The 71,635-nt window shown below is 43.0% G+C and overlaps 2 protein-coding genes and 1 long non-coding RNA gene across 6 annotated transcripts; 1 reads left to right on the top strand and 2 right to left on the bottom strand.

Moving 5' to 3' along the window:
• Positions 1–15,932: 15,932 nt before the first annotated feature.
• Positions 15,933–18,990, bottom strand: LOC135510366 (TBC1 domain family member 5 homolog A-like). The gene is made up of 3 exons (XM_064931229.1): positions 18,916–18,990; positions 18,569–18,619; positions 15,933–17,214 (listed from the first exon to the last, which is right to left on the bottom strand). The coding sequence occupies exon 3, from the start codon at positions 17,208–17,210 to the stop codon at positions 16,017–16,019; it is 1,194 nt and encodes a 397-aa protein (XP_064787301.1). The 5' UTR covers positions 17,211–17,214; positions 18,569–18,619; positions 18,916–18,990; the 3' UTR covers positions 15,933–16,016.
• Positions 18,991–20,414: 1,424 nt separating this feature from the next.
• On the top strand, positions 20,415–21,986 carry LOC135510367 (uncharacterized). Of its 4 annotated transcripts, none has more exons than XR_010451109.1 (5): positions 20,433–20,500; positions 20,588–20,629; positions 20,698–20,872; positions 20,952–21,617; positions 21,899–21,986. It is a non-coding gene; the product is annotated as an uncharacterized LOC135510367 (long non-coding RNA). The 4 variants fall into 4 exon arrangements; XR_010451111.1 differs by having other exon boundaries at positions 20,588–20,872; positions 20,952–20,987; positions 21,085–21,617; XR_010451110.1 differs by lacking the exon at positions 20,588–20,629 and having other exon boundaries at positions 20,415–20,500.
• Positions 21,987–36,670: 14,684 nt separating this feature from the next.
• LOC135511251 (probable serine/threonine-protein kinase clkA) lies at positions 36,671–55,265 on the bottom strand. Its single transcript, XM_064932873.1, has 4 exons — positions 55,084–55,265; positions 37,662–39,407; positions 37,339–37,409; positions 36,671–37,108 (listed from the first exon to the last, which is right to left on the bottom strand). Exons 1-2 carry the CDS (start codon positions 55,263–55,265, stop codon positions 38,315–38,317), a joined length of 1,275 nt encoding a protein of 424 aa, XP_064788945.1. The 3' UTR covers positions 36,671–37,108; positions 37,339–37,409; positions 37,662–38,314.
• Positions 55,266–71,635: the final 16,370 nt, after the last annotated feature.

Here is a 71,635-nt window from a genome sequence, read left to right as displayed (position 1 = left end):
CTGTCTCCAAAGGTAATGCTATGGCTGACTTGGCAGCTAAGGCAGCAGCTGTCTCCTTGGAGGCCCCTGTGTTACAGATGGTTTTACTTCCTGATCATAACCTCTTCTCTCCCACTGATATCTCTGACTTGCAGTCCTCTGTAGGTCCTGTTGAGTTGAGGAAGTGGAAATGACTATGTACATATGACCAGGTGCAGAAACTCTGGCTGGGCCCGGCTGGGCTACCAGTCTTACCACGTTCATGTTTCCCCTACTTAGCTAAGTTGTCACATGGAAGGGATCATGTGTCAAAGGGGGGAGTTGTTGATTCTGTAAATACATTTTGGTTTGCACCTGGGTTTTCTGTGTTTGCTGAACAATTTTGTGCGATTTGTATGACTAACAACATGGGAAGAGGGATTCCCATGCCACTGTCGGCTCATCCGACCTCTGAAGGACCATTTGAACACATAATGATGGATTTTATTGAACTGTCTCCTTGTCAAGGTTACAAATATTGTTTGGTGATAGTGGATGCCTTCTTCAAGTGGGTAGAGGCATTCCCATGTCGACATTCCACTGCTATGGCAGTAGCCAATAATCTCCTTAGGGAGATCATCCCAAGATGGGGGTTACCATCTAAAGTAACCAGCGACAATGGCTCCCACTTTGTAAACCTGGTGATACAGAACTTGTCTGAGACTGCAGATAGACCTCAGGACCCATTGTAGCTATAGGCCGCAATCCGGCGGTTTAATTGAACGCGCTAATCAAACCCTAAAATCTAAGATGGTGAAGCTTATGGCAGAGACAGGGCTTTCTTGGGTCACTGTGATCCCCTGGCTCTGATGTACATGTGAGGAAGGCCCCACAGAACCACTGGATTGGCTCCTCATGAGGTTCTGACAGGTAGACCAATGAGGATGATCAATTCTCCCTTCCCACAGAACAAGCTGACCCAGATGGGCTGTGACGATGACATGGTAAGTTATTGTACTGCTCTAAACAATGTACTGAAGGCTATTTTCCCCAGGGTGAAAGCGGCTCTACTTCAGCCACTGGTGGGGATCCTGCACAAACTGCAACCAGGTGACTGGGTGGTGGTGAAAGACCTGAGACGAAAGCATTGGAACCAGCAGAGGTGGACTGGACCATACCAGGTGATGCTGATTACCCCCACTGCTGTTCACATAGCTGAGAGGTCTACTTGGATCCATGCCAGCCTCTGCAGGAAGGTGCCATACTGCCCACTAGACCCTGAGGATGGAGGACCAGAGACGCCGAAAGTCACCGACGAGATGGGAGGATCAGGCCCAGACTCTACGCATCATGTTTCTTGCTCTGGTCTTGAGCCTTCTCATTACAGTTGCCATATGGACAGTGACTCAAGGACAACCGGTCCTGGAAAGACAACATGGTACGGACTTGACTGATAACCGTTCAGTCCCACTACCGGACTTAAATAACAGCCTCTCCAGCTCGAGCCAACGGCAGGCTCAGGACAGGAGTCCAGTAAACAATAGCCACTCCCATATCGAAAGAAGAAGAAGGTCAATGCATCCACTGGATGAGCATCACAGTAGGAATCACGAGGGAAACACTTGGTGGTCACTGCTTAACTATACAGTAAAGACTGAACTGATGTTAGGAAATACCTCCTGTTATGTATGTAGCTTGTTTCCACATTCAGCGATCTCCCCATTCTTACAGTATTACATTAAAGACACTCTATGTGCACTAGAAGTGCTCTTGTCCAATGAGAACACAGGGGGTCAACTCTCACTAGGTAGAACATTAAGTGATAAATGCATTAATGGTAATTTGTCATCAACAAAATATATACGGGGGGGATTTGATTGTTCACATTGGTGCAGTAGAATCATCTTAGAACCTAGATCCCGTGTACCAGAACCTATTCAAGTCCAACCCCGGCGAACCCCAATCAGAACCTGTCATTGTCACAACCCAAGCAATATTTCCATACCACAATTTAATGAATCCTATCTGGGAATGTCAACATGTGTCAATTATAGTATTTTCTCAATAGGATGTAGCTGGAAGAAGGGAACATGCAACTCTGGATACCCGATTAGACTGAGGGTGGGACACACCATTATTGATGCGGAAACTGATGATTGTTCTCCTTACCAATTTGGCTCGGCAACATTTACTGATCATTATTGGATTTGTGGTGATAAAGCTAATCTCTACCTACCCACAAATTGGACAGGGTGCTGTATTTTTGGTAAACTAAACATCTCCCTTGTGGTAATGCATAAAACGAATTCCTCTATTCCAGGCAGGTTAAGCCTAATTAAGAGGGACATCTCGCAATACAATAATGTCCCTAGTGACTCTCGACGATCCTCGAAATTGGAAAAGTTCTGGTGTGGTTTTATCCCCTGGTATGGGGGATCGGAGAATGCACATGAGTTGGAAAGGCTCGGATATCATTTGGAATCCCTGGTAAATTTGACCACTGCAGGGTTTTCTATGATAAGACCAGAGTTACAAGCCACTCAACTCATGGCAACATTAAATAGGGTGGCACTTGACATGTTGCTAGCACGTGAAGGAGGGGTGTGCCAAATTATAGGAGATCACTGTTGTACATTTATACCCCAGGGAGATGACAATTTGACTATTGTAGTGGAACATTTGAAAGAGCTTAGTGGTGTTCGCGAAAGGAAACACCAACCTGACATCAACTGGAATCCATTAGGGTGGTTTCAGTCAGTGTTTGGTGCTTGGGCTGCGACCATTTTCCACTGGTTCATCTATGGTCTAATATTACTGATTGCTCTGTTGCTAATTATCATTTGTGTGAAGAAATAAGTTTAATAAAGTGGTTGATGTTGTTCTTACTATGCCCTTGCTTGCAAATGAAGTAGGTGTAGATGAAGAATCTGAGATTGATGGATGACAATCAGGTGAACACAGTGAAATATTCTCACTGGACAGTGTAGATAGAGAGGGTTCACTGTATATGAATGATTTCCCTGACCTATTCCCTCTTCCTGACTATATCTCTGATAGTGGGGAACCCAATTCTAAGGATGAGGACTTAGAGGGATGACTGTCCTACAGGTTGTAATGAGGCCTGTGTTTAGACACTGGTTCCCTTTTAATTTTGGGAGCATTATTTATGTTTTGTTATTTTTTACTCAACAAATGTATTATTCTGTATGATTCAACAGGTGCAAGTCTGTATTATGGTTTCTGAAGGGTGAATACTTACATATACATGGAAAGGATTTGATTATTTATTATCTTTCAATTTTGATTATGTATTTTTAATTTTATTATATACTCTGCAACTACTGTTAGTAAGGTGCCATGTTACTATTCTGATTCTTCAGAAGGGACTGAGTCCCTTGGAGGGGCATGTTGGGGATGAATCAGAATTAGTTGGGTAACATAGATAAGATGTTTTATTTTCATAATATGCTTGAGATACTTGTCATTTAGAATGTATAATTTTATACTATAGTGTTGGCCGTTTGCAGTTATCCTTTCTCTATCAGGGTTCAGTTACTGGGGCCAGACAGAGGGGAGAGGTCAGGCTTATCTTCATATGTAAACATATCTTTTAAACCATGTGAAGGGATGATTGAGGGGAACCAATTATCTCTTGGCTCCACAATGTCTGTGTGCCAGTCACTCCCTATTTTTCCCATCGGAGAGAGGAGGATTGCAGTGTCTGGAACCATTCTATGTTCCCTCTGAGGTTGCCCTTATCTTGACCTAGAGACTCACTCTCCTCTCTGTGAGCTTGTCCAGGATGGGTTGTATTTGGGATGGGAGTATCTAAAATGACAATTGATATATACCATTGGATGAGGTAATGTCTTGGTACTATTTTGTACCAAGAACGAGACAAGAGCTTCGTTTAGGAGACCAAACTGAATGATAATTTATAGCCAATGCTGTCTGGCGATGGGAGTAAAATCTTTCCTGAAAGTTCCTATTATCTGTGTTTTGTCATGTCGACTAGGGGGGTAAGATCTTTGCTATAAAAGATCTCAGCTGCGAAATGTTGACCACTCTCGACTTTTCATTAGAGATACTGAAATGTTGAAAGTCAAAATGTTATTGCAAAAGCTTCATTATTATTAAAGGTGAAAATTAAGCATAACTCTGACTGGTGTGTGATTTGCTCTCTCATCATTTGGTAATTAAGGAAAATTCCACGACAGCATTCTCTCAACCAGCTTCACCTGGAATGCTTTTCCAACAGTCTTGAAGGAGTTCCCACAGTTGTTGAGCACATGTTGGTTTCTTTTACTTCACTCTGCAGTTCAAGTCATCCCAAACCATCTCAAATGGGTTGAGGTCGGGTGATTGTGGAGGCCAGGTCATCTGATGCAGCACAATATTTGGGGCAAATCCAACATAACAGATCACTGACCACCACACCACATTTTCAAGCATGGTGGTGTCTGCATCATGCTATGGGTATAATTGTCATTGGCAAGGACTAGGGAGTTTATGATAAAAAAAAGAAACAGAATAGAGCTAAGCACCGGCAAAATCCTAGAGGAAAACATTGTTCAGTCAGTTTCCAACAGACACTGGGAGACAAATTCAATCTTTCAGCAGGACAATAATCTAAAACACAAGGAAAAATATACTTGAGTTGCTTACCAAGACGACATGGAATTTTTTTGAGTGACTTGGTTACAGTTTTGATTGAAATCAGCTTGAAAATGTATGGCAAGACTTAAAAATGGCTGTCTAGCAATGATCAACAGAACTTGAAGATGTGTTTTAAGAATAATGCAAATATTGTACAATCCAGGTGTGCAATGCGCTTAGAGACTTACAGTGGGGAGAACAAGTATTTGATACACTGACGATTTTGCAGGTTTTCCTACTTACAAAGCATGTAGAGGTCTGTCATTTTTATTATCGGTACACTTCAACTGTGAGAGACAGACTCTAAAACAAAAATCCAGAAAATCACATTGTATGATTTTTAAGTAATTAATTTGCATTTTATTGCATGACATAAGTATTTAATGACCTACCAACCAGTAAGAATTCCGGCTCTCACAGACCTGTTAGTTTTTCTTTAAGAAGCCCTCCTGTTCTCCACTCATTAACTGTATTAACTGCACCTGTCTGAACTCGTTACCTGTATAAAAGACACCAGTCCACACAATCAATCAAACAGACTCCAACCTCTCCACAATGGCCAAGACCAGAGAGCTGAGTAAGGACATCAGAGAAAGAATTGTAGACCTGCACAAGGCTGGGATGGGCTACAGGACAATAGGCAAGCAACTTGGTGAGAAGGCAACAACTGTTGGAGCAATTATTAGAAAATGGAAAAAGTTCAAGATGACGGTCAATCACCCTCGGTCTGGGGCTCCATGCAAGATCTCACCTTGTGGGGCATCAATGATGATGAGGAAGGTGGGGGATCAGCCCAGAACTACACGGCAGGACCTGGTCAATGACCTGAAGAGAGCTGGGACCACAGTCTCAAAGAAAACCATTAGTAACACACTACGCTGTCATGGATTAAAATCGCACGCAAGGTCCCCCTGCTCAAGCCAGCGCATGTCCAGGCCCATCTGAAGTTTGCCAATGACCATCTGGATGATCCAGAGGAGGAATGGGAGAAGGTAATGTGGTCTGATGAGACAAAAATAGAGCTTTTTGGTCTAAACTCCACTCGCCGTGTTTGGAGGAAGAAGAAGGATGAGTACAACCCCAAGAACACCATCCCAACTGTGAAGCATGGAGGTGGAAACATCATTCTTTGGGGATGCTTTTCTGCAAAGGGGACAGGACGACTGCACCTTATTGAGGGGAGTATGGATGGGGCCATGTATCGCAAGATCTTGGCCAAAAACCTCCTTCCCTCAGTAAGAGCATTGAAGATGGGTCGTGACTGGGTCTTCCAGAATGACAACGACCCGAAACACACAGCCAGGGCAACTAAGGAGTGGCTCCGTAAGAAGCATCTCAAGGTCCTGGTCTGGCCTAGCCAGTCTCCAGACCTGAACCCAATAGAACATTTTTGGAGGGAGCTGAAAGTCCATATTGTCCAGCGACAGCCCCGAAACCTGAAGGATCTGTTGAAGGTCTGTATGGAGTAGTGGGCCAAAATCCCTGCTGCAGTGTGTGCAAACCTGGTTAAGAACTACAGGAAAAGTATGATCTCTGTAATTGCAAACAAAGGTTTCTGTACCAAATATTAAGTTCTGCTTTTCTGATGTATCAAATACTTATGTCATGCAATAAAATGCAAATTAATTACTTAAATCATACACTATGATTTTCTGGATTTTTGATTTAGATTCCGCCTCTCACAGTTGAAGTGTACCTATGATAAAAATTACAGACCTCTACATGCTTTGTAAGTAGGAAAACCTTCAAAATTGGCAGTGTATCAAATACTTGTTCTCCCCACTGTATCTAGAAAGACTCACCTCTGTAATCACTGTCAAAGGTGAAAGGTGAAAGGTGAAAACTTAGTGTTTAATTGTTCATGTATACATTTTTTACAATATTAAAAATTCTTCAACTATATTTAGTGTAGATCGTTGACAAAAAAATACATTTAAATACATTTTAATCCCACTTTGTAACACAACAAAATGTGGGAAACATCAAGGGGTGTGAACTTTCTGAAGACACTGCAGAAATTTAGTTGCCTAATACATTAAGTCTAGTTACCGTAGGTCATGTGGTAATAATGTAGTATTGAGGACAATCTATTGTAAGGTATGTGTGTAAGATATCTTTGATCAGGTTTGCATTATAATCTGTCTGTGTTTCATCTCCAGTGTCGTCCTCCTCTTCCCCCGGTCAACTAGCTCTGAATCATTCTCAATCGCAGTGTAAAGGTCTCTGGCAGCCCTCGTCTGATCAGTTCTGCTTGAAGCTGGAATAAACAAAGGCGTTACATCATTTAGTAAACGTGTTAACGCTACATTCCTATCCTCTTCACGCTCCTTCCCTTCATTCACTTCACTTTCCATCTTTATTCAATATCTTCATTTGTTAAAGCAAACTTATGCTTAAATCCCATTGAGTGAGGTTTTTCCTCATTCTATAATCATTTTTGGAGATTAATGAATTAATTATAAAAGCAAGTGTTTGACAGTGACTCTCACCTGCTTCAAGATCTCAGATTCGGTTAGGTATCTCGTCATGTCCAATTTCAACCTCAGTACTAACTTATATCCTGTGGAGACACAATGAGTAAATGATAAAAACAAACATGAAACAAAAACAAACAGACAGACAGACAAGCACGTACCGTAATACATGAAAATAAGGAGACTTGACAGGGTTGACCACTATTACCAATGTCATTAGATATTAAGTAAAGTAAATCGCACTTACTAAGCCCACTATTCATGGTTGACTGTCCGGCAGGTGGAGTTGAAGTGCTCATTTGTGTAGTTTTTGGTAGCTCAGTAGAGGATATTGTAGCAGGAGTTGCAGTTGTTTTAGTTAGAACTACCATTGTGAAATTAGGTACCATTGTGAAATTAACTGAATGTATTGTTGTTGTAGTAGGATCTGTAGTTGTTGTATTAGGAGCTGTAGTTGCTGTATTAGGAGCTGTAGTTGCTGTATTAGGAGCTGTGGATGCTGTATTAGGAGCTGTGGATGTTGTATTGGGAGCTGTGGATGTTGTATTGGGAGCTGTGGATGTTGTATTGGGAGCTGTGGATGTTGTATTGGGAGCTGTGGTTGCCGTAGTAGGAGCTGTGGTTGCCGTAGTAGGAGCTGTGGTTGTCGTAGCTGGAGCTGCGGTTGTTGCTGAAAGAACACTAGCTGTTTTTGTTGTGTTATGAACGGTTGTTGTCATATTAGAAGCAGCAGTTGTGGCTCTTGTAGGAGCTGCGGTTGTAAGAGCTTTGGTTGTCGTAGTAGGAGCTGCGGTTGTCGTAGTAGGAGCTGCGGTTGTCGTAGTAGGAGCTGCTGTTGTCGTAGTAGGAGCTGCTGTTGTCGTAGTAGGAGCTGCGGTTGTCGTAGTAGGAGCTGCGGTTGTCGTAGTAGGAGCTGCGGTTGTCGTAGTAGGAGCTGCGGTTGTCGTAGTAGGAGCTGCGGTTGTCGTAGTAAGAGCTGCGGTTGTCGTAGTAGGAGATGCAGTTGTCGTAGTAGGAGCTGCAGTTGTCGTAGTAGGAGCTGCGGTTGTCGTAGTAAGAGCTGCGGTTGTCGTAGTAGGAGCTGCGGTTGTCGTAGTAGGAGCTGCGGTTGTCGTAGTAAGAGCTGCGGTTGTCGTAGTAGGAGATGCAGTTGTCGTAGTAGGAGATGCGGTTGTCGTAATAAGAGCTGCGGTTGTCGTAATAAGAGCTGCGGTTGTCGTAGTAGGAGCTGCGGTTGTCGTAGTAGGAGCTGCGGTTGTCGTAGTAGGAGCTGCGGTTGTCGTAGTAGGAGATGCAGTTGTCGTAGTAGGAGATGCAGTTGTCGTAGTAGGAGATGCAGTTGTCGTAGTAGGAGATGCAGTTGTCGTAGTAGGAGCTGCAGTTGTCGTAGTAGGAGCTGCAGTTGTCGTAGTAGGAGATGCAGTTGTCGTAGTAGGAGCTGCAGTTGTCGTAGTAGGAGCTGCAGTTGTCGTAGTAGGAGCTGCAGTTGTCGTAGTAGGAGCTGCAGTTGTCGTAGTAGGAGATGCGGTTGTCGTAGTAGGAGCTGCGGTTGTCGTAGTAGGAGCTGCGGTTGTCGTAGTAGGAGCTGCGGTTGTCGTAGTAGGAGCTGCGGTTGTCGTAGTAGGAGCTGCGGTTGTCGTAGTAGGAGCTGCGGTTGTCGTAGTAGGAGCTGCGGTTGTCGTAGTAGGAGCTGCGGTTGTCGTAGTAGGAGCTGCGGTTGTCGTAGTAGGAGCTGCGGTTGTCGTAGTAGGAGCTGCGGTTGTCGTAGTAGGAGCTGCGGTTGTCGTAGTAAGAGCTGCGGTTGTCGTAATAAGAGCTGCGGTTGTCGTAGTAGGAGATGCAGTTGTCGTAGTAGGAGCTGCGGTTGTCGTAGTAGGAGCTGCGGTTGTCGTAGTAGGAGCTGCGGTTGTCGTAGTAGGAGCTGCGGTTGTCGTAGTAGGAGCTGCGGTTGTCGTAGTAAGAGCTGCGGTTGTCGTAGTAAGAGCTGCGGTTGTCGTAGTAAGAGCTGCGGTTGTCGTAATAAGAGCTGCGGTTGTCGTAGTAGGAGATGCGGTTGTCGTAGTAGGAGATGCAGTTGTCGTAGTAGGAGCTGCGGTTGTCGTAATAAGAGCTGCGGTTGTCGTAGTAGGAGATGCAGTTGTCGTAGTAGGAGATGCAGTTGTCGTAGTAGGAGATGCAGTTGTCGTAGTAGGAGCTGCAGTTGTCGTAGTAGGAGCTGCAGTTGTCGTAGTAGGAGCTGCAGTTGTCGTAGTAGGAGATGCAGTTGTCGTAGTAGGAGATGCAGTTGTCGTAGTAGGAGCTGCAGTTGTCGTAGTAGGAGCTGCAGTTGTCGTAGTAGGAGCTGCAGTTGTCGTAGTAGGAGATGCGGTTGTCGTAGTAGGAGCTGCGGTTGTCGTAGTAGGAGCTGCGGTTGTCGTAGTAGGAGCTGCGGTTGTCGTAGTAGGAGCTGCGGTTGTCGTAGTAGGAGCTGCGGTTGTCGTAGTAGGAGCTGCGGTTGTCGTAGTAGGAGCTGCGGTTGTCGTAGTAGGAGCTGCGGTTGTCGTAGTAGGAGCTGCGGTTGTCGTAGTAGGAGCTGCGGTTGTCGTAGTAGGAGCTGCGGTTGTCGTAGTAAGAGCTGCGGTTGTCGTAATAAGAGCTGCGGTTGTCGTAGTAGGAGATGCAGTTGTCGTAGTAGGAGCTGCGGTTGTCGTAGTAGGAGCTGCGGTTGTCGTAGTAGGAGCTGCGGTTGTCGTAGTAGGAGCTGCGGTTGTCGTAGTAGGAGCTGCGGTTGTCGTAGTAAGAGCTGCGGTTGTCGTAGTAAGAGCTGCGGTTGTCGTAATAAGAGCTGCGGTTGTCGTAGTAGGAGATGCGGTTGTCGTAGTAGGAGATGCAGTTGTCGTAGTAGGAGCTGCGGTTGTCGTAGTAGGAGCTGCGGTTGTCGTAATAAGAGCTGCGGTTGTCGTAGTAGGAGATGCAGTTGTCGTAGTAGGAGATGCAGTTGTCGTAGTAGGAGCTGCAGTTGTCGTAGTAGGAGCTGCAGTTGTCGTAGTAGGAGCTGCAGTTGTCGTAGTAGGAGCTGCGGTTGTCGTAGTAGGAGCTGCGGTTGTCGTAGTAGGAGCTGCGGTTGTCGTAGTAGGAGCTGCGGTTGTCGTAGTAGGAGCTGCGGTTGTCGTAGTAGGAGCTGCGGTTGTCGTAGTAGGAGCTGCGGTTGTCGTAGTAGGAGCTGCGGTTGTCGTAGTAGGAGCTGCGGTTGTCGTAGTAGGAGCTGCGGTTGTCGTAGTAGGAGCTGCGGTTGTCGTAGTAAGAGCTGCGGTTGTCGTAATAAGAGCTGCGGTTGTCGTAGTAGGAGATGCAGTTGTCGTAGTAGGAGCTGCGGTTGTCGTAGTAGGAGCTGCGGTTGTCGTAATAAGAGCTGCGGTTGTCGTAGTAGGAGATGCGGTTGTCGTAGTAGGAGATGCAGTTGTCGTAGTAGGAGATGCAGTTGTCGTAGTAGGAGATGCAGTTGTCGTAGTAGGAGCTGCAGTTGTCGTAGTAGGAGCTGCAGTTGTCGTAGTAGGAGCTGCGGTTGTCGTAGTAGGAGCTGCGGTTGTCGTAGTAGGAGCTGCGGTTGTCGTAGTAGGAGCTGCAGTTGTCGTAGTAGGAGCTGCAGTTGTCGTAGTAGGAGCTGCAGTTGTCGTAGTAGGAGCTGCAGTTGTCGTAGTAGGAGCTGCGGTTGTCGTAGTAGGAGCTGCGGTTGTCGTAGTAGGAGCTGCGGTTGTCGTAGTAGGAGCTGCGGTTGTCGTAATAAGAGCTGCGGTTGTCGTAGTAGGAGCTGCAGTTGTCGTAGTAGGAGCTGCAGTTGTCGTAGTAGGAGCTGCGGTTGTCGTCGTAAGAGCTGCGGTTGTCGTAGTAGGAGCTGCGGTTGTCGTAGTAGGAGCTGCGGTTGTCGTAGTAGGAGCTGCGGTTGTCGTAGTAGGAGCTGCGGTTGTCGTAGTAGGAGCTGCGGTTGTCGTAGTAGGAGCTGCGGTTGTCGTAGTAGGAGCTGCGGTTGTCGTAGTAGGAGCTGCGGTTGTCGTAGTAGGAGCTGCGGTTGTCGTAGTAGGAGCTGCGGTTGTCGTAGTAGGAGCTGCGGTTGTCGTAGTAGGAGATGCGGTTGTCGTAGTAGGAGATGCGGTTGTCGTAGTAGGAGATGCAGTTGTCGTAGTAGGAGATGCGGTTGTCGTAGTAGGAGCTGCGGTTGTCGTAGTAGGAGCTGCGGTTGTCGTAGTAGGAGCTGCGGTTGTCGTAGTAGGAGCTGCGGTTGTCGTAATAAGAGCTGCAGTTGTCGTAGTAGGAGATGCAGTTGTCGTAGTAGGAGCTGCGGTTGTCGTAGTAGGAGCTGCGGTTGTCGTAGTAGGAGCTGCGGTTGTCGTAGTAGGAGCTGCGGTTGTCGTAGTAGGAGCTGCGGTTGTCGTAGTAAGAGCTGCGGTTGTCGTAGTAGGAGCTGCGGTTGTCGTAGTAGGAGCTGCGGTTGTCGTAGTAGGAGCTGCGGTTGTCGTAGTAGGAGCTGCGGTTGTCGTAATAAGAGCTGCGGTTGTCGTAGTAGGAGATGCAGTTGTCGTAGTAGGAGCTGCGGTTGTCGTAGTAGGAGCTGCGGTTGTCGTAATAAGAGCTGCGGTTGTCGTAGTAGGAGATGCAGTTGTCGTAGTAGGAGATGCAGTTGTCGTAGTAGGAGATGCAGTTGTCGTAGTAGGAGATGCAGTTGTCGTAGTAGGAGATGCAGTTGTCGTAGTAGGAGATGCAGTTGTCGTAGTAGGAGCTGCAGTTGTCGTAGGAGCTGCAGTTGTCGTAGTAGGAGCTGCGGTTGTCGTAGTAGGAGCTGCAGTTGTCGTAGTAGGAGCTGCAGTTGTCGTAGTAGGAGCTGCGGTTGTCGTAGTAGGAGCTGCGGTTGTCGTAGTAGGAGCTGCGGTTGTCGTAGTAGGAGCTGCGGTTGTCGTAGTAGGAGCTGCGGTTGTCGTAGTAGGAGCTGCGGTTGTCGTAGTAGGAGCTGCGGTTGTCGTAGTAGGAGCTGCGGTTGTCGTAGTAAGAGCTGCGGTTGTCGTAGTAGGAGCTGCGGTTGTCGTAATAAGAGCTGCGGTTGTCGTAATAAGAGCTGCGGTTGTCGTAGTAGGAGATGCGGTTGTCGTAGTAGGAGCTGCGGTTGTCGTAGTAGGAGCTGCGGTTGTCGTAATAAGAGCTGCGGTTGTCGTAGTAGGAGATGCGGTTGTCGTAGTAGGAGATGCAGTTGTCGTAGTAGGAGCTGCAGTTGTCGTAGTAGGAGCTGCAGTTGTCGTAGTAGGAGCTGCAGTTGTCGTAGTAGGAGCTGCAGTTGTCGTAGTAGGAGCTGCAGTTGTCGTAGTAGGAGCTGCAGTTGTCGTAGTAGGAGCTGCGGTTGTCGTAATAAGAGCTGCGGTTGTCGTAGTAGGAGATGCAGTTGTCGTAGTAGGAGATGCAGTTGTCGTAGTAGGAGATGCAGTTGTCGTAGTAGGAGCTGCAGTTGTCGTAGTAGGAGCTGCAGTTGTCGTAGTAGGAGCTGCAGTTGTCGTAGTAGGAGCTGCAGTTGTCGTAGTAGGAGCTGCGGTTGTCGTAATAAGAGCTGCGGTTGTCGTAGTAGGAGATGCAGTTGTCGTAGTAGGAGATGCAGTTGTCGTAGTAGGAGCTGCAGTTGTCGTAGTAGGAGCTGCGGTTGTCGTAGTAGGAGCTGCGGTTGTCGTAGTAGGAGCTGCGGTTGTCGTAGTAGGAGCTGCGGTTGTCGTAGTAGGAGCTGCGGTTGTCGTAGTAGGAGCTGCGGTTGTCGTAGTAGGAGCTGCGGTTGTCGTAGTAGGAGCTGCGGTTGTCGTAGTAGGAGCTGCGGTTGTCGTAATAAGAGCTGCGGTTGTCGTAGTAGGAGCTGCGGTTGTCGTAGTAGGAGCTGCGGTTGTCGTAGTAGGAGCTGCGGTTGTCGTAGTAGGAGCTGCGGTTGTCGTAGTAGGAGCTGCGGTTGTCGTAGTAGGAGCTGCGGTTGTCGTAGTAGGAGCTGCGGTTGTCGTAGTAGGAGATGCGGTTGTCGTAGTAGGAGATGCAGTTGTCGTAGTAGGAGATGCAGTTGTCGTAGTAGGAGATGCAGTTGTCGTAGTAGGAGATGCGGTTGTCGTAGTAGGAGATGCGGTTGTCGTAGTAGGAGCTGCGGTTGTCGTAGTAGGAGCTGCGGTTGTCGTAATAAGAGCTGCAGTTGTCGTAGTAGGAGCTGCAGTTGTCGTAGTAGGAGCTGCAGTTGTCGTAGTAGGAGCTGCAGTTGTCGTAGTAGGAGCTGCGGTTGTCGTAATAAGAGCTGCGGTTGTCGTAGTAGGAGCTGCGGTTGTCGTAGTAGGAGCTGCGGTTGTCGTAGTAGGAGCTGCGGTTGTCGTAGTAGGAGCTGCGGTTGTCGTAGTAGGAGCTGCGGTTGTCGTAGTAGGAGCTGCGGTTGTCGTAGTAGGAGCTGCGGTTGTCGTAGTAGGAGCTGCGGTTGTCGTAGTAGGAGCTGCGGTTGTCGTAGTAGGAGCTGCGGTTGTCGTAGTAGGAGCTGCGGTTGTCGTAGTAGGAGCTGCGGTTGTCGTAGTAGGAGCTGCGGTTGTCGTAGTAGGAGCTGCGGTTGTCGTAGTAGGAGCTGCGGTTGTCGTAGTAGGAGCTGCGGTTGTCGTAGTAGGAGATGCAGTTGTCGTAGTAGGAGCTGCGGTTGTCGTAGTAGGAGCTGCGGTTGTCGTAGTAGGAGCTGCGGTTGTCGTAGTAGGAGCTGCGGTTGTCGTAGTAGGAGCTGCGGTTGTCGTAGTAGGAGCTACGGTTGTCGTAGTAGGAGCTGCGGTTGTCGTAGTAGGAGCTGCGGTTGTCGTAGTAGGAGCTGCGGTTGTCGTAGTAGGAGCTGCGGTTGTCGTAGTAGGAGCTGCGGTTGTCGTAGTAGGAGCTGCGGTTGTCATAGTAGGAGCTGCGGTTGTCATAGTAGGAGCTGCGGTTGTCGGAGTAGGAGCTGCGGTTGTTGTAGTAGCATCTTCGATTGTCGTAGTAAGAGCTGCAGTTGTCGTAGTAAGAGCTGCAGTTGTCGTAGTAAGAGCTGCAGTTGTCGTAGTAGGATCTGCGGTTGTTGTAGTAGGATCTGCGGTTGTTGTAGTAGGATCTGCGGTTGTAGGAGCTGCCGTTGTCGTAGTAGGAGCCGCTGATGTCGGGGTAGGAGATGCCGATGTCGTAGTAGGAGCCAAAGATGTCGTAGTAAGAGCTACGGTTGACGTAGTAGGAGCTGTGGTTGTCGTAATAGTATCTGCAGTTGTCGTAGTAGGAGCTGCCGTTGTCGTAGTAGGAGCCGCCGATGTCGTAGTAGGAGATGCCGATGTCGTAGTAGGAGCCAAAGATGTCGTAGTAGGAGCTACGGTTGACGTAGTAGGAGCTGTGGTTGTAATAGTATCTGCAGTTGTCGTAGTAGGAGCTGCCGTTGTCGTAGTAGGAGCCGCTGATGTCGTAGTAGGAGATGCCGATGTCGTAGTAGGAGATGCCGATGTCGTAGTAAGTGCTACGGTTGACGTAGTAGGAGCTGTGGTTGTCGTAATAGTATCTGCAGTTGTCGTAGTAGGAGATGCCGTTGTCGTAGTAGGAGCCAAAGATGTCGTAGTAGGAGCTACGGTTGACGTAGTAGGAGCTATGGTTGTCGTAGTAGGAGCTGCGATTGTCGTAGTAGGAGCTATGGTTGTCGTTGTAGGAGCTGCGATTGTCGTAGTAGGAGCTGCGATTGTAGGAGCCGCAGTTGTCGTAGTAGGAGCCGTGGATGTCGTAGTAGGAGCCGTGGTTGTCGTAGTAGGAGCTGCGGTTGTAATAGCTGCAGTTGTCGTAGGAGGAGCTGTGATTGTCGTAGTAGGAGCTGTGATTGTCGTAGTAGGAGATGCCGATGTCATAGTAGGAGCCAAAGATGTCGTAGTAGGAGCTACGGTTGACGTAGTAGGAGCTGTGGTTGTCGTAATGGTATCTGCAGTTGTCATAGTAGGAGCTGCCGTTGTCATAGTGGGAGCCGCCGGTGTCGCAGTATGAGATGCCGATGTCGTAGTAGGAGCCAAAGATGTCGTAGTAGGAGCTACGGTTGACGTAGTAGGAGCCGTGGATGTCGTAGTAGGAGCCGTGGTTGTCGTAGTAGGAGCTGCGGTTGTGGAATCTGCGATTGTCGTAGTAGGATCTGCGGTCGTAGTAGAAGCTGCCGTTGTCGTAGTAGGAGCTGCCGTTGTCGTAGTAGGAGATGCCGATGTCGTAGTAGGAGCCAAAGATGTCGTAGTAGGAGCTACGGTTGACGTAGTAGGAGCTATGGTTGTCGTAGTAGGAGCCGTGGTTGTCGTAGTAGGAGCTGCGGTTGTGGAATCTGCGATTGTCGTAGTAGGATCTGCGGTCGTAGTAGAAGCTGCCGTTGTCGTAGTAGGAGCTGCCGTTGTCGTAGTAGGAGATGCCGATGTCGTAGTAGGAGCCAAAGATGTCGTAGTAGGAACTACGGTTGACGTAGTAGGAGCTATGGTTGTCGTAGTAGGAGCTGCCGTTGTCGTAGTAGGAGATGCCGATGTCGTAGTAGGAGCCAAAGATGTCGTAGTAGGTGCTACGGTTGACGTAGTAGGAGCAGTGGTTGTCGTAATAGTATCTGTAGTTGTCGTAGTAGGAGCTGCCGTTGTCATAGTGGGAGCCGCCGATGTCGTAGTAGGAGATGCCGATGTCATAGTAGGAGCCAAAGATGTTGTAGTAGGAGCTACGGTTGACGTAGTAGGAGCTGTGGTTGTCGTAGTAGGAGCTGCGGTTGTCATAGTAGGATCTGCGGTTGTCGTAGTAGGAGCTCCGGTTGTCGTAGTAGGAGCTCCGGTTGTAGGAACTGCGGTTGTCGTAGTAGGATCTGCCGATGTTGTAGTAGGATCTGCGGCTGTCGTAGTAGGAGCTACGGTTGTCGTAGTAGGAGCTGCGGTTGTCGTAGTAGGATCAGCGGTTGTCGTAGTAGGAGCTGAGGTTGTCGTAGTTGGAGCTGCGGTTGTAGGAGCTGTGGTTGTCGTAATAGGAGCTGCGGTTGTCGTAGTAGGATCTGCGGTTGTCATAGTAGGATCTGTGGTTGTCGTAGTAGGAGCTTTGGTTGTCGTAGTCGGAGCTGCGGTTGTTGTAGGAGCCGCGGATGTCGTAGTAGAAGCCGCGGTTGGCGTAGTAGGAGCTGCGGTTGTAAGAGCTGCAGTTGTCGTAGTATAAGCTACCGTTGTCGTAGTAGAAGCTACCATTGTCGTAGTAGGAGATGCCAATGTCGTCGTAGGAGATGCCGATGTCGTAGTAAGAGCCACATTTGTCGTAGTTGGAGCTACTGTTGTTGTAGTAGGAGCTACAGTTGTCGTAGTAGGAGCTACGGTTGTCGTAAAAGGATCTGAGGTTATCGTAAAAGGATCTGAGGTTATCGTAGTAGGATCTGCGGTTGTCGTAGTAGGAGCTGCGTTTGTCGTAGTAGGAGCCGCAGTTGTCGTAGTAGGAACCGCAGATGTAGTAGTAGGAACCGCAGATGTAGTAGTAGGAGCTGCCGTTGTCGTAGTAGGAGCTACTGTTGTCATAATAGGAGCTGGGATTGTCGTAGTAGGAGCTGCGGTTGTCGTAGTAGGAGCTGCGGTTGTCGAAGTAGGAGCTGAGGTTGTCGAAGTAGGAGCTGCGGTTGTAGTAGACACAGTTGTCGTTGTAGGAGCTGCCGTTGTTGTAGTAGGTGCTGTCGATGTCGTAGTAGGAGCTGCCGATGTCGTCGTAGGTGCCACAGATGTCGTAGTAGGATCCGCAGATGTCGTAGTAGGAGCCGTGGTTGTCGTAGTAGGAGCTGTGGTTGTAGGAGCTGCGGGTGTCGTAGTGGGAGCTGCGGTTGTAGAAGCTGCGGTTGTAGAAGCTGCGGTTGTCGGAATAGGAGCTGCGGTTGTAGGAACTGCGGTTGTCGTGGTAGGAGCTGCGGTTGTTGTAGTAAGAGCTGTGTTTCTCGTAGTAGGAGCTGCGCTTGACGTCGTAGCAGCCTCGGTTGTCGTGGTAGGAGCTGCGGTCGTCGTGGTAGCAGCCTCGGTTGTCGTGGTTGCAGCCGCGGTTGTCATAGTAGTAGCCTCGGTTGTTGTTGTCATAGTAGGATCTAAGGTTGTGCTTGTTGCAGAGCAAAGGCTGCATATTTCTGGAAAAAAATACTAAATATTACAATTATTATTAAATATGACAATACCTTAATCCTAGGCATCAGAAATTGGCATTTCCAAAACGTCAGCCCATGTTTTTCCCTCAAGGTCCCTCAAGGCCTGAAGATGGACCAGCCCATCTGGCATTTGCCTGAAATTACATATATCCATTCCTTTTGTGACTCGTTTCAAGAAGCTGGGCTTATGTCGCATGTCACTACTTCACAGGAGAGGCATTTAAATGTTGTTGTTTTTTTAATTATCAATTTTTGTGGGGGAGAAATGCCTTCTGGAACGTGCAATAATTATTAATGTATATGGTATCTCTAAATAAGAATAAAAAATGTCAATTACCAGCTTAGTAAAATACAGGCACATTCCCACTAGCAATAATTGGCTGAGGTAATGGATGGGCTGGACATGCTGACAGATGAGTTTGGGTTGGTCTGCCATGTAGCATGCTTCTATCTATAACATGACCTGCTCAGTATGTGTGTATAATACTTTATCTGGCTATTTTAAAAAAAAGATATCATGAAGAACTGAAAATGCTTTGCTGGACTACTTTCTGGAGGATGACCATGCCATGCTGAATCTCTCTGATTCTGAAAATGAGTCAGACAATGAGGAAATTCCTGACTTAGGTCAAAACATTTTCATTGAACCAGACATTGTCTTCTGATGACAGTGGTGGGCAAGAAACTGTGTCGTTGTCACGGAAGAAGTTGAGCGAATTTTTTGAAATCAGTGGAAGCAGAGAGATATTTGCCAAATGCTGAGAGTCCAAATGGGAACAAATAAGGCTGTTGTATAAAACATGTCTTCTGATTACATTTTCTAACTATGGGCAACCATGACATAGAGGAAGAAGCATTGTTCATCCATGTATACGGCTAATAGTCTAATTACATTATCAGATTGTATAAGTTTCTAATTTGGTCAGAAAGTCATTTTTCATTGCAAGTTAAAGTGTCCTGTTAGCTATCTTTCTGGCGTAGTTTACTGCACTGTGAATCCTTAAAGAGATGGGTGGGGCTAAGGCTTGAGAGTGTGTGAATGATGCTGGGTGTAGACAAAGAAGAGCTCTCCAGTAGGTGTACTACATTTTCTTAAAGGTGGGGTTACAAGTTTATCAACATTCAAAGCAGGAATGTTTTCCCATTGCTCATCAACTGTGCAGTGTATGATACAACGTTGTATAGCTCTGAGTCTCTACTTTTATCCAATGTAAAAATAAAAAAAAAAAAATTTGCTGCATAGGACCGAATTCAGGTGGTGAGTCAGATTACTGCTTAAGCTTCACATTTAATATATTTTTTTACAACAATAACTAAACAGGAGATAGATACTAACCTGAAAACATTATGAGTAACACCCAAAGTTCCATGGTTGTATTGGTATTCCCTAATACATGGGATAAAAATATGAATCAAATTCTAAATCAATTAAACAATTATTCATTTAAAATATACATTTAAATACTAATCAATAATATAACTTGAGTCATGTTAAGTCTCTACACAAAAGTTAGCCTAAACTGTAAATGGTTTTTCTGAGAGTGATTTTTCTATCAATATAGTAGGCCTACAGTACCTGTAAGTGACGATTGTTCACTATTCCGTACATTTACATTCTGTAAATGTGCAAGTGCATTTACTTTCAATGTATAATATTTTATAGAATAATAGAAAATGTCTTACCAAAATGGTTGCTGCTTGTCTTAAGTGTTCAGGCTTCTGTGAGCTCCTCAAATGATATGCATGCATGTCTCTTTTGATTTTATCTGTGTCAGCTGGCATCCCAAATGGCACCCTATTCCCTATATAGTGCACTACTTTGACTAGGGCCCATACGGAATATGGGCGGCAGGTAGCCTAGTGCTTAGAGTGTTGGTGTCACGCCCTGGGGCCTGTTGCACAAAAGTAGAATTAAGACATCCGGGATAAATGACTCAGCTGAGCTCAATGAAGCCAAAACATGTGCGTCCAGGCTTAATTGGCTGCACAAAGACCAAGCCAGGATGAGCAGACACGGATTCATTAAGCCAGGTGAAACCAATCCTGGATAGGTGCGCGCTCACGGCTCACTCAAATAGACCCCGCCACAGATCACAGATTAACTGATTTACCATGGCAACTAGAGCCGCGTACTTTTCCCCGTCGGAAGCACAAATCCTCATGGAGGCATACGAGGAGGTAAAATATATAATTAAGAAGAAAGGCAACACCGCCACAGTGATAAAGCAAAGAGAAAAAGCGTGGCAAAGTATTGCAGACCGCCTGAATGCGTAAGTAGTGCACAATTACACACTCACCGCTCCGCTGAAACATCACAATTACAATTCAAATATTTAATTCACATCTCCAAAAATGCAGTTGTACTGTAATTATGAAACGGTTAAATTTTTAATTGAAATGCACTGCAGATATGAGTGAAATTGTGTAAAGTAACTCCATCACACTGTATAAAGCTATGATACATTTTTTGATATTTTTACTGAAAACAAGACAAAAATACCAAGTATTTTTTTGCAGTGTGACTCCATTAAGTGTGTGTGTGTGTGTGTGTGTGTGTGTGTGTGTGTGTGTGTGTGTGTGTGTGTGTGTGTGTGTGTGTGTGTGTGTGTGTAGATTAAACATGAACGGGCCAAAACGGACATGGCAGCAGGTCAAAATCAAATACAAGAACATTCTGCAGAATGGTATGGTCCCTGACTAATATTTAACAAAGCACAAGCATATATTGTACCCAGAAGGTGCCTGCTCACACATTGTCTGTACTGTTTTAGCAGTGAAAAAGAATACCCACAGACAAGGCACGGGTGGTGGGTCACCAAAGGCTGACCTTACCCCAGCAGAGGACATGGCCTTGGAGCTAAATAAAGGCAGGCCCGTCTTAGAGGGGATCCCTGGGGGAAAGAGACGAGCATAGGTTCCTCCCAAGATGCCACCCGCTTCATTCAAGGTATGTCCTTCCATCTCTACATGGGATACAACCACATTCATATTGAATCAATTTGGACTGTCTGACTTTGGTTTACCTATTGCCTTGCAGTGTCTGGCAGCACTGTGTTCCTGTTAGAGCCACCAGCACAAGCACCAGACGATGCTGATCCAGTGAGTACTCCATCAAAGGCATACTGTAGGCCTGGCATGTCTTGTCTACTAGCTTCAATATGAATCCGATTAAATGTGATAGGGTGAAGGCCCCAGTGCAGCAGCAACAGCACATGATGGAGACGATGATGAGGAGGAGACCATCTCTCTGGATTCCAGAAGGCATGAGGTATCATGTTAAGACTGTGAAAGTACTATTTACTCTACAATGGTGAGGAGTCCTCATCAAAATCAAAAAATCTAATTTATTTTACAGGACCCAGATGCTATACAGTGGGAAAACCAGCCTGGCAACATAGTGCGTATTAATAAAAGGACACCACATCCTGCCAAATTCCAGCTGCGCTAATTGTATTGTGTTCACAGAGCTCACAAGCTATCAGAAAGTTGTATGGCAACCACCTCCGGCGCCAAATAGAACTGGCAGACATAGACATTCAGTACAAGAAGAAAAAGATGGAAAATCTTGCACTGGAGTCCGAAATAAAAAAGAGGACAATTAGGAAACTGGACCTTGAAATAAAAAAAACTTGAGAGGGAGGTGAGATATGCCTTCAATGTACACTGTATGCTAACTGTAACACAAATGTATTAATCATTATTTTTATTTCCTCCCCCAGCTCCAAGAAGATGACACAGCTCAAAATAAAAATTAGGTATATTCTCGTAAAGTCAAGTGAGCCATGACATATGAGCTCTTATAGTGAGCACACAGGACGGTGGCATCTTTCTAAGTTTTTTTTATTTTCCCAGCAATCAGTACAACCAAGTCATCGTTATAAGGCATCGCCCTCTTTTGCCCACCCCCCCAGCACCAGGTGTGGCCACTAGCCTATATGAAGGCCCAAAATTGTGTGTTCCTTTCTGCTCTGACAATGGCATGCCCATTCGTGCGAGATGTGGTGGATGAAGAAGCACTTGTGCTGAGGAGAGCCTTCAGGCGAGAAAGGGTCTTCAGGGACCGGTTGGACCCACTGGCCTTCCCTGATGACCATCTATATGAAAGATACAGGTTTTCTGCAGACTACTGGGTCCCAGGATTAAGCACCGCACTGCACGGAGCCATGCACTGAGTGTGGAGCAAATGGTTTGTGTGGCCTTGCGCTTTTTTGCTAGTGGAGCCTTCCTGTACTCAGTGGGGGATGCAGAAGAGCTGAACAAGGCCACAATTTGGCGCACAATAAGGAGTGTGTGTCTGGCTATCAAAGCATTAGCAGATGTCTTCATCTCCTTCCCTGGCCACAGAAGACTCTGTGACATCAAAGAGGAGTTCTATAGGATTGCAGGTAAGAGGATCTACAAATTACAGGACAACTGTTAACACATAGTAGGATACTCATTACTTTGTGTGACAGGTTTCCCCAATGTCATTGGTGCAGTGGACTGCACACACATAAGGATAAAAGCCCCCTCAGGTGCCCATGAGGCCGATTTTGTGAATAGGAAATCCTTTCACAGCATTAATGTTCAGGTGAACATAACTTTTTGATATTGTCCATTGACGAACACTCTGCATTGCCAGTGATGTGCATTGATTGGTGTAATATTCCTCATCTTATGATTTCAGATGGTCTGCAATGCTGACTGTGTGATCAGCAATGTTGTGGCAAAATGGCCTGGCTCAGTCCATGACTCCAGAATCTTTCGGGCCTCTGAAATCTATCAGTGCCTATCACAAGGTAAGCCACACAACCCCTATTTATAACCATCATGGCTGTGTCAAGAATATCACTGTGTTTATGAGGTAGTAATGATGAGATTTTGTGTTGACAGGTGAATTCTCTGGTGTGTTGCTGGGAGACAGGGGTATGGCTGCCAGCCTTTTCTCCTGACACCTTTCACAGACCCCCAGGAAGCACAGCAGGCCTACAACCATGCCCATGCCAGGACCAGGGCCAGAGTTGAAATGACCTTTGGCCTCCTGAAGGCACGCTTTCACTGCCTTCACAAATTAAGGGTCAGCCCTGTTAGGGCATGTGATATTACTGTGGCTTGTGCTGTCCTCCACAATGTGGCCTGCCTGAGGAAGGAGAGGGCCCCCAGAGTGCCACCAGCCATGGACTGGGACAATCCGGCAATCTTCCCTGATGACGACAGTGGTCGGCTGCTGAGGGACCAATATGTGTTGAATTATTTTAGTTAGTATGTGTGCTTTCAATTTTGGTTAAATATGTCCTGCGGTGGCAGAGGAATTTGGGTTTTTTGGGTTCGTTTTTTGACGAATTTGGCCTCTTATGATGTTTGTGCGGTATACTGTGTGTAATACAAGGCTGCAGGGAGGCTACTGCATCCATTCATTTGTCTGTTCAGTTGATGTGTATGGATTTGTCCTGCATTTATTTTAGTGTGCAGACATGCAGGGTGTGTATGTATCATTTTGTATAATATGCTTGGATTCTGTGCTTTCCATCTTGTAGAGTCACTGTGACTTCAGTTTCGAAAGGAGCTGATGGTTTACCTGCTTTGTTTTGTCCTTATTCAATAAAGGAACATAATGTTACACATTGTGTTTTTATATTCATATGGAATGTGTATTTGTTTATATGACAGAGTACTAGGGCCACACTGAAGAAAAAGGATAAAGTCATACATTTATGAGGCTGGTTCTTTCTGCAGAAAAGCTACATATTGTTTTTACAGTTTTGATACTTATGACAATGTGATACTTAATATTCTGGCACATCAGCATGTCTTTGTTTATGAAACCATACTGAAGTACAATTTCACGAAATGCCCCACATCTGTCATTTTAACAACTGTCCTCCTTTAAAACAACTGGTTACAATATTATGACTTGTGTTTTTTTCCCTCTGTGGCCCTAATATTCTATCAATTTATATATAGCCTTATAGTCTATGGGAAACTGTAAATTATCTAATGATAGCAACATCATCTAAAAATCATTTTTTTATCCAAAATCATTGAAATTAATGATCACAAACGTTTAAATAATAACAGTGGGTCTAGTTATATGTGATAACAATGTATAGTGAGCAGTGAAATAACTATTGGTTTCCATTTGTGGTGACTGCTGACTGACATTAGGGATGAGATTAAATAGATCCTGGAATTTAGCCTGGTCTGGAGCAGGCTAGCTCCACAGAATAAATCTCCATGGTAATTTATACCATAACATATCCTCCTGCCCCCTATCCATCTTTAGTGCAACCGGATTACGGATCAATTGAGCCAGGATCACCAAGATATCCTGGCTTAATCCCTTATCCTAGTTTTGTGCAACAGGCCCCTGGAATTTAGCCTGGTCTGGAGCAGGCTAGCTCCACAGAATAAATCTCCATGGTAATTTATACCATAACATATCCTCCTGCCCCCTATCCATCTTTAGTGCAACCGGATTACGGATCAATTGAGCCAGGATCACCAACATATCCTGGCTTAATCCCTTATCCTAGTTTTGTGCAACAGGCCCCTGGTCTTAGTATTTTGTGTTTTCTTTATTTATTTGGTCAGGCCAGGGTGTGACATGGGTTTTGGTATGTGGTGTGTTTTGTCTTGGGGTTTTTCATAGGTATTGGGATTGTGGCTTAGTGGGGTTTTCTAGCATAGTCTATGGCTGTCTGAAGTGGTTCTCAATCAGAGGCAGGTGTTTATCGTTGTCTCTGATTGGGAACCATATTTAGGCAGTCATATTCTTTGAGTGTTTCGTGGGTGATTGTTCCTTGGCCCTGTGTTAGTTTGCACCAGTTTAGGCTGTTTTGGTTGTCACGGTTTGTGTAGTTGTTTTATTAAACATGAATCTAAATAGCCACTCCGCATTTCGGTCCGACTCTCCTTCACGTGAAGAAAGCCGTTACAGTTGGACTAGTAATCGGAAGGTTGCAAGATTGAATCCCCGAGCTGACATGGTAAAAATCTGTTCTGCCCCTGAACAAGGCAGTTAATCCACTGTTCCTAGGCCGTCATGGAAAATAAGAATTTGTTCTTAACTGACTTACGTAGTTAAATAAAGAGAAAATAATAGTGTTCCATTTGGGATGTACATTCAGTCTCTGGCAGTTACAGTAATTACAGTTGAACAAGGAAGAATAAACTACATTCCAACACTTATGTCAGTAAGCAACTTCTGGTAACACTTGTTAGATAATTCTTTGGTACAGTGGTTTAAAAAGTTGTAGCATATTGCAGCACCGTTTGCATGGGGCTGGAGAATTCCATGGCACATTATTTAAGTGTTAGCCATTAATGCTAGCTAGCTAGTTTGACCACCAGAGGACATCTTTGAGAAGCATTTGATAGCTTTCAATAGTGGCTGTTCTAGAGAATTTAAAACCTTTTTGTAAGAACATGGTAAATGTTGTTTAATTTGATATGGTGTTTCTAGTCCAAGAAAAACTCTGGGTTTATGTTAGGGTGGAATGGAAAATATGGCACTGTACAACGTGATGGTCGGGAGTAGGCTACAGTACTGGGATATTTAGCTAAAGAATCCCTGTTGTCCGCCAGTTGTGTAATGCAGAAATTTGACCTTTTCTGCTGCTTTTGAAACACAGTTGGATCCCTCTTTGGGGCACTAACTTGAGTAAATAAAACACTTAACAAATCACAATACAGTAACTATTGGTCACTTATGTATTATTATTCTAATATGTATTAATTATAGACTTGTGTCAGTTATTAATGATAAACATTTAAACTGCACTCTTCCTCCCCATCTCTATTTTTCAGCTCCAGATGACAAAACCTGCACGCAGTCCAAGGATTGCAGGTCTGCCGACTTCCTTCTGGTCACACATTGTAGTCGGAGAAATATCCAATAAACCAAAGACATTGCTTTAAGTGTGAATGTACTTTATTGCAGATATTTTCCTCAAATAAAAGAAAAGTTATTACAACTGATTTACATTGTGGATGATGTGTGCGTGCATGTTTCATTTTATTTTTCCTTGTCAGCCACCCATCTCTGCTTTGTCAGTCTTGATAGGCCCAGTGTATGCACTTCTGGGTGAGGCGGTCAGGCAGTGGTGGAGTGCATGGCAGATCTGAAAAAGAGCTGCACTAAGTGACAGTAAATATACTCATCAACAGGTCTGTGTGTACATCTGTTGGTGTGAGTGAGCATATGTAATATAATTCTGACTTACCTGTATCCATCTGGGAATCCTTGAAAATTCCTTACTTCACGGCCAGTGTAGTAGGAACTGGTGCAGCCGGTAGATTAAATACCAGAGCAGGGGAATGCCGTGACTGCAGCTGAACTGCTGGGGGTGGCAGATCTAAAAGAGGCACCATTTTCTGAACTGACAATAATACAACTAAAAAGACAATGAGTGTAAGGCCTGGATTCAAACAGATCAAGTGCGGTGATAGCTGACACCCACATAGCTGATGTTTTGGTGGTGTCTGAGGGAAGGTCGACAGATTATGATTTTTCAATGCCGATACCAATTATTGGAGAACCAAAAAAAGCTGATACTGACTAATATATATTTGTAATAATGACAATTACAACAATACTGAATGAACCCTTTTTTAATATAATACATAATCAACTTACTCTCAAATAAATAATGAAACAAAGTGTTGGAGAAGAAAGTAAAAGTGCAATATGTGCCATGTAAAAAAGATAACATTTAAGTTCCTTGCTCAGAACATGAGAACATATGAAAGCTGGTGGTTCCTTTTAACATAAGTCTTCAATAGTCCCAGTTAAGAAGATTTAGGTTGTAGTTAGTATAGGACTAATTCTCTCAATAGCATTTGTATATCTATATACCTTTGACTATTGGATGTTCTTATAGGTACTTTAGTATTGCCAGCCTAATCTTGGGAGTTGATAGGCTTGAAGTCATAAACAGTGCTGTGCTTCAAGCATTGCGAAGAGCTGCTGGCAAATGCAGGAAGGTGCTGTTTGAATGAATGCTTACGAGCCTGCTGTTGCCTACCACAGCTCAGTCCGATTGCTCTATCAAATATCAAATCATAGAATTAATTATAATATAATAAACACACAGAAATACGAGCATTAGGTCATTAATATGGTCAAATTTGGAAACTATCATTTCAAAAACAAAACGTTTATTCTTTCAGTGAAATACAGAACCGTTCTGTATTTTAACGAATGGGTAGCATCCATATGTCTAAATATTGCTGTTACATTGCATTGGATTGACAAGTAGACTAAATCATGTGAAGTTACAAACCTCTATGGCTTAGTCTACACTCAAGTTAAAAAAAGGATGCAGGACATGAGCTCTAGGACCATGCCTCAGGACTACCTGGCCTGACGACTTCTAGGTGTCCCTGTCTCCAGTCCACCTAGTCGTGCTGCTGATCCAGGCTCTGCTGTTTGTGTCTGCAGCTATGGAACCCTAACCTGCTCAAGGCTCACCAGAGGTACTACCTTGTCCCAGACCCGCTGTTTGATCCTGTCTCTACCGGACCTACTGTCTCAACCTCTAAACACTCAGCTATGAAGAGCCAACTGGCATTTACTCCTGAGGTGCTGAACTATTGCACCCTCTTTATTTGACACCTTTGCTGTTGTTCTGGGATTGATTTGCACTTTTCACACCACAGCACGTTCATTTATAAGGGACAGAACGCGTCTCCTTTCTGAGCAGTATGAAGGCTGCGTGCGCCCATGCTGTTTATACTTGCGTACTATTGTTAGTACAGATGAATGTGGTACCTTCAGGCGTTTGGAAATTGCTCCCTAGGATAAACCAGACTTGTGGAGGTCTATAATTTTTTTCTGAGGTCTTGGCTGATTTCTTTTGATTTTCCCATCACGTCAAGCAATGAGGCACTGAGTTTGAAGGTAGGCCTTGAAATACATCCACAGGTACACCTTCAATTGACTCAAATGATGTCAATTAGCCAATCAGAAGCTTCTAAAGCCATATCATAATCTTCTGGAATTTCCCAAGCTGTTTATAGGCACAGTCAACTTAGTGTATGTAAACTTGACGTATTGGAATTGTGATGCAGTGAATTATAAATGAAATAATCTGTCTGTAAACAATTGTTGGAAAAATTACTTGTGTAATGCACAAAGTAGATGTCCTAACCGACTTGCCAAAACCATGGTTTGTGAACAAGAAATTTGTGGAGAGACTGAAAAAGAAGTTTTAATGACTTCAACCTAAGTGTATGTAAACTTCCGACTTCAACTGTATTCAGACCTCTTTACTTTTTCCACATTTTATTACGTTACAGCCTTATTCTAAAACTTTTTTTAAAAATTCCCTCATCAATCTACACACAATACCCCATGATGACAAAGCAAAAACAGGTTTTTAGAATTTTTTGCCATTTTATTTAAAAAAAAAATATTTATGTAAGTATTCAGACCCTTAACTCAGTACTTTGTTGAAGCACCTTAGGCAGCGATTACAGCCTCAAGTCTTCTTGGGTATGATGCTACAAGCTTGGCTCACCTGTACTGCGGAGTTTCTCCCATTCTTCTCTGCAGATGCTCTCAAGTTCTATCATGTTGGATGAGGAGCCTCGCTGCACAGCTATTTTCAGGTCTCTTTAGATATGTTTGTTCGGGTTCAAGTTGGGGCTCTGGCTGGGCCACACAAGGACATTCAGAGACTCATCCCGAAGCCACTCCTGTGTTGTCTTGGCTGTGTGCTTAGGGCCATTGTTCTGTTGAAAGTGTAACCTTCGCCCCAGTCTATGGTCCTGAGCGCTCTGTAGCAGGTTTTCATCAAGGATCTCTCTGTACTTTGCTCCGTTCATCTTTCCCTCGATCCTGACTAGTCTCCCAGTAACTGCCGCTGAAAAACATTCCCAATCTTGGTTTCATCAGACCAGAGAATCTTGTTTCTCATGGTCTGAGAGTCCTTTAGGTGCTTTTTGGCAAACTCCAAGCAGGCTGTCATGTGCCTTTTACTGAGGAGTGGCGTCTGTCTGGCCACTCTACCATAAAGGCCTGATTGGTGGAGTGCTGCAGAGATGGTTGTCCTTCTGGAAGGTTCTCCCATCCCCACAGAGGCTCTGGATCTATGTCAGAGTGACCATCGGGTTCTTGGTTACCTCCCTGACCAAGGCCCTTCTCCCCTAATTGCTCAGTTGATCCGGGCAGCCTGCTCTAGTAAGAGTCTTGGTGGTTCCAACCTTTTTCCATTTAAGAATGATGGAGGCCATTATGTTCTTGGGGACCTTAAAAGAGGCCTTTTGGTACCCTTCCCATAATCTGTGCCTCGACACAATCCTGTCTGGGAGCTCTACAGACAATTCCTTCAACCTTCTTGCTTGGTTTTTGCTCTAACATGTACTGTCAACTGTGGGTCCTTATATAGACCAGTGTGTGCCTTTCCAAATCATGTCCAATCAAGTTGTAAAAACATCAAGGATGAGAAATGGAAACAGAATACAACTGAGCTCAATTTCAGTTCTCTTTGCAAAGGGTCTGAATACTTATGTAAATAAGGTATTTCTGTTTTTTATTTTTAATAAATTTGCCAAAAATATCTAAAAAACTATTTTCGCTTTGTTATTATGGGGTATTGTATGTAGATTGATTCAAGCAGTTTTAGAATAAGTCTGTAACATAACAAAATGTGGAAAATGCCAAGGGTTTGAATACTTTCCAAATGTACTGTCGGTAATAGGGTGTGATTTGGGATGCAATCAGTGACTAAACAACTACAAGGGAACGCCTGGTAAGGAACAGAGAGCCAAAGCCCTGAAGGGTTTCTGAGGTAAAATTACATCCTGGATGGTAGCATTCCAAAATGTTATGTTTTTGTGAGTGTGTTATCGGAGAATGACATGCAAAAACCTTCGGCTTGAAATCTCAGTACAGTGTTTTCTGTATATGGTTGTTTAACATACACTTCTTTCTAAAGTGACCTGAAGTTCACACCTACTGGGGCCTATAGCTACATGGAGCCAGCAAGGAACCAATCTCACTTCATTGGTAATGAAAATAGTGCAGTACAACAGGTATTGTCATGTTATTTATTTTTCTAGGCAAGTCAGTTAAGAACAGAAGTCTTATTTTCAATGACAGCCTTGGAACAGTGGGTTAACTGCCTTGTTCAGGGGCAGAACGACAGATTTTTACCTTGTCAGCTCAGGGATTCAATCTTGCAACCTTTCAGTTACTAGTCCAATGCTCTAACCACTAGGCTACCTGCCGCCATTCTTACAGGGATTCATATTTTACCCACAATCTATCAATTATCAATACCTGTACTAGCTAATATTTATCCAGAGAGTCCCGGGAAATACTGCAACTATCAGAAGTGCCTATCTAAACACCAATAAGGACAAAGTGTTGCCGTTTTGAATATATTTTGGATATTTTTCCCCATTTGCATCCACTGCCACAGGACTTAATGTGGCACAAACAGGGAGCATAACTTCTGGAGCTTACTCAGAATGCATTACATGTAAACGCTGAACACTTGTTTGATTTGTTTGAAGTGTTACCAGAAGTTGCTTACTGTCATGGCAAAACATTCAAGTTATAATGCCAGAATGCAAGAATGTCTTTGTCTGTCTGAAAATAGTATTGGAATGTAGTTTATTTGTTCTTGTTGAAGTACATAGTTGCTATACCTGCTGAGGTTGCATTCCAAATGGCACCCTAATACAGTGCCATTTGGGACACATCCTGACAGAGAAACAAAATAAAAGCGAAAAGAGACATAGATCATTTGATGAGGAGCTCATAGAAGCATGAACACTTAAGAAGACAAGCAGCAACCATTTTGGTATGACATTTTCTATTATTCTTTAATTCATTATACATTGAATGTACATGCACTATTTTCCAGAATGTAAATATACGGAATAGTGAACACTGTCACTTACAGGTAGGCCTACTTTATTGATTGAAAAATCTCACTCAGAAATACTTCATAAATAAAATAATTTGGTAGCACTTCATTATACCTCTACATAATAAAGCATTTATAATTGGATAGTAAATTGTTTACTCCTCATTTATTAATCATTACTCCCACATTTGTAATTGTTAGTAGCCTAGTTATTCACACATGTATTAACAACATTTAAAGGATTTAATAAGGATTCATACAACGTTTATAATTGGTCCTTATAAACCATTTACTAATCATTAGATAAGTGTTTTTGCGTGACCTCATTGAAAGTTTGGGGTATTTATACTTTATAAATATTTTATAAATGTTTTGAGTGACCAGTGTAATTTCTTACAAAAAGATGGACATGCCATTGGTAGACATTCCAGCAGTACCTGGTCTCAAAATGGCCCCCAGAACATTTCAATGGTTGAACTGTTATTTGAGTGAGAGGTTATTTTCCTGACACCACACTCCGATGGCCCTCACTTCCTCCCTGTGGGCAGTCTCGTCATCACTAACATAGAGGCTACTGCCAGCATAGACTCAAATCGCTGGCCACTTTAATAAATGGACTTAATAAATGTATCACTCGTCACACAAATAACGCCACTTCAATAATGTTTACATATCCTACATTACTCATCTCATATGTATTACTGTATTCTATACCATTTACTGCATCTTGCTTATGCTGCACGGCCATCGCTCATCCTTTTATTTATATGTACATACTCTTATTCATCCCTTTACATTTGTGTGTGTAAGGTAGTTGTTGTGAAATTGTTAGATTGCTTGTTAGATAATACTGCACTGCCGGAACTAGAAGCACAAGCATTTTGCTACACACGCATTAACATCTGCTAACCATGTGTATGTGACCAATGCAATTTGATTTGATAAAATGTGCTCTATTTATACTCTATAATGAATTTATACATGTTTTTTTGTGTCCAGTGTAATTTCTCACCAAAAAAATGGAGGGGGGGGGGGGTAGGGGTGTTGTCCTACTAAGCTCTATGGAATTGTTTTAAGAAGGTCTGTTACTATTTAATTTTGAATTTCAAGAGCTCTTGAAGTTTACAAAAACAATGTACATTTTATTTTTATTTTGTACATTTTTACCTTACTGCTAAAATGTCTAAAACCTGTTTTTGCTTTGTCATTATGGGGCATTGGGTGTAGATTGATGAGGGATAATACATTTAGAATAAGGCTGTGACATACAGTGCCTTGCGAAAGTATTCGGCCCCCTTGAACTTTGCGACCTTTTGCCACATTTCAGGCTTCAAACATAAAGATATAAAACTGTATTTTTTGTGTGAAGAATCATCAACAAGTGGGACACAATCATGAAGTGGAACGACATTTATTGGATATTTCAAACTTTTTTAACAAATCAAAAACTGAAAAATTGGGCGTGCAAAATTATTCAGCCCCCTGAAGTTAATACTTTGTAGCGCCACCTTTTGCTGCGATTACAGCTGTAAGTCGCTTGGGGTATGTCTCTATAAGATTTGCACATCGAGAGACTGAAATTTTTCCCCATTCCTCCTTGCAAAACAGCTCGAGCTCAGTGAGGTTGGATGGAGAGCATTTGTGAACAGCAGTTTTCAGTTCTTTCCATAGATTCTCGATTGGATTCAGGTCTGGACTTTGACTTGGCCATTCTAACACCTGGATATGTTTATTTTTTAACCGTTCCATTGTAGATTTTGCTTTATGTTTTGGATCATTGTCTTGTTGGAAGACAAATCTCCGTCCCAGTCTCAGGTCTTTTGCAGACTCCATCAGATTGTCTTCCAGAATGGTCCTGTATTTGGCTCCATCCATCTTCCCATCAATTTTAACCATCTTCCCTGTCCCTGCTGAAGAAAAGCAGGCCCAAACCATGATGCTGCCACCACCATGTTTGACAGTGGGGATGGTGTGGTCAGGGTGATGAGCTGTGTTGCTTTTACGCCAAACATAACGTTTCGCATTGTTGCCAAAAAGTTCAATGTTGGTTTCATCTGACCAGAGCACCTTCTTCCACATGTTTGGTGTGTCTCCCAGGTGGCTTGTGGCAAACTTTAAATGACACTTTTTATGGATATCTTTAAGAAATGGCTTTCTTCTTGCCACTCTTCCATAAAGGCCAGTTTTGTGCAATATACGACTGATTGTTGTCCTATGGACAGAGTCTCCCACCTCAGCTGTAGATCTCTGCAGTTCATCCAGAGTGATCATGGGCCTCTTGGCTGCATCTCTGATCAGTCTTCTCCTTGTATGAGCTGAAAGTTTAGAGGGACGGCCAGGTCTTGGTAGATTTGCAGTGGTCTGATACTCCTTCCATTTCAATATTATCGCTTGCACAGTGCTCCTTGGGATGTTTAAAGCTTGGGAAATCTTTTTGTATCCAAATCCGGCTTTAAACTTCTTCACAACAGCATCTCGGACCTGCCTGGTGTGTTCCTTGTTCTTCATGATGCTCTCTGCGCTTTTAACGGACCTCTGAGACTATCACAGTGCAGGTGCATTGTATTTATCATCATTAGTCATTTAGGTCAACATTGGATCATTCAGAGATCCTCACTGAACTTCTGGAGAGAGTTTGCTGCACTGAAAGTAAAGGGGCTGAATCATTTTGCACGCCCAATTTTTCCGTTTTTGATTTGTTAAAAAAGTTTGAAATATCCAATAAATGTCGTTCCACTTCATGATTGTGTCCCACTTGTTGTTGATTCTTCACAAAAAAATACAGTTTTATATCTTTATGTTTGAAGCCTGAAATGTGGCAAAAGGTCGCAAAGTTCAAGGGGGCCGAATACTTTCGCAAGGCACTGTAAGAAAAAGTGGGTCTGAATATTTTCCAAATGCATTGCATGTTAAATAGAAATCAAACTGGATGGTCTTCAGAGCTAGAGGGGTTGCAGGTAGCCTAGTGGTTAAAGCGTTGGACTAGTAACTGAAAGGTTGCAAGATTGAATCCCCGAGCTGACAAGGTAAAAATCTGTCATTCTGCCCCTGAACAAGTAAGTTAACCTGCGGTTCCTAGGCCGTCATTGTAAATAAGAACTTGTTCTTAACTGACTTGCCTTGTTAAATAAAGGTTAAAAAAAAATAGGTGGGAGGGGTTGAGGGTAGCTGAAGGATGGGATTCATTTTGGGGGGGGGGGACTGGCTTCCCTTGGCATCCATGAATACAAGCCACTGCTTTACTGGCCTTTAAAGGTAGTAACTCTAACATAATAGTACAGTTCAGCGAATTAATGGATTTAGACATTAGTTTCCTTACCTTGTAAGCACTCTATGGTGCTTTGGCTGAGAGCTGGGACGTCACCAGGACCGGGCTTTCGGGGCTTTAGTCCAGAATGATTTTGGGTCAGCACTTAATTTTTTGCACTGCTTCCATTGTGTAAAAACTTTTTGTAGGCCTCTTAACTTAGTGTGGTGCTTTGTTTCACAGAGCCGTGGTTATGTGAAACTCCAAAAGTAATTCAACCATTAAAATAAACTCAAAGCTAATTTTGCAGTGTGTGCTCAACTAATGTTAGATGCCAATTTCAGCACGGTTTTGATTGGGCCTGCGCCATTGTGCTGTTTTGAGACAAGCATGGGGGGGACTTGAGACAGCATGGGTGGGACTTGAGACCAGCATGGGGGGACTTGAGACCAGCATATGGGGGGACTTGAGACAGCATGGGGGGACTTGAGACCAGCATGGGGGGGGGCTTGAGACCAGCATGGGGGGGGACTTGAGACCAGCATGGGGGGGACTTGAGACCAGCATGGGGGGGACTTGAGACAGCATGGGGGGGACTTGAGACAGCATGGAGGGGACTTGAGACAGCATGGGGGGGACTTGAAACAGCATGGGGGGGACTTGTCTTGATAAATCAATCAATGTCAGATTTTTGTTTTCACTGAATCTCTGTTGCGTTCATCGTCATTATTCTAGTTGCTCATCTATTAGCAGAACTGATCAAAATGGAGTGTAAATGGAGTCTTTTAAATGTCCACGGAACATGCTCCATAACACTAAAAGTACAGACATGAACAAACATGGGTACGAGGACCCCGATCACGCACCAACACAACAAATAAACAACACTGACAATAAAACAATTTCTGACAAAGACATGAGGGGAAACAGATGGTTAAATACACAACAGGTAATGAATGGGATTGAAAAGAGGTGTGTGGGAAGACAAGACAAAACCAATGGAAAATGAAAAATGGATCAATGATGGCTAGAAGCCCGGTGACGTCGAACGCAGAGTGGATTCGGCTATTTCAGCAACACAGTGTGTAAAATACAGGTGTGTAAAATATGGCACACATCCATGCAATCTCCATAATCAAATATTGGTAATAGAATGGCCTCACTGAAGAGCTCAGTGACTTTCAATGTGGCACCGTCATAGGATGCCAACAATCCAACAAGTCAATTCGTCATTTTTCGTCCCTGCCCTGGTCAACTGTAAGTGCTGTTATTGTGAAGTGGAAACATCTAGGAGCAAAAACGTATCAGCCGCAAAGTGGTAGGCCAAACGAAAAATTGTCTGTCCTTGGTTGCAAAACTCACTACCGAGTTCCAACTTGCCTCTGGAAGCAACGTCAGCAGAATAACTGTTTGTCGGGAGCTTCATGAATTGGGTTTCCATGGCTGAGCAGCTGCAAACAAGCCTAAGATCACCATTCGCAATGCCAAACACCGGCTTGAGTGGTGTAAAGCTCGCCGCCATTGAACGCTGAAGCAGTGGAAACATTTTCTGGAGTGATGAATCACGCTTCACCATCTGACAGTCTGATGGCAAGTCTGGGTCTGCCGGATGCCAGGAGAACGCTACCTTCCCACATGCATAGTTTCAACTGTAAAGTTTGGAGAGGGAGAAATAATGGTCTGGGGCTGTTTTTATGGTTCGGGCTAGGCCCCTTGGTTCCAGTGAAGAGAAATCTTAATGCTACAGCATACAATGACATTCTAGACAATGCTGTGCTTCCAAATTTGTGGCAACAGCTTGGGGAAAGCCCTTTCCTGTTTTAGCATTACAATGCCCCCGTGTACAAAGCGAGGTCCATACAGAAATGGTTTGTTGAGATCGGTGTGGATAAACCTGACTGGCCTGCACACAGCCCTGACCTCAACCCCATCGAAAACGTTTTGGATGAATTGGAATGCCTTCTGCGAGCCAGGCCTAATCGCTCAACATCAGTGCTCTTTTAGCTTAATGGAAACATGTCCCCGCAGAAATGTTCCAACATGTAGTGGAAAGCTTTTCCATTAGAGTGGAGGCTGTTAAAGCAGCAAAACGGGGACCAACTCCATATTAATGTCCATGATTTTGGAATGAGATGTTTGACGAGCAGGTGTCCACATACTTTTGATCATGTCGTGTATGTTCATGAGATCCCACTCTCCGGGCCAAGATTTGCAGTCCCGTTAGTGACGGTACCTGGAAGGTTTGATGATCCATCTCATTAGAAACCAAAACACAGATCGAGGGAGCTTTATTCAACTCAGACAGAACAATCACCAAAGAGGAACTCCGCTGAACCCACATGTCTGTTTACTCACAACAAACCACTGAGTCTTCATCGCTCCCTAAAGGGGACCCACATCAACATCATTTTAAAACAGAGTACCCTAACAAACTTAGAAAGACACCCTATGCTTGAGTTCTGACGAAGGCCTTTGACCAAAAGCTCCAACACCAGGACTCCTGACCGACCCTTTTCCCTTTGTACCAATGCGTCATAACGGACCCTCAACTAAACCAGACGACACTCACACATAAATAAATTGTTGCATTGAATTTCCCTTTTGCGTGATGCCGTGTCAGAAACTGATTATTGTATTTCTGTTAGTCTTAATTACATATCCTGATTAATACTGTTGCTGCATTGTCCACATTTGGATGTGAACTGATAGCCTAGGGAATGGCGAATCCTAGTGGATGAAACCAGGGACGCAACTTTCACTCGGGATGGACATGCCCCCCCAAATTCTGAAATTGCATTTTTGTCCCCACCAGTTTTATCATTGGAATGTTATTCAAAACGATTGCTTTAGGACCATGCAGACTCCTCCGAGCCGTCGGGTAGGCTGTTTGGAGTGTTTATCCAACTGGATAAAAATTATTGAAAAAATAATAATGATTCAAAATAAAATGTATAATGTCCCCCCCCCACATTGTGGCCTTGGATGAACCTATAATTTTGGTGCAGTATTGGTGGATTCTGTTATATTTTCCCTCTCAGTTGATAAGACCGTCTCATCCTCAACAGTCTGGTGAATGTGTGTACTGTTGTGTTTGTTGAGTTCAAGTACAGAAGTTCATGTATGATGTTGACCTGTGGTGATTCTCACCTCCATGACCGTGTTGTTTTCCATTAGCCTATACCCTGCCTTAGTCTGTTAACTCTCTCATTTTCCAAATTATTTAGCCTAGTATATAATACCAACAAAACAAATATCAGTGTCCTTGAGTTCAGTTACAAGTGTTTGGGTCATTGAAGTTTCTGAGTTAAATGACTTTCACGATGAGAACATAGCAACTGACTGTTGATTAATACTTCATATTTAATTTACAAATGTTACAAAAAAATGTCCACTTCCACTTTTTTTTCTCTCCACATTAAAGAGTATTTTGTGTAGATCGTTTACAAAACAATACAATTCAATAATTTTTAATGACACTTTGTAACATAAAATGTGAGACAAGTCAAGAGGTGTGAACTTTCTGAAGGTACTATAGATATTTAGTTGCCTAATACATTAGGTCCAGTTACGGCAGGACATGGGGTAAGAGTGTAATCTTGAGGGTAATCTATTGTCTTTGCTATGCCGGATTAAGTGATATGACATGGGGTTCATAAACCTCCCCCAACAGGCCATCGTCATTAAGTTTTGTAACTCTCTTTGTATTCTGTCCTGAAATGATTCTCATATGCAGTGTAAAGGTCTCTGGCATCCCTCGTCTGATCAGTTCCCACTGAAGCTGGAATAAACAAAGGGGTTACATCATTTAGTAAATGTGTGAACACTACATTCCTATCCTCTTCAAACTCCTTTCCACTTATTCATTTCACATCTTTACTCAGTATCATTATTTGTTAAAGCAACCTTACACTGAAATCCCTTTGAGTGAGGTTATTCCTCATTCTATGATCATTTTTGGAGATTAATAATAATTCATTATTATATGATACGTTTGAAAGTGACTCTCACCTGCTTCAAGATTTCAGATTCGGTAAGGTCTGTTGTCATGGTAAATTTCACCCTCAGTACCAACTTATATCCTGTAGAGACACAATGAGTCAGTAATACGAACAAGCATTAAGCAAAACAGACAGGCAGACAGGCAGACAGGCAGACAGGCAGACAGGCAGACAGACAGACAGACAGACAGACAGACAGACAGACAGACAGACAGACAGACAGACAGACAGACAGACAGACACGTACCGTACTATAAGAAAAAAAGGAGACTTGACAGGGTTGACCACTATTACCAATTTCATTAGATATTAAGTAAAGTAAATCACACTTACCAGACCTACTATGCATGGTGTACTGTCCTGCAGGTGGAGTTATAGTGCTCATTTGTGTAGTGTCTGGTAGATCAGTAGTGGTTGTTGTATTAGGAGCTGTAGTTATTGTAGTAAGAGTTGCAGTTGTTGTATTAGGAGTTGCAGTTGTTGTAGTAGGAGCTGCAGTTATATTAGGAGCTGCAATTGTTGTATTAAGAGCTGCAGTTGTTGTATTAGGAGCTGCAGTTGTTGTATTAGGAGCTGTAGTTGTTGTATTAGGAGCTGTAATTGTTGTAGTAAGAAAAGCGGTTGTTGTATTAGGAGCTGTAGTTGTTGTAGTAGGAGCTGTAGGTGTTGTAGTAGGAGCTGTAGGTGTTGTAGTAGGAGCTGTAGGTGTTGTAGTAGGAGCTGTAGGTGTTGTAGTAGGGGCTGTAGGTGTTGTAGTAGGAGCTGTAGGTGTTGTAGTAGGAGCTGTAGGTGTTGTAGTATGGGCTGTAGGTGTTGTAGTAGGAGCTGTAGATGTTGTAGTAGGAGCTGTAGGTGTTGTAGTAGGAGATGTAGGTGTTGTAGTAGGAGATGTAGGTGTTGTATTACGAGCTGCAGTTGTTGTATTAGGAGCTGCAGTTGTTGTAGTAGGAGATGTGGTTGTTTTATTAGGAGATGTGGTTGTTTTATTAGGAGCAGTGGTTGTCATAGTAGGAGCTGCAGTTGTTGTGATTAGAGCTACAGTTGTGGTTGTTGCAGTAGGAGCTGTAGTTATGGTTGTTGTAGTAGTAGCTGTAGTTGTGATTGTGGTAGTAGGAGCTGTAGTTGTGGTTGTTGTAGTAGGAGCTGCAGTTGTGGTTGTTGTAGTAGGAGCTGTGATTGTTGTAGTAGGAACTGTAGTTGTGGTTGTCGTAGTAGGAGCTGTAGTTGTGGTTGTCGTAGTAGGAGCTGCAGTTGTGGTTGTCGTAGTAGGAGCTGCAGTTGTGGTTGTTGTAGTAGGAGCTGCAGTTGTGGTTGTATGAGCTGTAGTTGTGGTTGTTGTAGTAGGAAATGTAGATGTGGTTGTTGTAGTAGGAGCTGCAGTTGTGGTTGTATGAGCTGTAGTTGTGGTTGTTGTAGTAGGAGCTGCATTTGTGGTTGTTGTAGTAGGAGCTGTAGTTGTGGTTGTTGTAGTAGGAGCTGTAGTTGTGGTTGTTGTAGTAGGAGCTGTGATTGTTGTAGTAGGAACTGTAGTTGTGGTTGTCGTAGTAGGAGCTGTAGTTGTGGTTGTCGTAGTAGGAGCTGCAGTTGTGGTTGTCGTAGTAGGAGCTGCAGTTGTGGTTGTTGTAGTAGGAGCTGCAGTTGTGGTTGTATGAGCTGTAGTTGTGGTTGTTGTAGTAGGAAATGTAGATGTGGTTGTTGTAGTAGGAGCTGCAGTTGTGGTTGTATGAGCTGTAGTTGTGGTTGTTGTAGTAGGAGCTGCATTTGTGGTTGTTGTAGTAGGAGCTGTAGTTGTGGTTGTTGTAGTAGGAGCTGTAGTTGTGGTTGTTGTAGTAGGAGCTGCAGTTGTGGTTGTCGTAGTAGGAGCTGTAGTTGTGGTTGTCGTAGTAGGAGCTGTAGTTGTGGTTGTTGTAGTAGGGGCTGCAGTTGTGGTTGACGTAGTAGGAGACGTTGTTGTAGTAAATGGATCTGTTGTTGTCGTAGTAGGAGCTGCAGCTGTGGTTGTTGTAGTAGGAGCTGCAGCTGTGGTTATCGTAGTAGGAGCTGTTGTAGTAAATGGATCTGTGGTTGTTGTAGTAGGAGCTTCAGTTGTTGTTGTTGTTGTAGGAGCTGCGTCTGTGGTTGTTGGAGCAAGAGATGCACCTACAGCTGTGGTTGTTGGAGCAGGAGATGCACCTACAGCTGTGGTTGTTGGAGCAGGAGATGCACCTACAGCTGTGGTTGTTGTAGCAGGAGATGCACCGACAGCTGTGGTTGTTGGAGCAGGTGCCTCTGTTGCGGTTGTCATATTAGGATCTGTAGTTGTGCTTGTTACAGAGCAGAGTCTGCCTATTACTTGGAAAAAGATAATAATTATTAGGTAGCGTAACAATACTTTAATCCCAGGCACCAGAAATTGACTCAGGCATTTCTAAAACATCTGACAATTTGTTTCCCTCAATGTCACCACACATCATCATCCTGCAAAAAAACCCACAAAAACATTTAGCAGAAAATGTCTTCTGGAACATGTGAACTTTCCTGTGCCTTAATAATACATGTGTATGCCATCTGTAAATACAAATAAAATTGTTAAATTACGAGCATAGTAGTTTTTGACACAGAAAATATAGGAACATTCCTGCTTTCAATGATTGGCTGAGATAATGGAAGGGCTAGACATGCCGAGAAATTAGTTTGGATATGTCTGCCATGTAGCATGGTCTTATCTATTACACGAGCTGCTCAGTATGCAGCAAGTTAAAGCATACTGTTAGCTAGCTAGCTAATGTTAGCTGGCTGGCTCTCTAGCTAACGTTTTGTGAATGTTCTGTGTAATATTATTTGTATCTCAGAAAGCCATTTGAATTGCTAGTTATAGCCTAATGTTGGCTAGCTAAAATTGAACCTATTTGGTTAGCTTTAGCTACTTGCAGGTTCATGCATGGTAGTATTGCCGCGTTCGAAACAAGTGGGAAAAAACAAGAGTTCAAATCATGACATCAGTGAATTTCAGTTCGGAAAGTCAGAGCCCTAGAAAGAGGCCCGAGTTCCAGAGTTGGATAACCGTTCAAATAGTTTTTTCCAAATCCTAATTGTTTTGAATGCAGCGTTTAGTTGGGATTATGGTTAGCTAGCTAGCTCCATGTCCAAACAAAAGAAACCACTATGCAAATGACCATTTCACTGTACCTTTTACACCTTTTATATCCTCTGCATGTGACAAATCAACTAATAATTTATTAGTTAACTAGGCAAGTCAGTTAAGAACAAATTCTTATTTACAATGACAGCCTAGGAACAGTGGGTTTTCTGCCTTGTTCAGGGGCAGAACGATAAGAGTTTTACCTTGACAGCTCAGGGATTCGATCTAGCAACCTTTCGGTTACTGGCCCAATGCTCAGACCACTAGGCTACCTTCTGCCTGTTTACCAGAAATTGTAATCTGAAGAACAACATAACCGGCACCAAAATCAGAGTAGGATATAGGCCAAGGACCAGATAAAGTGTATTTTTGCTACTACTTTCACCATGTTTAGTCTTGAAATCTTTGGTAGTTTACTACACTGAGAATCGTTAAAGAGATAGAGATATGTGGGGCAAAGGCTTAAGAGTGTGTGAACAATGCTGAATGGGTGTAGACAAAGAGCTCTCCAGTAGGTGTACTGTACCAAAATATTCACAGACCATTTTCTCAAAGATGGGGTACAAGTTCATCAACTTTCAAAGCATAATTAATTTCCCATTGCTCATCAACTGTGCAGTGCATGATATAACAATAATAGCTCTGAGTCTCTACTTTTATCTAATGTAAAAAAAAAATGTAATTTCAAATTTGCTGCATAGGACCAGATACTAACCTGAAAAAATTATGATGAGAAACACTCCAAGTTCCATAGTTGTATTGGTATTCCCTCTAATACATGGGAGAAAAAACATGAATCAAATTCTAAATACATTTTAAACTATTATTAATTTAAATTATACATTTAAATACTATCAAAAATACAAATTGAAATACTGAAGGTAGCCTAAACAGTAAGCAGTTAAAAATCTCATTATGTTTTTTTAAGTGAGATTTTTCTATCAATACAGTAGGCCTACCTGTAAGTGACAATGTTCACTGTTCTACACATTTACATTCTGATAAGTGCAGGTACTTTTAATGTATAATATTTTATAGAATAATAGAAAATGTCTTACCAAAATGGTTGCTGTTGTCTTCCTCAGTGTTCAGGCTTCTGTGAGCTACTCAACTGATCTGCATAAGCTTCTGTTCTATAATTTGTTCTCTGTCAGCTGGCATCCCAAATGGCACCCTGTTCGCTATAAAGTGCACTACTTTGACTAGGAAATAGGGTGCCATTTGGAATGTACACTCCGTCTCTGGCAGTTACAGTAACTACACAGTTCAACATGAAGAATAAACTACATTACAACACTATCAGACCAGTAAGCAACAACTGAATATATTTTTAAAAGTACAGACTCATAGATTCAAAATGGTATATAATACACTGTAGTTGGAGGAAACAGGAAAGTTATGTTGCTTTTAAAGTTGATAAACGTGTTATCCCACTTAACGAAATAATAGGAGAAAATACCCTTGAAAGTGTTCACACTTGCTCAAGAGCTCTTCTATGAGTATGGCCATTCAGCATTGATCACACGATCTTATGCCTTAGCCCCACCCATGTATTTAAGGACTCACATGTGAGGACATGTACTAAAAACAGAATGAGTAAGGTGGTGTAGTAAACAAGTGTTGAAAGTAGTAGTCTACAATAAGGAAAAACTCCAGGTGAAAATACACTTCATCTAGTCTTTTGCTTATATCAAATCAAACCAACATTTATTTGTCATGTACACAGGATAAAGAAGGTGTAAACGGTTCAGTGAAATGCTTCCTTGCCAGTTCCTCAACAGCACAGTATCAATATCAAAAATAGAAAACTTGTGAACAGAAAAGTATCAATATCAAGAAATAGAAGGGGAAAAGTCGCAATGCCAGTAGAGAAAGAACAAAAGAATATACACTAAGTAGAAAAACAATATCAACAACGGCGGTGGTGATAGAAGAAGTTATATGCATACAATCAGGGTAAAGTGGCTGAGCAGCTGGATTCATGTAAAACGTAGCAGCAGTGTATGGTGGTTGAGTGCGTGAGTGTTAAGAGAGAGGCATGTGAATGTGCATAGAGGCCGTGCAGATTGTCCAAGGGGGCAGGCAGACAGCTAGAAGAACATTGGTGGAGGGCTTGTGATGTCCATGGCCTCTCCCTGATCTAAAATATAGGTTTTGTTGAGTTGTGTCCAGTCCAGGTGGTGATTGTACAGGCAGACCATCTCTGGGAAGAAGGACGTCAGCGTTGCACAGCAGCTAAAACCTGGTCCCAGCTGAGGCCAAACACTCCTTTATGACGTCAGGATCTAGAGCATCAGAGCTGTTAACAGTCAAGAACAGTCAAAATGTTTTTAATGAAATGGGATGATATTTGGATATAACCAGATCAACGTATGATGGCCAAAGTATGAAAAAGGACTGTTGCTTCTACATTGATAAAGTTTTATCTTAAATTTACTGGCTTCCTCCCCATGCCATTCACTTGGTATCAGGAGGTGGGATTTTTAAGGGATACGGTGACATCAGCCTAGCTCTCCCATTTTATTACACCAATGGGAACATGATATTCTCTTACCTAATTTAGATAAGTACCATCTTGTAACCAACATCGGAGAAGGTACAGTATGTTTGCAGAGGGGTGTGATTTATATAGCTACTCTAGCCAAAATGTAACAAATATAATTAAGAGTTTACCCTATTCATCTATGGCAAAGATACTTATGTTTCCGCTTTCATTTGTATCTGCTGTTAGCTAGTTACTGGCTAGCTAGATCTTCAGCAAGCATGGAACAAAAGAGGGGAAAGGTCACTCAAAACTCTGACGCAGTTGTCATGCCAACACATCATTCAGTGCTGCTGTGAACCGCATCACATGAGACATGCCAAATGGGAGAACTATATTCTTTTGTACATCATTGATGCAATGTTGCTTGAGATGTTTTTACTGCAACACTGTTCAATGCATCCAAGTTTCTTGACATAGGCATTTCAAACAGCTGTCAGTCAAGGCGAGTTCATGAATACAAGATCCCAGCCCACTCAACCTGTCTTTTCAAACTTCCTGGTAGTTAGCAATGAGAGAGAGTACTTCTTTATAGAATGTCATTGATGGAGTACTTGGTATTCCCGAAGATTATTGAAAAACAACATTTATACCAAGCCATGAGGTCGAAGGAATTGTCTCTGCAGTAACCATCTTTGCAGCATTCCACCAATCAGGCCTTTATGGTAGAGTGGCCAGATGGAAGCCACTCCTCAGTAAAAGGCACAATGCAGCCCTCTTGGAGTTTGCCAAAAGACACCTAAAGGACTCTCAGACCATGAGAAACAAGATTCTCTGGGCTGATGAAATAAAGATTGAACTCTTTGGACTGAATGCCAAGCGTCACGTCTGGAGGAAACGAGGCACCGCTCATCACCTGGCCAATACCATCCCTACGGTGAAGCATGGTGGTGGCAACCTCATGATGTGGGGATGTTTTTAATGGCAGGGAATGGGAGATTAGTCAGGATCGAGGGAAAGATGAACAGCGTAAAGTATTTGTATTTATTATGGACCCCTATTAGCCAAGGCAGCAGCTACTCTTCCTGGGATCCGACAAAATTAAGGCAGTTATACAATTTTAAGACATTACAATACATTCATTACAAAATTCAGAACACACTAAGAGTGTGCCCTCAGGCCAAAACACCACTACCATCTATTTAACAACACAAAATCCATTTGTACGTGTGTGTATAGTGTGTATGTTATCATGTGTGTTTATGTATGTGTCTGTGCCTATGTTTGTGTTGGTTCACAGTCCCCACTGTTACATAAGATGTATTTTTATCTGATTCTATTGCTTGCATCAGTTACCTAATGTGGAATAGAGTTCCATGTAGTCTGGACTTGGAGACTGTGAAGAGACCTCTGGTGGCATCTCTTGTGAAGTATGCATGGGTGTCTGAACTGTGTGCTAGTCATTTAAACAGACCGTTTGGTGCTTTCAACATGTCAATATCTCTCACAAGTACTTTGAGCCAGGAGAGATTGACATGCATATTATTCATGTTTGTTCTCTGTGTACATCCAAAGGCCAGCCATGCTGCCTTGTTCTGAGCGAATTGCAATTGTCCTTACTCCCTTTTTGTGGCACCTGACCAAACTAAACAGTAGTCCGGGTGTGACAAAACTAGAGCCTGTAGAACCTGCCTTGTTAATAGCGCGGTTAAGAAGTTAGAGCAGAGCTTTATTATGGACAGACTTCTTCCCATTTTAGCTACTGTTGTATCAATATGTTTGGACCATGACAGTTTACAATCCAGGGTGTCTCCAAGCAGTTTCGTCACCTCAACCTGCTCAATTTCCACATTATTTATTACCAGATGTAGTTGAGATTTAGGGTTAAGTGAATGATTTGTCCCAGATACAATGCTTTTAGTTTTTGAAACATATTCCTTGCCACCTATTCTGAAACTACCTGCAGCTCTTTGTTAAGTGTTGCAGTCACTTCAGTTTCTGTAGTAGCTGACGTGTATAGTGTTGAGTCATCTTCATACATAGGCACACTGGTTTTACTCAAAGCGGCATGTCGCTTTGAGTAAAGATTGAACAAATCAAAGAGCCTAGACAGCTGCCATAGGGAATTATGTTGGAGAGGCTTCCATTAAAGTCCCTCCAGAGCGTTCAGGACCTCCGACTGGAGCAAAGGTTTACCTTCCAACAGGACAACGACCCTTCCAACAGGACAACGACCCACACAGCCATGACAATGCAGGAGTCTATGAATGTCCATGAGTGGCCCATCCAGATCCCGGATTGAACACGATTGAACATCTCTGGAAAGACCTGAAAATAGCTGTGCAGCAACTCTCCCCCTCCAACTTGACAGAGCTTGAGAGGATCTGCAGAGAGGAATGGGAGAAACTCCCCAAATATAAATGTGCCAAGCTTGTAGCGTCCTGTAATCGCTGCCAAAGGTGCTTCAACAAAGTACTGATTAAAGGGTCTGAATAATTTCGTAAATGTGTTTTTCCTTTAAAAAAAACATTTTTTATACATTTGCAAACATTTTTGGGTGTATTGTGTGTGGATTGATGAGGATTAAAAAAAAATACATTTTAGAGTAAGGCTAATGTAACAAAATGTGGAAAAAGTAATGGGGTCTGAATACTTTCCAAATGCACTGTATATTTTTATACCTAAAGGGGTCCTAAAATTTCAAAACAAATAGATAAAGGTTTCTTGACGGTATGATGGTTTCTTGATGGTATGATGACTAGAAAATTGACAGACTTTTTATGTAAAGATATAACCTAATCGTATTATCACCTGTATCTGTAGTAGAAAGCAATGGGTTAGAAGATGTACATAACCAACCCATCAAATAAAATGCATCATCTATTTATGGCCAGCTATGTAAACTCTAACATTGATTTATCCTGCAATAGATGTCATTCAATTGGTAGTATTAATTTTTGTATTATTCTAATGCCTGTTAAGCAGGTTGACATTTATTGGGATGAGTCTTGTCCTGAATGCAGAACTGATCTATTATCACTACATTGGCTGCAAAAGTCAAAATTGGCTGTATTGTAAAAAAAATGTATTTCACAAAAATGTGCATTTTGGTCTTAATGTAATTTTCTGGTTAGGCATTAGGGATAGCAGTGTGGTTAAGAGTATGGTTAAAGTTAGGTTTAATGACTGTGTGGCTGTGCCAGATTTTATGACTTTGTGGCTATGGCAGCTACTAACCTGCACCTCTTAAGGGGAAAGTAATCAAATCAAATGAAATTGTTTTGATCACATACACATGTTTAGCCAATGTTATTGCGGGTGTTGCGAAATGCTTGTGTAAGTGGTGCGTAACCAGTGGCAGGGACCTCAGACGCAGGAGAGCAGAACTAGGTAATAGCCGGAGCAGTTTAATAGTAAAACCAACGGCATAAGAAATACAAAACCTGACGCGCACCAGTCAAACAAATATGCACAAGCACTTATACAACAAGCAATACCACACAAAGACATGGCGGGAACAGGGGGTTAAATACACAACACATAATAATGGAAATGAAAACCAGGTGTGTGGAAAAACAAGACAAAACAAATGGAAAACGAAAAATAGATCGGCGATGGCTAGAAGACCGGCGACATTGACCGCCGAACAAGGAGAGGCACCGACTGCGGCAGAAGTCGTGACAGCTTGTGCTAATCAGATTACATTATTGAGTTTGGGTAATTCAAAAGTTACGTTACTGATTAAAACATTTGGACAGGCATAGCAGGAAGATAAAAATGCCGTCAAGTCCCAGATGAGGACATGTTGAATAAAAATGACTCTATAAATAAACATACACAATGTAATCATTTATGTTAGTGTGTCAAGTTGAAAACACTGCAGCTATTTCGTGACTTTCCGGGGACAGCGCCTCATTTTTGTTTGCAGGGCATCATGTGAACATTTTAATCCACATGTGAAAGGTTATGTGACCACGTGAAAATCTGGTAACACTGTAATTGACACATAGCATTTTATAATTTAACATAAACTCTCCTTACGGGAAAAACACATGATTTCACATTTGGAAATCACATGATTTCACGTGAAATTATGTGAAACAGTGCGGTTTTGGAACACTTTACATGTGATGATATTTCACATGAAGTTTCACATGTGGATTTCCGGTAACACTTCACTTGACACCCAGAATTACAACACGTTATGACAGGGTCATAACCATGTCATAATATATCAAAACAGTAACATGGTCATTACAATTTCATGATGCACGTACATATTTTGACCTGTTGCGATATATATATTGCATTATTTAATGGCTGGTTATGACATAAGAGTGTCAAAACTCACAAAACTTACCACTCAAGGCAAAACATTCCATTACACCATAGCCTGCTTGTCAACATTATGTTTATATTATATTTATCTGTATATATTAAGGAACACCTAACTTTCCCAGACATACATTACTCCTGAGGTTGTACTTCAAAAAAGAATGTATTATTATTATTTAATAACTATTATTATTAGTTGTCCTATTATTATTGTTACTAGGTATTGTTTGTTTAGTTATTTTTTTAATTTGGACAATCTTGAAAACGAGATACTACATCTCAAGAGATTTCATTCTGCAAAATATTTTCTGAAATTGAACATGTTAAATTTTCACTGTAATTGCGCACACGTTGAAGTCAGACATACAACTACCTCAAGGCTCTGTTTCTGATGACTGGGATGAATGCAGGAGTGTCAAGGCAAACGACAGGTCAAGGGCAGGCAGAGGTCAATTAACCAGAGCACAGTCCGAAAGGTACAGAACGGCAGGCAGGCTCAGGGTCAGGGCAAGCAGAGGTCAGTAATCCAGGGTGGTGTGACAAGGTACAGAACGGAAGGCAGGCCCAGGGTCGGGGCAGGCAGAGGTCAGTAATCCAGGGTGGTAGGACAAGGTACAGAATGGAAGGCAGGCTTAGGGTCAGGGCAGGCAGAATTGGTCAAAACCCGGGAAAACTAGAAATCAGGAACTAGAGAAACAGACGATCCAAGATGGAGTAGCAGTCAGACGTCTTTGTCCATCGTCTTGTCATGTCCCATTTATATATATTTTTATATACATTTCTTGGCATATCTTTTATATATTTTTCTAAACCTCATCTTCAAAATACTCTCCTGCAACCCGCCTCACCCAATGTGATCTGTTTTTTCTAAAGTATTTTTATTTACCTCGGAACCGGAATCCCCCAACAGAAGTTAGCCAACAGAAGCTAACAGAAGCTATCCAGCTCACTAGCTACTAGCTAGTAGTCAGCTAACCACTGCTAGCGGTCATCAGCTAACCTTTAGCTTGGAAAGCTCTCGCCAGTTTGTACAACGCGACTCAAACAGGAGCGTACCGGACCTATTTTCTCTACATATCCCCGGATTCCTACCGCAAGCTCCAAACCTTTTCACCTGGATCATTGCAGCTAGCTAGATGCTATTCGAGTGACTACTGGCTAGTGGCTAATGTCCGTCCCAAAGCAAGCACCTATTAGCCTGGAGCTAGCCCATGCTAGGCCCATTCTCCCGGTTAGCTGAAGAGGCCCATCAGCCACTCCTGGGCTACAATAACTGGACCCCTTCTACTGCCGGTATGGGGCACGGAACCCCGCCAATCCTTCACAACTGGACTACGATGTAATCTGCTCGCGGGGGTACTCAACTGGCCCCTACATCGTGCCGACACCCTGAATGCCCATCTGCTAGCCTGCTAGCCGCGGCCCGCTAGCTGTTTAGAGCATATAGTACTGTTAGCAGAATAGATCCATCAGCCAATTTCATGGGCCACTATACCTATTTTGCCAATTGGACCCCTCTGCTACTCAGAACCCTACTAAACCATCACGTCTGGTCTATCGACGTCAGGCTAAAACAGACTTTCCTCCATTGAGACGTCCCTCTTAAGGCCCTTCTGCTAGCTTGCTAGCCCCGGCTTGCTAGCTGTCTGAATCGTCATGTCTCCAGCCAGCCCAACCACTCACTGGACCCCTATGATCACCCAGCTACGCATGCTTTTCCCTAATATCAATATGCCTTGTCCATTACTGTCCTGGTTAGGGATTATTGTCTTATTTCACTGTAGAGCCTCTAGCCCTGCTCAATATGCCTTAATGCTTAACCAACCATTTAGTTCCACCCCCCACATATGCAGTGACATCACCTTGTTTAATAAACATCGCTAGAGACAATATCTCTCTCATCATTACTCAATGCCTAGGTTTACCTCCAATGTACTCACATCCTACCATACCTTTTGTCTGTACATTATTCCTTGAATCTATTCTAAACCTGTTCCTTTTACTCTCTGTTCCGAACGTACTAGACGACCAGTTCTGATATCCTTTAGCCGTACCCTTATCCTACCCCTACCTCATAGAGGTTAATCCAGGCCCTGCAGCGCCTAGCTCCACTCCTACTCCCCAGGTGCTCTCATTTGTTGACTTCTGTAACCATAAAAGCCTTGGTTTCTTGCATGTTAACATCAGAAGGCTCCTCCTAAGTTTGTTTTATTCACTGCTTTAGCACAGTCTGCCAACCCTAATGTCCTAGCTGTGTCTGAATCCTGGCATAGGAAGACCACTAAAAGTCCTGACATTTCCATTCCTTACTGTAACATTTTCCGACAAGATAGAACTGCCAAAGGGGGAAGTGTTGCAATCTACTGCAGAGATAGCCTGCAGAGTCCTGTCTTACTATCCAGGGCTGTACCCAAACAATTTGAGCTAAATCCACCTTTCCAGAAACAAGTCTCTCACCGTTGCCGCTTGCTATAGACCACACTCTTCCCCCAGCTGTGCCCTGGACACCATATGTGAATTGATTGCCCCCATCTATCTTCAGAGCTCGTGCTGCTAGGTGACCTAAACTGGGACATGCTTAACACCCCGGCCATCCTACAATCTAAACTTGATGCCCTCAATCTCACAAATTATCAATGAAACCACCAGGTACAACCCCAAATCCGTAAACACGGGCACCCTCATAGATATCATCCTAACCAACTTGCCCTCCAAATACACCTCTGCTGTTTCCAACCAAGATCTCAGCGATCACTGCCTCATTGCCTGCGTCCCTATGTCACGGCCGTCGAAAGAAGCGGACCAATGTGCAGCGTGGTCAACGTACATTTTCCTCTTTATTTTGGAATGATGCCAACAAAACAAGAAACAAAACGAACAACAACCGTGACGCTTACAGGGCTTTAGTGCTACAAACAAAGTTAAATACCCACAATCACAGGTGGGAAAAAGGACTGCCTAAGTATGGTTCTCAATCAGAGACAATGATAGACAGCTGTCCCTGATTGAGAACCATACCCGGCCAAAACAAAGAAATACAAAAACATAGGAAATAAAACATAGAATGCCCACCCAAATCACACACGGACCAAACCAAAATAGAGAAAAAAAAGCTCTCTAAGGTTAGGGCGTGACACCGTAATGGGTCTATGGTCAAACGCCCACCCCTCATCACTGCTCACACTTCAGCGAGCAGGCCTTTCTAATCGACCTGGCACGGGTATCCTGGAAGGATATTGACCTCATCCCGTCAGTAGAGGATGCCTGGTTATTCTTTAAAAGTGCCTTCCTCACCATCTTAAATAAGCATGCCCCATTAAAAAAATGAACCAGGAACAGATATAGCCCTTGGTTCTCTCCAGACCTGACTGCCCCTGACCAGCACAAAAACATCCTGTGGTGTTCTGCATTAGCATCGAATAGCCCCCGTGATATGCACCTTTTCAGGGAAGTTAGGAACCAATATATACAGGCAGTTAGGAAAGCAAAGGTTAGCTTTTTCAAGCAGAAATTTGCATCATGTAGCACAAACTCAAAAAAGTTATGGGACACTGTAAAGTCCATGGAGAATAAGAGCACCTCCTCCCAACTGCCCATTGCACTGAGACTAGGAAACACTGTCACCACTGATAAATCCACTATAATTGAAAATTGCAATAAGCATTTTTCTATGGCTGGCCATGCTTTCCACCTGGCTACCCCTACCCCAATCAACAGCCCTCCACCCCCCACAGCAACTCACCCAAGCCTCCCCATTTCACCTTCACCCAAATCCATATAGCTGATGTTCTGAAAGAGCTGCAAAATAAGGACCCCGACAAATCAGCCGGGCTAGACAATCTGGACCTGTCAGAAGGTGGGTGTAGCTGGTGCATGAAGTCAGGCGCAGGAGAGCAGAATGAGTGAGCAACGTACTTTACTCAAAATAAGGCACAAGGTAACAATACAATACAATATTGACCAACAATAAACGGTAATCAATTACGCACTGGAGAAAATAGCACCCATCAAAAACCAGCAATAACATAACGGATAAACATAGAAACAATCACGCACAAAAACATAGGGGAAACAGAGGGTTAAATACATGAACATGTAATTGGGGAATGAAACCAGGGGTCTATAAAACAAAAACAAAACAAATGGAAAATGAAAGGTGGATCAGCGATGGCTCGAAGACCAGTGACGTCGACCGCCGAACAAGGAGAGGGACCGACTTCGGCCGAAGTCATGACAGGACCCTCTCTTTCTAAAATGATCTGCCAAAATTGTTCCAACACCTATTTACTAGCCTGTTCAACCTATCTTTTGTATTGTCTGAGATACCCAAAGATTGGAAAGCTGCCCCCATCATCCCCCTCTTCAAAGGGGGAGACAGGGTAGTGAAGTAGGGAGACACTCTAGACCCAAACTGCTAGAGACCTATATCTATCCTTCCCTGCCATTCTAAGGTCAATGAAAGTCAAGGTAACAAACAGATTACCGACCATTTCGAATAACACCGTACCTTCTCCACTATGCAATCTGTTTTCAGAGCTGGTCATGGGTGCACCTCAGCCACGCTCAAGGTCCTAGACAATATCATAACCATCATCAATAAGAGACATTACTGTGCAGCCATATTCATCAACCTGGCCAAGGCTTTCGGCTCTGTCAATCACCACATCCTTATCGGCAGACTCAGCAGCCTTGGTTTCTCAAATGATTGCCTCACCTGGCTCACCAACTACTTCTCAGATAGAGTTCAGTGTGTCAAATCGGAGGGCCTGTTGTCCGGACCTCTGGCAGTCTCTATGGGGGTGCCACAGGGTTCAATTCTCGGGCCAACTCTCTTCTCTGTATACAGGTACATCAATGATGTCGATCTTGCTGCTGGTGATTCTCTGATCCACCTCTACGCAGACGACACCATTCTGTATACCTCTGGTCCTTCTTTGGACACTGTGTTAACTAACCTCCAGACGAGCTTCAATGCCATAAAACTCACCTTCCATGGCCTCCAACTGCTCTTAAATGAAAGTAAAACTAAATGCTTGCTCTTCAACCGATCCCTGCCCGCACCTGCCTGCCCGTCAAGTATCACTACTCTGGACGGTTCTGACTTAGAATATGTGGACAACTACAAATACCTAGGTGTGTGGTTAGACTGTAAACTCTCCTTCAGACTCACATTAAACATCTCCAATCCAAAATTAAATCTCGAATCGGCTTCCTATTTCGCAACAAAGCATCCTTCACTCATGCTGTCAAACATACCCTTGTAAAACTGACCATCCTACCAATCCTCGACTTCGCTAATGTAATTTATAAATTAGCCTCCAACACTCTACTCAACAAATTGGATGCAGTCTATCACAGTGCCATCCGTTTTGTCACCAAAGCCCCATATACTACCGACCACTGCGACCTGTACATTCTCGTTGGCTGGCCCTTGCTTCAAACTCATTGCCAAACCCACTGGATCCAGGTCATCTACAAGTCTCTGCTAGGTAAAGCCCCACCTTATCTCAGCTCACTGGTCACCATAGTAGCACGCGCTCCAGAACGTATATTTCACTGGTCACCCCCAAAGCCAATTCCTCGTTTGGCCACCTTTCCTTCCAGTTCTCTGCTGCCAATGACTGGAACGAACTGCAGAAATCACTGAAGCTGGAGACTCTTATCTCCCTTACTAACTTTAAGCACCAGCTGTCAGAGCAGCTCACAGATCACTGCACCTGTACATAACCCATCCAACTACCTCATCCCCATACTGTTATTTATTTTTGCTCCTTTGCACCCCAGTATCTCTACTTGCACACTCATCGTCTGCACATCTATCAGTGTTTATTTGCTATATTGTAACATTTGAATTAAATGTGGGTTTTGACACTCTTATGGAGTAACTCAATTTATGTCTCAACATGTGTAAATATTTGGTACAGACAGTGTTATGACCATATTATGAAATGTTATGACAAGTTGTGTCAGCTGTTATGACATATAATGACATACTTATGGCCGTGTCATAATGTGTTACGATGCTGGGTTTCAAGTAAAGTTTTACCTGAAATCCACATGTGATACTTCATGTGAAATATCATCACATGTGAGTGTTCCAAAACTACCTAGTTTCACATGATCTCACGTGAAATTATGTGATTTTCCACATGTGAAATCATCTGTTATTTCCTTAAGGGGAGCTTATGTTAACCCCCTAGAGTCGATTGAGGCACCGGTGTATCAATCCAAGATACTTGGCAAAACATTTAAACTTGAGATATTGTATTGAAGGAACTTCAATCCACCGCATTCGCCAGTGTCACACTTCCGCATCTGCGGTGAAAGCTGGCAGAGCGAGAGCGTTGTTTATTTGACCATGAGACGTCCCAGAAATCTGTCTTCTCACGAAAACGTCTGTAGCATCCAAACGGATTGACCTACATGTTATGTATGGTACAATGTGCTGTACGTTGTACTTTACCCTGTTATGCTTTACGACAGTCTGCTGCGTTACGCATGAATGTGTTGTCAGAATGAGTGGCACATGTCATTAAACGTCAGAGTGATGTACAGGGTGAAACCGTGCAAATGAATGATGGCTGAATTCAGCTTACCACCGCCAGCACCATTCATCACCGTGGAATAACTGGCTTGAAAGTTTTAACACTTATCTCAAAGCTATGGAATTTTCTACAATCTCCGACAAGCGTAGGACAGCACTACCTCGGTACAGAGGTGACAGAGGATTTTCAGAGCTCTTGGATTGGCTCCTACATTCAACACTGCATTCAGCCTCCTACAGAACCACTTCGCCGGGAAAGAGTGAGTTTGATGGGCTGCCTCACAGCCTTTACTCACAGGCCCCTAGTGTACCTGGGAAGTGACCCCAGTCATGCAGCCCTTGGGTTGCATCCCCTATGCACTGCCTAATGACGTCACAAACAATCTCCAGTCACAGTTGGAAGCAGACATCATTGAGCCAGTCAACGCTGGCCCCTGGATTTCAAACTTGGTCATTACAACCTTAAAGTCAGGTGGAATCCGGACCTGTGTGAATCTCCACACTGTGAACAAGGTTGTAAGTACCCCTTCCCTACAGCTGAGGAGCTGACCGCACAATTCACGGCTCCAGGGTCTTCACGAAGCTCGACCTGCGTCAGGATTATCTTCAGGTGCCCCTCCTCCCAACCAGCTGAAACGCTACGGCCTTCGTCAGACACGCTGACATGTTCAGATACACATGCATTGTCACACGCTAATCTGTTTCACCTGTCTTTGTGCTTGTCTCCACCCCCCACCAGGTGGATCACATCTCCCCCATTATGCCCTGTGTATTTATACCTGTGTTTTCTGTTTGTCTGTTGCCAGCTCGGCTTGTCCAGTCAAGTCCTACCAGCGGTTTCCTATGCTCTAGTTTTTTGTCTTTCTTAGTCTTCCCAGTTCTGACCTTTCTGCCTGTCCTGGCCCTGATCCCGCCTACTGTCCTGTACCTGCCTGATTCTGATTTGGATTAATACTCTTTGCCTGCATTGACTTAACTTTTGCCTGACCCATTGTACTATCCTCCTCCTGTGTCTGCATCTGGGTCTTAGCCAGAGTCGTGATAGTACAATCTGGCCATAACTGACCCAGCAGACTCGGACCAGCTCCGTAACACTGTCTCCTCCCAAGGAGCCACAATTGGAAGACGCGAGGAGTTACTGCAAAGCCTTATGGAGGGACTCCAGACCCTGGCAGAACGCCATGACCAGGCATTCAATACATTGCTGGAGCAATTCCACGGATTCCCAACTAGGCAATAAGCCACAACAGTAATCCCCCAGACTCTCAGTTACCCCGCCACCGGCGGGCTCTCTTCCCAGCCTTCCTCGGTGTCTCGAGAACCTTGCTTAACTCCTCCGGAGCGCCTTGCTGGAGATTCTGTAACCTGCCGGGCTTTTCTCTCCCAATACCCCCTCATCTTCGAGCTGCAGCCTTCTTCATTCCCCTCGGACCGCTCGACAATAGCATTCCTCATAACGCTGATGCCCGGGAGGGCACTCGGGAGGGTCCTTCGCCTTGGCTACGGCGATGTGGAAACAACAGTCCACCGTTTGCCTCCGTCTGGAGGAGTTTGTGGCGGAGGTACACAGAGTGTTTGATTCTCCGTTGTCCGGGAGAGAGGCTGCTCGTAAACTTCTCTAACTACGTCAAGACTCCCGTAGGGGGGTAGACTATGTGGTGGATTGAAGCACTTATCTACACGTTCCTTTACAGTTATTGGAGGAGGTTAAAGACCAGCTCGCAGCCCAGGAGCTTCCCATCTCGCGCGACATTTCTATAGGCTACGCAATTGAGTGGCCTCTATTACAAAGAGGAGGATCCCATCAGCTTTGTATAGGCTAGGCCTGCTATATTTGTTTATCAACTTTCCTAATACTATGCACATTGCTTCTCTTTACAACAGGAGTATAGTCTACCTGGCTGGCATGAAAATGAACTACGTGAAAAGCATCCTCCATTCGTTATTTAAGAGCATAGATGACATGTATGTTTTTCCACTGCCCCTGTTTCGAGATAGGTACATGATAATGGTCTATTCGAAATAAAAACATTTCAAAATATATGATTTAGTATATGCAAAGTCAAGATTAAATATGTGTGAAGTCAAGAATAGTGTGATGGGTGGGAATATTAGCCTATCTCTTGTGAATGACGGCCTTATTTATTTATTTTTATTTTACCAGGCAAGTCAGTTAAGAACAAATTCTTGTTTTCAATGGCGGCCTGGGAACAGTGGGTTAACTGCCTGTTCAGGGGCAGAACGACAGATTTGTACCTTGTCAGCTCGGGGGTTTGAACTCGCAACCTTCCGGTTACAAGTCCAACGCTTTAACCACGAGGCTACCCTGCCGCCCCGTGTGATGGCAAATGTACCCAATTGTCATACTTGAGTAAAAATAAAGAAAAAAAGGACTAAATTAAAAGTGACATTCACTCCAACACTTTCAATGGGCACTTTCAATGCTGCAACCAAGAGTTTCCGAATGGAAAGGAGTCATACGACTACGTTGAAGTGCTCTGCTTGCCCCTCCATGTTCAAGGGTTATGGTGTAGCAGTTACCGACCGACCATCAACATCACTGACTTCTGAGTCTCGCAAAAGCCAATGGAGCCTGTGGTAAGGTTAACCAGTCAGGCGTCAAGACTGTTGTTGGACTAGGCTAGCGTTAGGCACTGGACAACTTTGTTGCAACTGTAGATGAAGGTAACTAGCTAATTGCGTCTGAAGAGTTTTGTGCAACACTCCCCCAGCAACTAATGTTAGCAAGCAACTCTACTGCAACTAAAATTGCAACACAGTTTCTCTGTGTAGACCTGCTATTAGCTGTAACAGCTTCCACCTCAGATAGTCAAGTGTTGTAATACATTTTGTTGACAGATTTGTGTTGTTGCTCCACCTCATTTAGCTTGACTGAAGTTGACACAGCTAATGTTTTCTGAAAAATAAGTGTGTGTGTGTGTTGAAATAGCATACAAGACAGGTATCTTATTAACGCCAACTGATATACATTTACATTTACATTTAAGTCATTTAGCAGACGCTCTTATCCAGAGCGACTTACAAATTGGTGAATTCACCATATATTTGGGTTCAGTTTTCTCAACAAAACGTTTGTTTGTTTTCAGGATGACATCTTCCTCCCTGAAAAGGTTTTCATCCTGGAGGAGACTGTGCAGGAGGCAGAGGAGGTAGATGCAAATCCATGTTATTTCTAAGGCTACTGTTATTTCAAGTCACAATCTGTCATCCGTGAGGCCATTTTGCATATAAAATGGACAATATACATGATATGCAATGATTCTTGACTATAACTATAGGTTAATAGATGCCTTAATTGTTTTCTACCAACAGGAAAGAGCGGTTAGTACAGCATGCCAAACTGACCCCTGGGTGCCAGAGTGTTCCTGTGCTGTGGAGAAGAGGTCCACCGAGACCAGCACTAAAGAGCTCCAGGCCCAGCTAGATTGCACTCACAACCATCAGTATAGAACCGAGTCCTGCCCCTATACACCACAGATGGAGCTAAGAGTGAGACTCGCTGTATGAACCTGAGAGTTCAGAATCACAATCATCTGTGTGCAAAATCCGAAATACATGGTCTTTGATAGCATCACAAAGGAGTTGTTCAATGTCTGCCATGAGCCAGGATGTCGAGCAGGTGCCATCAGTTCATCCCTGAAAATGAATTGTTTTGTTTGCCATCACCATGGAGACAGTGTGCTGTGGGCCACAGGAGGAAGTGGGAGTCCTAGACCAGAGTGGGAAAGTTGTTTGCAGGGCATGTGACCGAAGTGAAGAACAAATACTGTTTGAAGAGGGAGGGATTAGAGAGATGCCTGCAACACATTGAGGTAAGCTGTAGCCTAACCTATATTTTGTATCTAGTCTAAGGGTTGTATGTGGATGTAGATACCTTATAGAATGATAATTTTAAAAAACATTATTACTAACAGGCCCATGGATGCTGTATTGAAACCCTGGCCACTGACAGGCATCCAAGTGTGAGGGGGCACTTGAGGGACTCACATGCTGATATCTGGCATGAGTATGACCTTTGACACATTGCCAGAGGTGTGAGGAAACAGCTGGTGGCCATCGGAAAGTCAGAGGTACTGTCATATATTTTATAGTAAAATCAGAACTATGATTTGTGTAACTTATATATGGCACGTGGACCATCCCAGTGGACTCTCCTGTGTGCCTAAAGAGAAATTGGCAGACACTTTTGGGGAGTGGGCTGGTGTTCAGAAAATTGAGAATGAGCAGGCCATTCAACAGCGAACTCAAAGATACATACATCCATAAAGAGAATCGGAGTGGAATTGTTTTTCCACAGACTTTTTTTTAAACCGGTTTCACCGGACCTGCTACTTTGTCCCAGGCCTGCTGTTTTGACTCACTCTCTCTCTCGGACCTGCTGTCTTGCCCTATGAATTCTCAGTTATGAAAATACAACTGACATTTGCTTTTGAGGTGCTGAACTGTTGCCGCCTCCGTAACCACTGTGGTTATTATTTTATGTTAAAAGGGCTTTTGATTGATTGCTGTGCTACATGCAGTGTATTCATTAACTGTCTGGGTATTTTTATAGTATCTGTAACATATTCTGTGTGTATTTAATCTGCAACTTAACTTCTTAAAGTGGCAATCAGCAGTAGAAACAATATCAAAGGGTCCTCCCTGCTCCTCTTTCGGTAAAAAGCTAAGGGATGGGTCTGGAGAAATGTAACCACTCTCAAATTCATGAAGCTATAGATGCAAGGACTGACCATCTATGATATCAAAATTATAGTTTTAACCTGCATTGTGTTTGTTGATATTTTCTTTTGTTTACAAATGTTGGAGAAAAACAAGCTTATATTTGGGGTATGACAGTTGAACTTAGCTCATGAGGCATTTACAAGTTTGATTAATCAAGTATCAATGGTTAGATATCATTAATTCCTAAGTGCAAAAAAGGATGTCGCAACCTCTGATTCCCTTTTAAGGTATGCTACTGTTTGTCTTTTGATCTTGAGGCAAAGACTTGCAATTACAAGCCTTTCATGAGAATCCTCCTTAACCCTGTAATTGACTATATCTTTTTGTAATCCTGTTTCTATGATCTGTTTCCACTACCATGTAGCCAGGTCGCTTTGGATAAAGGCGTTTGCTTAATGGTATTACAGTCTCCTTAGGCTCCTTTGACAAGCTGCCCAGTGTAGTTACCATTCCTTTCCAATAGATGGCAGCCAAAGCTTGTTGAAGTCACTACTCCAGCAACAGGGACACAGGGTTGGTGTGCGTTGAAAGTAGTTTTTATCTTCAATGCTGGTTTATCTAGTTGCACTTGAACCTGTTGTTTAAGTGGACAAGCTAACTAACTAATACAATAATTACATAAGGCACATCCATTAGGCCTATGTCTTGAAAAGAATTACAGCAGGATAGATTTACTAAATGAACTGGTTTAATTCAAACGCAAACCCTACGTAAATGCTGCTTGCTTCTGGGTATGCACGCCTTATGGAAGAGAGGAGATAAGCAGGGATGACACGCCGTACACCTCGTCCAATTCTCCCTTGTGCCCATAGGGTGAACTGGGGATAAGGTGCCTGTCTGTATGCTCTGCAAACCAAATCAAAAGAAAAGTTAGTCTCATACCAAAACTAAATCACAGTCTATTTATAATGAGGACACCCCATTATTGGTTAGAATGAGATTTCACGAATCATGATGCTGTCTGCGATTCCATCTAATTAAAAGGGGAATGCGTTACCATCACGCCAAACAGCGTTTGTGATACACATCGTACAAGGGTACATTTATATATTTTGTGCACCTACCCACTACTGATGTTAGCTTTAAACAATTTACAATCAAGCAACATTTCAGCAATTATTTACCTGGCATACTGGCTGCTGAGGTGTTTCAGGCAGCATATCTGTTTTGTTACTGTTCCGAAAACAAACTCTTTTATCTGGGGCAACGATCGGCTCAAACATGAATTGCTTCAGTACGTTTCTTGGCTCCCAACTAATATTATTTCATCCTCTGCCATAAACTCAGACTCTGAGCTACTCTTGGTAAATTCAGCCATTTTGAGGGGTTCCAAAATGTTCTCTCCTGGCAGTGACACAACAAAGCTAATATGCCGATTTACGGTTAGTTAGCAGGAGGTCTAAATCCTAGTGTTTCCATTCCCATTTAACTTTTCTTTGTAACATCCACTTTGATCAAATGAAGAAGACATAGGAGATGGTGGGAGTGAGGCCCTGTCTCTGTATCAGTTAGCCCAGGTGAAGAAGACTCAGCAGGTGGTGAGAGTGAGGCACTGTCTCTGTATCAGTTAGTCCAGGTGAAGAAGACTCAGCCAAATCTATAGACAAGAGGTTCTATGCGAGAGGGAAGCCTAAGAAATAGTGGCGTGAGATAACGATTATTAGCGTTCTTTAAAAGCCCTCTGACACAACCGGAAAATAAGATATTAACTAGGGATTTACTACCCCTGGGCTTATAGTTGTATAGGAAAGACCTAATATCTGATTCAACAGTCAAAGCTATTGATAAGATTTCCATAAAGGAGAAAACACAAATAGAAATCCAAGGAGGTCCTGGAACGAACAGGAAATTACCGTTATAGGAGAACAAAGAGAATGGAAGGGAGGCATCCAAAATCTGACTCAGACAAAGATCCTGAATAGAAGCTGTTATTACTAAAATAGTCAGGAAGGGTTTTAAATTAGGATGATTTTCTGGGAATTCTCTGTGTCGAAGATTTGCGACGACAGACAATTACAATAGTATAGTTATTGGCGGGGAAACTCAATCATTTTAATAGCGGGACACCAAGGTTCGTATTTCAGCTTTCAAATCAAATGAAATCAAATTGTATTTGTCACATACCTTTATTTATTTATTTATTTAACTTCTTGCGTCGCGCAATCCCGGATCCGGGATTCTATTTATAGCCTCAAGCTCATTAGCATAAAGCAACGTTAACAATTTCTGAAAATCGCAAAGAAAATGAAAATAATGTGCCTGCTCTCAAGCTTAGCCTTTTCTTAACAACACTGTCATCTCAGATTTTCAAAATATGCTTTTGAACCATAGCAAATCACTAATTTGTGTAAGAGTATGCTAAGCTAGCTTAGCATTTTGAGTAGCATTTAGCACGCAACATTTTCACAAAAACCAGATAACCAAATAAATAAAATCCTTTACCTTTGAAGAGCTTCAGATGTTTTCAATGGGGAGACTCTCAGTTACATAGCAAATGTGAAAGAATCTTTGTGTAGGAGAAATCGCTCCGTTTTGTACATCACATTTGGCTACCGAAACGAACCGAAAATTCAGTCACCAAAACGTCAAACTTTTTCCGAATTAACTCCATAATATCGACCGAAACATGGCAAACGTTGTTTAGAATCAATCCTCAAGGTGTTTTTTTACATATCTCTTCATTGATATGCAGTTCGTGGAAGCCTGCTTTCCCCTCAGAATCGCATGGAAAAATACCAGCAGCTGAAAAAGACGCACCAATTTCGACGGAGGACACCGGGCGGACACCTGGTAAATGTGGTCTCTTATGGTCAATCTTCCAATGATATGCCTACAAATACGTCACAATGCTGCAGACACCTTGGGGAAACGACAGAAAGGGCAGGCTCATTCCTCTCGCATTCACAGCCATATAAGGAGACAGTGGAAAACGGAGCCTCAAAAATCCTGCTGGTTTCCTGGTTGCCGTTTCATCTTGGTTTTGCCTTTAGCTCCCGTGCTAGGGCAACCACAGACAATATCTTTGCAGTTCTGGAAAATTCAGAGTGTTTTCTTTCCAAAGCTATCAATTATATGCATAGTCGAGCATCTTTTTGTGACAAAATATCTTGTTTAAAACGGGAACGTTTTTCATCCAAAAATGAAATAGCGCCCCCAGAGTTTCAAGAGGTTAATACACATGGTTAGCAGATGTTAATGCGAGTGGAGCGAAATGCTTGTGCTTCATATTTCAGCTTTGAAACCGATAGACTAAAATTGATTTTAGATTGTAATTAATCTGTTTGTATGTTTTGCCTGAAAAATACGGTCACTAGTGTTTGTATAAGATATGAACTGAACGTTGCAATAGGTTGTTTAGATCGAATTGAAAAAATAAGTCAAATCAAATCAAATGTTATTTGTCACAAACACATGGTTAGCAGATGTTAATGCGAGTGTAGCGAATTGCTTGTGCTTCTAGTTCCGACAATGCAGTAATAACCAACGAGTAATCGAACTAACAATTCCAAAACTACTACCTTATACACACAAGTGTAAAGGGATAAAGAATATGTACATAAAGATATATGAATGAGTGATGGTACAGAGTGGCATAGGCAAGATGCAGTAGATGGTATCGAGTACAGTATATACATATGAGATGAGTATGTAAACAAAGTGGCATAGTTTAAAGTGGCTCGTGATACATGTATTACATAAAGATGCAGTAGATGATATAGAGTACAGTATATATGTATACATATGAGATGAATAATGTAGGGTATGTAAACATTATATTAGGTAGCATTGTTTAAAGTAGCTAGTGATTCAATTCCCATCAATTCCCATTATTGAAGTGGCTGGAGTTGAGTCAGTGTGTTGGCAGCAGCCACTCAATGTTAGTGGTGGCTGTTTAACAGTCTGATGGCCTTGAGATAGAAGCTGTTTTTCAGTCTCTCGGTCCCAGCTTTGATGCACCTGTTCTGACCTCGCCTTCTGGATAATAGCAGGGTGAACAGGCAGTGGCTCGGGTGGTTGTTGTCCTTGATGATCTTTATGGCCTTCCTGTGACATCGGGTGGTGTAGGTGTCCTGGAGGGCAGGTAGTTTGCCCCCGGTGATGAGTTGTGCAGACCTCACTACCCTCTGTAGAGCCTTACGGTTGTGGGCGGATCAGTTGCTGTACCAGGCGGTGATACAGCCCGACAGGATGCTCTCGATTGTGCATCTGTAGAAGTTTGTGAGTGCTTTTGGTGACAAGCCGAATTTCTTCAGCCTCCTGAGCTTGAAGAGGCGCTGCTGCGCCTTCTTCACGATGCTGTCTGTGTGGGTGGACCAATTCAGTTTGTCTGTGATGTGTACGCCGAGGAACTTAAAACTTACTACCCTCTCCACTACTGTTCCATCGATGTGGATAGGGGGTGTTCCCTCTGCTGTTTGCTGATGTCCACAATCATCTCCTTAGTTTTGTTGACGTTGAGTGTGAGGTTATTTTCCTGACACCACACTCCGAGGGCCCTCACCTCCTCCCTGTAGGCCGTCTCGTCGTTGTTGGTAATCAAGCCTACCACTGTTGTGTCGTCCGCAAACTTGATGATTGAGTTGGAGGCGTGCGTGGCCACGCAGTCGTGGGTGAACAGGGAGTACAGGAGAGGGCTCAGAACGCACCCTTGTGGGGCCCCAGTGTTGAGGATCAGTGGGGTGGAAATGTTGTTACCTACCCTCACCACCTGGGGGCGGCCCTTCAGGAAGTCCAGTACCCAGTTGCATAGGGCAGGGTCGAGACCCATGGTCTCGAGCTTGATGACGAGTTTGGAGGGTACTATGGTGTTAAATGCTGAGCTGTAGTCGATGAACAGCATTCTCACATAGGTATTCCTCTTGTCCAGATGGGTTAGGGCAGTGTGCAGTGTGGTTGAGATTGCATCGTCTGTGGACCTATTTGGGCGGTAAGCAAATTGGAGTGGGTCTAGGGTGTCAGTTAGGTTGGAGGTGGGAGCTTCTTGTTTTAGCTTCTGTCTGTAGGCTGGGAGCAACAAAATGGAGTCGTGGTCAGCTTTTCCGAAAGGAGAGCGGGGGAGGGCCTTATATGCGTTGCAGAAGTTAGAATAGCAATGATCCAAGGTTTTGCCAGCCCTGGTTGCGCAATCGATATGCTGATAGAATTTAGGGAGTCTTGTTTTCAGATTAGCCTTGTCAAATCCCCAGCTACAATGGATGTAGCCTCAGGATATGTGGATTCCAGTTTGCAAAGAGTCAAATAAAGTTTGTTCAGAGCCATCGATGTGTCTGCTTGGGGGGGAATATATATGGCTGTGATTATAATTGAAGAGAATTCCCTTGGTAGATAATGCGGTCGACATTTGATTGTGAGGAATTCTAAATCAGGTGAACAGAAGGACTTGAGTTCCTGTATGTTGTTGTGACCACACGTCTCGTTAACCATAAAGCATACGCCCCCGCCCCTCTTCTTACCAGAAAGATGTTTGTTTCTTTCGGCGCAATGCGTGGAGAAACCAGCTGGCTGCACCGACTCCGATAGCGTCTCTCCAGTGAGCCATGTTTCCGTGAAGCAAAGAACGTTACAGTCTCTGACTTAAAAATAATGGCGAGACAATTTCGATGTAATACGCTATTTTGCCCAAAATGATCTGCTAGAATAATGTATTGAGATGGGAGTCGTATTTAAATAAATGTATTATAGAAGAGAAAGTCACCTAAAGTTAAATGTAGGGAATAACGGAGAGATACGATAACCAGGATGTTATAATGTTTTAGAATCGACGGACATACGATAAATTTAGCACAGAACATGGTACGTTTAAATGTTAGGGTATAGAAAGTTGAGAAGTTTGGTTGGTTTTACTTTGTTGATAGATTTTAAAGCGGAACTCAATAAATAGGGAATATATATTTTACAGAGGCAGGCTGACTTGCGGCTTCGGTTTACGTTGACAACACCGTTCCTCAGAGAAAAGAGAAAATGGGTTGTGGCATTTAGAGGGAAAATGCGTGCATTATAGCTTAGAGTTACTTTCCAAAAGTGGCTAAAAGTTCCAAATACATTTTTTAAAAGGAGCTAAATATCGTAAGGATAGTCGGAAAAGATGCTACAGCTAGCAACTGCTAGGCATTCAATTGGGCTATATAGTGCACTTTGGACTATAAAATAGGTAAGAATAGTTGAATCGTAAAAAGTTGTGATTGTTTTCCCGAGTATTGATTTTTGGTTAGGTAACGCCAGTGAATTCGAACAAGAAGTTAACGTATTCTAAAAACATTATCTGTTTTCATTACGGGGAACAAGTAAATGTCTTATCTTAAAGGGACAGTGCACGTTTATCACAGTGGTTTGAGTGTATGGCAGTGTATAAAATATTTTGGGACGACAATTTGAAGATAGACTGAATGAGTTACATGAAACATCGAGGGATTTAAAACGAATGATGTGAAGGGATTATCATAATTATTAGGTTTCATTGTTGTAGTAAAAGTTTGGGTGAAGGGGATTTCCCTGTTCCCAGAGATAAAGATATCTTAAAGGGGTACACTCACATATGGATTATTAGGCGTTTTAATTAGACAAGTGAATAATGTATTGGGAATAGAGTCGTAATTAAAATGCTAAGTCAAAGACGAGACAGTTACTTAAATCAAAATGAATTCTAAATAATAACGAAGAGGCAATTACGATTTATGCCCATCAAAATGTTTTTATAAAATTAGCGAATTTAGAGATGTTGGTTGATGTTGTAAATTATCATTCAAGATTTGAACAAATGTGATAAATTAGGTTTGGTTTATCGAACCCATACTACTGTTGCTGCAGACAGCCAACAATTATTTACAATTCAAAGTCATTACAGATTGGGTCGAGGTTGAGCGCTTGTTGATGACATCACTCGCAAGGCACTTTTGTCGCCACGGAAATTATGTTGTGACTGGGGGTAACGGGGAAAATTGTTTGTCTTTTAGAAGGAAAATGCGTGCATTATTGTTTTGAGTCACTTTTCAGAAGTTGATAAAAATTTCCAAATATATATTTTTTAAATGTGTAAGTCGTCAGGATAGTCAGGAAAGATGCTAAAAACTAGCAGCTGATTTGCTAGGTGGGCATCATTGATTTGTGGCGTTTATTTGGACTGTATTAGGCTATGAGAAAGGGAGACTGGATGTCTGAATCGTAAAACATCGTGATAATGGATTCTGATGGTTATTGATTCCTGGAATTTGAGCACTGTTTCCATTATGTGGAACAATGTTAGGGTATTAATGTTGAAAAGCAACCTCTATAGTAAAACATAATTGCATTGCGGGAAATTAGCTAGGTTGAATTTGGTTACTTGAGCTTTTCCCCTGATACGTAGACATCTGTAACAGGGGCAAGTTGTTTTTTCTTGAGGAACATGCAGATGATGTTTTGTTTTATTGAGATGTAAACGTGAGTCTCTGAGTAATTTTGTCATCTGAAGCATTATAGTAGTGAGTTTTTGTATAGTTTGTTTTTTGCTGATAAAAGTTTGTTGTTTATTTGGTTACTGGTTATGGTCAAATTTAGGGTTTGATTTAACTTAATTAAACATTGTATTCTGGTGTGTTTAAGTAGGATTCCTTATTCCGGGACGGATGGAAGTTATCTAAAATATGTAAGTTGAAGGAGCCAGTTTATAGTTCACTTTTGAGTTTCTGAATCGAAGTAGCATAGTGAATGCTAGTTAGGCGTTTTGTGTTCTTCTGGGAAAATTGATTTTTAGGTGTCTCACTTTTAGATGTTTCCTGGGATTATAATTTTGGGGAGATTGGGTGAGATTGATGGAATAGACTACCAAATTGAAAAATACTTGGAAGTTTATTAAGTTGTTTATTCATTAAGGTTTGCAAATATATACACATAAAACATTTGTTAGGACTATTTGTTTTAGTGCAAAGGTATTTTAAAGAGGCACGCTCACATATGGAACTTTATGAGTTTTTATTTTATGAGTTTTAATTACACAAGTGAATTTTTATTTTATTTTAAGGATAAAGGGTTCTTTAATATGCCTAATGTAGTATGGAACATGACTATAAAAGGGTGGTATGACCTATTGACCTTATCATGGCTATCTTTTGGGGTCTGATCAGCCTCAGAGGAGAGCCATATGTATCATGAATTTGTGGTCATTTTGGGTTACTAGTTTTAAGGTAAATGTATTATAATGGAGTTTTAGTTTGGGGTTTCGAATTATTGTTTGAATCACTGAAGAGAAAGTGTTTCAGGATTCTGCTTTACAATATTAGCTGTGAATTTTTGGAATTGGCTATTATTGATTTGGTATTACAACAGAAAATAATCCTATTTATCATTGAGAATAAATAGATAGAACATGGTCCTTTGAGGTTTGGACAGGACACCGTATTAAGCCAATAGGGAAGGAAATTACATAGAAAAATACGTTTCAGTTCTTAGGGGTGATAAATTACTGTAGATAAGGTATTCCACACTATGCAACATATATTAAATTCATGTTATTGTCAGATAGAATACTGAGGATCCCTGAAGGAAAGAGCTTGTAAGTGTAGGAAGGAATTTGATATGGTTAGCATTTGTTTTGGCTCTGTTTGACTATTAGGAGTTTTTTAAATAATATTAAATTTAACAGGAATATAGGACATCTGTGATGATTTAGGATTATTGTAAGCATTACGACAGGATTGATATGAATGGATGCCCAAGGGAGAATTGGACATACATGATAATGTCAGAATAGAAGGATAATTTACTAATGCTACCTAAGTCATTATTTAGGGTATATAAGGTTGTTACCTGGGCAGAGCCAGGTATCAAAAGGGGGATGGGTAAGTTAGTGGCCTATTGGATAATAAACTAATAATAAAAAATAAAATGTAGCTAACAAATAGGCATAGAAGTTAAAGATATAATCAGATAAAACATATGAGAAACTGTTTGTTAACCAAGCATGTATGTCCAGGATTTTATGCATTACAGGTGAACTACAGGTGAAGTCACTCAATCCAGTCCCCGAGGCTTGTTGGGGGGGACCATACCAAGGACTCCTGGTGACAGCTAGCTGAAAGAGCTAACCGGATTCATATCACACGGCGGGAGGGTAGAACACATTGACACTGTCGAACAATAAACAGTGTTCGAGAGGAGAACTGGAATTAACAGAATTCCGGGGGCCATCTCTCGAATGAAGAAAATCCTTCCTATCTTTTCACTCCTGTTTTTGTTCATAGAAGTGAAGGTGTGTCTGGCTCTTGCTAGTGATGTGTTCTCGGGGATAGGGTGGGGCTTCACATGGAAGCTGTTCGTCTGAACTGTCTTATCGTGGGTGCCATATTCCTGATACAGCACGTCCTACTTGAGTAGGCGGAGAGTGGCAATTTGACCCATGGTTTAGATGATGAGGATTTTGTTCCAAAACAAGCATAAGCGATCCCTAGATCTGGGTAGACAGGAAGTTAGAGTAGAGGTTGGGAAGGATCTCTCAATGGAGTTTTATGTAGACCAAATGGGGTCTCTAACTACATGGCAGTCAAGGACTCAGAGCCATTATGGTATATATCGGTGCAGGTCCCCATATTGATCGTGGACACAGGTCATAGCTCATATGGAGAGAGAGGGCTATATGAATCCACTCACCCAGTATGGAAGGAGGTGGAGTATAGTGAAGGTGAGAGTTTTTGACTGTAATCCGGAGAGAGGGATGTATTGCATAAAGATACGCCTTACCCTTTAAACAGTAATGAAGGAGGATCTAGGGTTGTGGTATGATGGATATGACCAGTTTTTGGTCGACACCCTAGTACGGTTCCGGGTAGAGGAGGTTAGGCCAGTATGGTAAAGCTGTTCACGAAAGCAGGAATGCCAGATAATGACAGTTGCATTGATTTGCACTATTTATATCCACAGGTTCCTCCCTTTACAGTGACCGGAGGAGATTATTACCGTTTGGCCCGTTACAGTACACATGGGAAATATGTGGGGGAAGTTAGTACCTGCAATAGGACAGAGAATATTACCACTGACGAGACCATGTCTGATTTGACAGGCTGGTTGAACTCTGGGGATATCAACAAGGTAAAGTGGGCCAGGGCTGACATCTGGTGGTTGTGTGGGGAAATGATGTTATGGCCAGTATTACCGGCAGATTGGACAGGATTATGTGCACTTGTACATTTGGGAATGCCTTTCACACTCATTCAACACCAAGACATGAAGTTTAGCCAAACGGGAGAAAAGAGCTACTCCATCTGGGTCTTTTGATGACAAAGTATACATTGATAACATTGGGGTTCCACTGGGGGTGCCAGATGAGTTCAAAGCAAGAAATCAGATCCAAGCAGGATTAGAGTTAAGCATTTCCGGGGGTTCTACTCTCAATAAGAACGTGGACTGGATTAATTATATTTATTATAATCAACAGCGCTTTAACAAGTATACCAGAGATGCTATTAAATGTTTTGCAGAACAGACTGAAGCAACCAGCTGGATGGCTTGGCAGAATAGAATTGCATTAGATTTGTTGATGGCTGAAAAGGGAGAAGTATGCCTGATTTTCAGGACCATGTTTGTGCTTACATCCCAAATAGCACAGCTCCGGACGAATCAGTGACCGAAGCCTCAGCTGGTTTGACCACCCTGGCTCACGAGTTGGCAGAAAACTCAGGGGTGGATACTTCTCTGACTAATTGGTTTGATAGTACGTTTGGAAAATGGAAAAATGTTATGGTCACTGTGTTATGGGCTACATTCACCTGTGTGACTGTATTGGTTTTATGTGGCTGTTGTCTAATTCCCTGTGTATGAGGCCTTATTTCCAGGACTCTGGAGAAATCGATGGCAATAGATGGTGAGGTACCAGCCGATTCCAGGTTCTGACCCGTGTAGTGCTGAATGCATGTCTACAGAACAAGTGGACGAATCTGGATCCTTCATTTGCGGAGAATGTATATTTGATGAGACCATTTTTGATGTTTAGGGAGGTTAGGTTGTATCTTGTTTCAATACTAGACTGTTTTTTTGTGAAGATGTTAACGAAAATCCTGATAAGAAGAGTTATGATTCTGATGTAGGCCTAGGAAACAGTCAGTGCGAATGCAAGTAGTGGGTTATGTTTAGGTGATGTTTTGATAACACAGAATATTTCTAATAAAAAGAGCTTTTTAATATTACAGTATAACGACATGTGTGATTGGATGTATAATATTTAATCAAAGGGTGGATATGTTAAGGGAATTTTTATCAATGATGACTAATTATGTATACATTTCAATCAGGACTGACTAATCAGAATACTATTATGTAACTGTATATGTACTAATCAGAATACTATTATGTTACTGTATATGTATGAATTTTCTTTCTTAATCCTAGAACTGAATATAATGTATTAAATATAATCAAGAATTAGAACAATGACTGTCTGTTCCTTGGTAGAAATTAATGAACTATATCTTCAGACCGTGGCTCAGTCATAAATTATATTAAATTGGTAGGGAGACGATGTGGGAAGGCTTGAGATACTGCCTTTGTACGAGGGTGGGAGAAGAGATGGGACAGTTTGAAAACTAATGACGTCATTTTCAGTTTATAACCTGTAGTAAACTGTATCATGTTCAGTACTCTCGTGAATAAAGGCTGCTGTTTGACTTTAAGACTGGGCTCTGTCCATTTCTATAAAATAAGGGTCATACAAATCCTTATGAATTGACAGAGTGTTTGACTTTAATTGGGTATTAAAACAGAGGAATTAAATTCCTGCAACAGAGTCTTGGTTCCAATTTTGACTGAAATCAGATTAAAAATGTATGGCAAGACTTAAAATGGCTTGAAGATGTATTTTAAGAATAATGTGCAAATATTTTAGAAAGACTCAAGAGCAGTGATATTACAGTTTTTCTCAGTCGCTTTGGTGCATTTTTCACATCATTCCTAACATGTGCAAAATAATAAGTGCATTTCTCAGAACCATTTGTAACCAAACTGCAATATACAATATATATGTTTCTAAAGCTAGTCAGTCACTACAAATCCATAGTACATCTACCAAAAGTAAATTTTCATGCCAATGATCATGTCAGTGTCATCAGAATGATAAGTCATTGAGTCATTGTTCACGAACAAGGTCGTCAAAATGTTTAGGCATGTTGTCAATGTAACTGTGTACTTTGACAGTATTACCTGTTGTAAACTTAGGCTACAGTTTGGATGACAGTTACTGTATTGAAAATGCACAAGGCTGCACTTCTATGGCATATATCAATTTCAACAGTACTATTTACATATTACTGTATGTGGGTTATTGATTGAAAGAGACTGGACAGCCCAAGGGGCACAAAAGAAAAAAAAATAATTAGAAAGAAACACAAAAAACCACCCCTAAGGCATAACTTTGCCCGCAGCACTGTTGTGCGGTCTCTACACATCCAGACGTTCCTGTCTGTCGGCCCACATATTCTCATCCACATCACACTGGATATTTTCCCTTCCAATGCAACATGGAAATAATCTTTTGGAATGCCTTATCCATCCTCTGCAGGCGTCTACTGTGATGTCCTCACATGCTGCATCCATTGCAGCCAGCAGGGTCATCTGTGTGTGTGGCTGACGATCGTACACCTTCCACCTCCATGCTGAAAATAACTCCTCAATTGGGTTAAGGAATGGTGAATAAGGTGGGAGGAATTCTATGAGCATCCTCAGGTGGGTCACAAACCATTGCCTTATGATGTTTGATCGATGGAAACTCACATTATCACAAATGACCACATACTTTGGCAAATCCTCTCTAAACAGACCCCTCTCATCATCAGGGATGTGAGCCCTGTAGAGAGTCTCTAAAAAGTTGAGTAGATGCTGGGTGTTGTATGGCCCTATAAGGGGGATATGGGTTAGGACACCATGCTCCGAAATAGCAGCACACATGGTGATATTTCCTCCCTGTTGGACTGCCAAATCCACAGTAGCTCTGTGACCGATGATATTCCGACCCCGCCTTCTGCATTTGGTCAGGTTGAAGCCAGCCTCGTCCACGTATACAAAGTTGTGAGAGGGTTGACTTGATTCCAACTCCATTATACGCTATATCCCAGAACACA

Source organism: Oncorhynchus masou, chromosome 23 (assembly GCF_036934945.1).
Source record: "Oncorhynchus masou masou isolate Uvic2021 chromosome 23, UVic_Omas_1.1, whole genome shotgun sequence".
Classification (NCBI taxonomy): domain Eukaryota; kingdom Metazoa; phylum Chordata; class Actinopteri; order Salmoniformes; family Salmonidae; genus Oncorhynchus; species Oncorhynchus masou.
This window is presented reverse-complemented; position numbering and strand designations above follow the sequence as displayed.

Coding starts and splice junctions, on each gene's coding strand:
- LOC135510366 (XM_064931229.1), bottom strand. CDS start 17,210: ATGCAGCCTTTGCTCTGCAACAAGCACAACCTTAGATCCTACTATGAC.
- LOC135511251 (XM_064932873.1), bottom strand. CDS start 55,265: ATGAGGAATGCTATTGTCGAGCGGTCCGAGGGGAATGAAGAAGGCTGC. Junction 39,408..55,083: donor GAGAGCCCGCCGGTGGCGGG/GTAACTGAGAGT, acceptor CAACAACTGAAG/CTCCTACTACAACAACCACA.